At 44.7% G+C, this 72,089-nt stretch overlaps 1 protein-coding gene across 1 annotated transcript; it reads left to right on the forward strand.

Annotated features, from left to right (window-relative positions):
• The first annotated feature begins 12,968 nt into the window (after positions 1-12,968).
• On the forward strand, positions 12,969-25,078 carry LOC146868255 (keratin, type I cytoskeletal 12-like). Its single transcript, XM_085609575.1, has 8 exons — positions 12,969-13,762; positions 15,975-16,057; positions 17,789-17,945; positions 19,132-19,293; positions 19,376-19,501; positions 20,485-20,702; positions 22,593-22,719; positions 24,274-25,078. The coding sequence occupies exons 1-8, from the start codon at positions 13,265-13,267 to the stop codon at positions 24,298-24,300; spliced, it is 1,398 nt and encodes a 465-aa protein (XP_085465701.1). The 5' UTR covers positions 12,969-13,264; the 3' UTR covers positions 24,301-25,078.
• The last annotated feature ends 47,011 nt before the right edge of the window (positions 25,079-72,089 follow it).

A 72,089-nucleotide genomic window follows, 5' to 3' on the forward strand; every position in this document is an offset into this window, starting at 1 on the left:
TAGGAATTAGCATTTAAAAAACCTTAGAAATTCACTGAAAAAAAACATAGGTTTCAGGGGTGTTATCGTTAGCTGGACATTTCTCTCGTACAAAACCCTAGAAATTCCCCTGTTAGTTCAGCTAACTATAGCTCGCGCCCCCGCAATGCACTGCTGATGACGTCACATATTACATCACTCATGACATGGTCAGTGACATCACTGATGACATCTCAAATGACATCACTGATGACGTCATCCAGTGACTGTGTGTTTCTGTAAAGTGTAAATATGTTTTATATATTTATAGTGAAAGGCCTGTGGAAGAATGAGTGGGTGTACAAGTGTGTGAGTGGATGATTTTCTAGGTGCGTAACTGACTCTATAAGTGAGTCATTAAATGTATCTTACTGCAGACTAGTGACTAAACTGTGTGAATGTCTGTATTTGTCTGTGTGTAGGTATATAAGTGGCTGCATGGTTTTGTGAATAGCTATATGAGTGTCTATATGGGTTATTGATTGGTTGTCTGAGTATCTGTATGGGTGCCTGAGTGTTTGTGTGGGTAGGGTGTGTGTGACTCTATGCATAGATGTGTGAGTGGGTGATTCTATGGGTGCGTGGTATTAAGAGTGCATCTGTGATGAACTGTATGGTTGAGTGAGTGTATGTATGGGTGTGTTAGGGATTGAATGTATATCTCAGTGGTACATGTGTGACTAACTACATATGTGAAAGACAGTATATATGTGTGTAAGAGTATATAAGTGGGTATATGTGAGAATGTGTGATTGTGAGAGTGGCTGTATGGATGAGTGTGTGCTTGTATCAATGATTGTATAAGAGCGTAAGTATGTGGTACTATGTTTATGAGTAAGTGAACTTGAGTATGTATAACTGCATAGGTGAGTAAATGGGAGTGTGATTAATTATTTGCATGACTGACTAGGTGTGAGAGTACCTCTATGGATCATTGGTGGTGTGTGAGTGTCTATGTAGGTGTATAAATGCATATGATAGTCTTGTACAGAGTGACTGTAAGTATGAGTGACTGTACAGGTGAGTGAGTGGAGGTGTATGTAGACCTAAGAGTTAATGAGTGGGTATGTAGGTATTGGTATTGGAGTATCTATGATTTTGAGAATGGACGTCTGAAATTTTGAGTTGGTGTATCAACGGTTAAATTAGGGTGTGAGAAGATGCAGTAATTTATCACATGGATGATGTCATGAGTGATGTCATCAGTGATGTCACTGACCATGTCATGAGTGATGTAATATGTGATGTCATCAGCAGTGCATTGCGGGGGCGCGAGTTATAGTTAGCTGAACTGACTATAACAGGGGAATTTCTAGGGTTTTGTACGAGAGAAATGTCCAGCTAACTATAACACCCCTGAAACCTATGGTTTTTTCAGTGAATATTGACTATACATTAAACACATTTTTATACCAAAAGTAGAGAGGCAACAGAAATAGTTATGGATGACAGTATTTATCAAAAAACAGATGCTCGTGGGTCTTGAATAATGATGTAGTATTTTTCTTTATCGTGTACTTCCAAGATAACTCAGCCAATGTATATCACCTTACAAAGGCTTCATCAGAGTTGCAAAAATGAAGAACAAATGTGTGTCACAAATTGATAAACACATATAAGTCCTCATGACGAGGAAACTGGTATTTATATAGAAACATGTTACCTACACAACAAATACAGTGTCATTATGAACAATCAACCCACAGTGTTGAGTCCTGTTATACAAACTAAGGAGACATGAGTAACGAACTACATTTACTCAATCCATGACAGCGGAAAAGTCAGAAACACAAATTATTCCTATGCCACCTTAATAACATTGTTTCTCTTTTGAAAAGATAATCAGCATAAAATAAGTCCAGATATCAAGAAGCACCAGAAGGCATAATAGGGTGAACACAAATAGACCAAGAGAGCGTGAGGAATGGTTCAATGTTCAAAAACACGCGTGCACCCAATTCTAATTTGGTCTTTAAAGTTAAGAAGAGTGTAGTCGTGAAAGAAGCAATAAGAGGGAAATCAGTTTCAAAGACACCAGGCAAGTCCCCTTACCTTTGCCCATGCAATAAAGACAAGGAAAGAGTTAAACAGGTTCTTAGCGGGCCTCTAACCCAGAGATCTAAAACACTGGGAATGCAATGATCTTCTTGGTGTAAAACGGAGTACCAAAGTCTAAAAACACCTCAAATTTAGTGCTAAGCCAGTGTCAAACATGAACTGCCATAATATTCCAAACTTACATGCGGTTCAATATTGGATCCTGATGAAAGTTTGGATCATTCAGGGGCCACTGTCAATCAATCAAGGAATTTGTAAAGCGCACTACATACCCGTGAGGGTCTCAAGGCGCTGGGGGGGGGGGGGAAGCTGCTACTGATCAAAGAGCCAGGTCTTGAGAAAGTCTGCTGAAGGCCAGTAGGTCTTGGGTCTGGCCTAGGTTGGTGGGGAGGGTGTTCCAGGTCTTGGCGGCGAGGTGGGAGAAGGATCTGCTGCCGGCGGTCGTTTTATGGATGCGGGGGACTGTGGCGAGAGCGAGGCTGGCTGAGTGGAGGCTGCGGGTGGGGGTGTGGAAGCTGAGTCGTCTGTTGAGGTATGCTGGTCCGGCGTTGTGTAGGGCTTTGTGTGCGTGGGTGAGGAGTTTGAAGGTTATCCTCCTGTTGACGGGGAGCCAGTGTAGGTCTCTCAGGTGGGGGTGATGTGGCTGCGTCGGGGGATATCGAGGATCAATCGTGCCGAGGCGTTCTGGATGCGTTGCAGCCATCTCAGGAGCTTGGTTGTTGTTCCTGCGTAGTGGGCATTTCCGTAGTCCAGCCTGCTGGTGACGAGGGCCTGGGTGACGGTTTTTCTCGTTTCAGAGGGGATCCATTTGAAGATCCTGCGGAGCATTCGGAGGGTGTTGAAGCAGGATGCGGTGACGGCGTTGACCTGTTTGGTCATGGAGAGGGTAGAGTTGAGGATGACCCCCAGGTTGTGTGCATGGTCGGTGGGTGCTGGAGCTGTTCCCAGGGAGGTAGGCCACCAGGAGTCGTCCCAGGCTGAGGGGGTGGAGCCGAGGATGAGGACCTCCGTCTTGTCAGAGTTGAGCTTCAGCCTGCTGTCCTTCATCCGTTCGGCAACGGCCTTCATTCCCCTGTGGAGGTTGGCTTTGGCGGTGAGAGGGTCTTTGGTGAGGGAGATGATCAGCTGGGTGTCATCGGCGTAGGAGATGATGTTGAGGCTGTGCTGTCGGGCGATGTGGGCGAGTGGTGCCATGTAGATATTGAATAACGTCGGGGTGAGTGAGGATCCTTGTTGTACGCCGCAGATGATCTTGGTGGTCTTGGAGCAGAAGGGTGGGAGGCGGATGCTCTGGGTTCTGCCGGAGAGGAAGGATGTGGTCCAGGCCAGAGCCTTCTCTTGGATTCCGGCGTCGTGGAGGCATGCTCTTAGGGTGTGGTGGCAGACCGTATCGAAGGCGGCTGATAGGTCCAGAAGGATGAGGGCAGCTGTTTCTCCTTTGTCCATCAGGGTCCTGATGTCGTCGGTGGAGGCGATGAGGGTGGTTTCGGTGCTGTGGTTGCTGCAGAAGCCGGACTGGGATGGGTCCAGGATGTTGTTGTCTTCGAGGTATCGGGTCAGTTGTCTGTTGACGATTTTCTCTGTGGCTTTTGCCGGGAACGGGAGCAGGGAGATAGGACGGAAGTTCTTGAGGTCCTTGGGGTCCGCCTTGGGTTTCTTGAGTAGGGCATTGATCTCGGCGTGCTTCCAGCTCTCCGGGGAGGTTGCTGTCTCGAAGGAGATGTTGATCGCATTCCGGAGATGGGGGGCGATGACTGTGCTGGCTTTGTTGAAGAAGTGGTGTGGGCATGGGTCAGACGGGTATCCGGAGTGGATGGAGTTCATGGTCTTGATGGTGTCTTTGTCGCTGACTTTGGACCAGGAGATCAAGCGGCTGGTGCGGATGGTGGTCGCAGGGGTGGTGGGCTCGTCGGTGGACGTGGGTGTCGTGGTGTTGAAGCTATCATGGATGTCGGCAATCTTGCGGTGGAAGAAGGTGGCTAGCGAGTCGCACAGGTCTTGAGATGGGGAATGTCGTTGGTGTTGGAGCTGGGGTTGGAGAGTTCTTTCATGATGCTGAAGACCTCTTTGATGTTGTGTGTGTTGTTATCCAGGCGGGCCTTGAATGCGGTCCTCTTGGCGGTCCTGATGAGTTGGTGGTGTCTGCGGGTGGCATTCTTGTGGGCTGTGTAGCTGTCTGGTGATCATTCGCGAAGCCAGTTCTTCTCCAGTTTCTGACAGGTGCGCTTGGAGGCCTGGAGGTCTTCGGTGAACCATGTGGCTTTCTTGCTGGAGTGGTTGGTGGCTGGGGTCCTGAGTGGAGCGAGGGTGTCGGCGCAGTTGTTGATCCACTGTTTGAGGTTGAGGGCGGCGGTGTCGGGGTTGGTGGGGTCGGCGGGTGGTCTCAGGGTGAGGGTGGTGGTCAGCTGGTCTTCGGTGACCTTTCCCCAGTAGCCGCATGGCATCTGTTGGGTGCGGTGGTGCGTGGTGGGTTTCCTTAAGGTGAAGTGGACGCATCTGTGGTCGGTCCAGTGGGGTTCGGTGGTGTGGTTGAAGGAGACGTGGGGGCTTGCGGAGAAGATGGGGTTAAGTGTGTGTCCAGCGGCGTGGGTGGGTGTTGTCATGAGCTGTCTGAGTCCACGGTTGGCGAGGTTGTCGATCAGGGCAGTGGAGTTGGCATTGTTGTTGTTCTCGAGGTGGAAGTTCAGGTCCCCGAGGAGGATGTAGTCCGTGGAGGCGAGGGCGTGGGTGCTGATGAAGTCGGCGATGGAGTCGCTGAACTGTGGTCGGGGTCCGGGCGGTCTGTAGATGAGGTTTCCTCTGAGGGTGGTGTTGGGGTCGGTGTGGATCTGAAAGTGCAGGTGCTCGGCGGTGTATAGGGTGTCGTCAGTGTTGGTCGAGACTCTGATGGTGTTCTTGTGGACGATGGCGATTCCACCTCCCACTCCGTTGGTGCGGTCTCTGCGGGAGATCTTGTAGCCTTCTGGGATGGGACTGTGTATTTCTTCTGATAATAGCATGTGTGGCGTGATTCCAAGCAGATAAATCATACTACAATCCTGCGGTTCACAATCACAAATCTCTTCTAAGTGAAAAAGATAGTCAATAAGATAGTTGATCTTTAAGCAATGATCAAGAGAAGGTTTTCTAAGAGTGAATCGCGCCCGGCTCAAATCATAGTTCATAGAAATCTTTTGACACCAAGTACCTTGAAATACTAGAGTTCGTAAACAAATGCACATAGGTGCAGTTTGGTATGATGTTTGTTAACTCTGACCTTCGTCCATGAAATGCACAGAGATCTGATAAATATTGTTGTCCTTGGGAAGCCCAAAGGTTTGATTGAATACCCAACAATGGGAAGAGAGAGGGCAGACGGACAAACTTACCGCAGACCGTATTATTGACAGGTTCAGGCAAGTCCTATTTACACCCGAGGGCATTGTAAAATAATTGTTAGCTAAATGATAGTGTCCAATGTGTGTTCCTCTAGAACCAGCACTCAGACGAGGAACTGTTACAGACGCCCCAAATTCCAAGGCTCTTTTCAGTCCTGTTAGGTACTCATGTGAATAAAAGATCCTTGAATTAGACATCTGACTCTAGATAAGGGGTGTGTGTCCTACTCTTCAAAATATGAGAAATAGATCATGCATAGACTCCTGTAAAAGGTGAACTATGAGTCATATGGTGTGCTGGATTTTAAATTGTGTTAAACAACAACTCACGTAATAGTCAATGAGGCAACGCCCCCACAAACAGAGGACGAAGATGTGCAGGCTTCAAACAAATCTCCACACCCATTATAATAAGCATAGTATCACCCTTGGCAGCCTTCCCCACCCCTCCAACGTAACATGCATGATAATAAATAAACACACAACACATTTCTTGTTTGGGTAAAGTTGCTGCAGGTTTATTACATACACCGTTGTGTAATATGGTGGGTTATTTTACGGGCGATCCAAGGGCAGGCAACCAACTGGGCCGCCTGATGAGCCAAGCAGCACCGGAGCGAACCCCATCTGTGCTGCCCCTTCTGGTGATCCTCTTCCCTGATCACGTGACACATGGTCCCTTGTTACTCACGCCCCTTACAGGGCGGAGCGCAGCATAGCAAACCCCCGGTTGTTCAGGCCCACAACCGCCCGAAGGACTAACGGGGCGCCGACACGGTTTTCCAGGAACCTCCCATGAGGCTCCTAGGATTTGGCTCTGGCACCCCCTATGGTGCCGCGCAGAGGTACCCTTCTCTACCCCTCTGCTTCCAGATCGCCCTGTGACTCCACCTGCAACGAAAAAAGACAACATTACAACATTCTCAGCGTCCTGCCTGCCACGAACCACGCCGGGTAAGCAGAAGGGTGGGAGACGGCGTGTCAGGCGCACGAAAGAGGGTGCCAAGATGGTGGGGAGGCCTATATACTCCTCCCCCAGTCCGAGCGCCCAGAAAGTGACGCTCCTATGCCCAGACGTGGGTCCTGTGAACACTGCGCTACTGGATTCAAGCTAGCCTGGCGGATGAGGAGTGATGCCCCAAAACCAGGCCAAAGATGCTTGTTACTGGCTTGGCAGTTCGGGCTGGGACTGTTCCCACGAGGAGCAGGCTCAAGGCTGATTTGCATATGGCTGGGTCTAAACTAGGGTGGTGTGATGGGCAAAAAAATGATGGATTAAACCCAGACCTGTTGACTGGGGTGAATGTTTGCATTGTTCAACTTTCCGTCCACCATCACCTGCAGTCTGCCAAGGTTTATTGATGCTATGATTTGTCTGCAGCAACTGCAAAAATGGTCTTTTTTAATTTTATTTTCATCATGGATTTTCCCTCCTTTAGAGTCGCACCTCTGCAGGCTGCAAGCACCGCATTCACGCTGCTTCCTTCTTCCAGCCACGGCAGGGGGAGCATATTAGCCCGCTACACCCGCGATCCTTCTCGCACTGCGCCGCCTCAGCTCGCGGGGACCGGGCTCCCCGGGCGGTTCCATCCCTGCAGCCGCGCGCGTTCCTCGCAGGTCGCTCGGGCCTTGCTGCTGGCACTTTGCTGGCACTTTGATCATTTTGAAATCCGCCGCAGTCCAGCTCGGGCGCCCTCACCGCACAGCCAGTCTTCATTTCTTGTTTGATTTCTTCGTTTTGTTATGTTTTTTTGGGGAAAAATATCAGCAACCGCTGACTTCCACACTAGACCCCGGCCGGCAGACCAAGGCTGTGCCGCGCTGGCGTCTCTGGTTTGGCCCCTTCACTGCAGCCTCATGTGCAGCGCCCGCCCAACTCACCGGCCCCGGCCCGCCGATGCAGAGCCCAGCGAGTGCCAGCGCCTCAGTGTCACAGCTCAGGAGGATCAGGCTGCGAAGTACCAGCTCACCGCTCCGCCCGATCAGAGTCTCCTGGGCTGTGTGCCTCCCGGGCCTCACGGTCTCCTAGGCCCGGCGCCGCTCTGTCCAGCTGCACGCCGCATGCTGCTGCACGCCTCACACTGCTGCACGCCACACACTGCTGCACGCCGCACACTGCTGCACGCCGCACACTGCTGCACGCCACACACTGCTCCACGCCTCACACTGCTGCACTCCACACACTGCTGCACGCCTCACACTGCTGCTCGCCACACACTGCTGCACGCCGCACACTGCTGCACGCCGCACACTGCTACACGAAACACTGCTGCACGCCTCACACTGCTGCACGCATCACACTGCTGCACGCCACACACTGCTGCACACTGCTGCACGCCGCACACTGCTGCACGCTGCACACTGCTGCACGCCGCACACTGCTGCACGCCGCACACTGCTGCACTCCGCACACTGCTGCACGCCTCACACTGCTGCACGCCTCACACTGCTGCTCGCTGCACACTGCTGCACGCCGCACGCTGCTGCACGCCTCACACTGCTGCACACTGCTGCACGCCGCACACTGCTGCACGCTGCACACTGCTGCCCGCCGCACACTGCTGCACGCCGCACACTGCTGCACTCCGCACACTGCTGCACGCCTCACACTGCTGCACGCCTCACACTGCTGCTCGCCGCACGCTGCTGCACGCCGCACGCTGCTGCACGCCGCACGCTGCTGCACACTGCTGCACACCGCACACTGCTGCACGCCGCACACTGCTGCACGCCGCACACTGCTGCACGCCGCACACTGCTGCACTCCGCACACTGCTGCACGCCTCACACTGCTGCACGCCTCACACTGCTGCTCGCCGCACGCTGCTGCACGCCGCACGCTGCTGCACGCCGCACGCTGCTGCACGCCTCACACTGCTGCACGCCACACACTGCTGCACGCCGCACACTGCTGCACGCCGCACACTGCTGCACGCCGCACACTGCTGCACGCCACACACTGCTCTACGCCTCACACTGCTGCACTCCACACACTGCTGCACGCCTCACACTGCTGCTCGCCACACACTGCTGCACGCCACACACTGCTGCACGCCGCACACTGCTGCACGCCACACACTGCTACACGCCACACACTGCTGCACACCACACACTGCTGCACGCCACACAGTGCTGCACGCCACACACTGCTGCATGCCGCTGCACGCCACACACTGCTGCACGCCACACACTGCTCCACGCCTCACACTGCTGCACTCCACACACTGCTGCACGCCTCACACTGCTGCTCGCCACACACTGCTGCACGCCACACACTGCTGCACGCCACACACTGCTGCACGCCGCACACTGCTGCACGCCACACACTGCTGCACTCCACACACTGCTTTTATGCAAGTTTATGATACTGACGTTGTAAATGACAATGCCTTTTATTTGTTTTAAAACCAAAACATAAATAAAAGGCATTGTAATTTTACAATGCCAATAGCTCAAACTCTTATAAATGCGAGACCTATTGCATTGCAAATGCTTGTTAATGCTTGTGTTTAATCTTGACATGCTTGATGTCCGCGCGCCAGCCCAGCGGGTAGGAGGACACGAGGAGAGCATGCTCTGCGCACGTGGCGAGCACTGCAGGTCCCGTTACAAAGAATTACAGGCTGCTAGAACGAATGCGATGCGGCCATGCTTTTTTTAGGTCTCGGCTGCGAAAGGCTGCGCTTGCGCAGTCTCGCTCCGAGATTTAATGAGTTTGAGTGACTTTGAGAAGAGGGGCTTGAACCCGCCCCTCTTCTTCCCTGTTCTCCATTGGCTGGCCTAGTAAATGTTGGCCAGCCATTGGAGAAGAGGTCCCGTCACTCCGTTGAAGCCCCGTCCTTTTCGGATCGGGGGGCGTGTTTTTTGCGAGAAGTCTCAGGGAGGAGACAACAGCAAAACACGCCCCCCAATCCGAAAAGGACACTCCCTTTCTCCGAGGCATTTTCTTCTCTGCCTCGGAGAAAGGCGGTGGTGTGCCTTTTGCCTCCGTTCGAAATTAGCAGTCGCTCTCCTCAATCGCCGACAAAAAGCTTACCCATACAAGGAGCGGTTGTCTTTAATGCAATCTATAGATTACATCACAAAGCAGGCGGACCTCAGCTGTATTTGGAGCTTTTCTTTAGCCCGTGGAGCTAATTCCTATAACGGAGCCATGCCAGATAAAACGTAATTTCGATGACCAACCCTTCGCTCTGAAGTGCTGTTTGAGCCCTTATAAGGGCCGAGGAGCTTGCCTGATATCCCGCCTCCGCTGAAGTGTACAAATGGAAAAAGGACAAGCCTCGCTGTGATCTCGAAGCGGCCATCTTTAGCGTAGAGAGGAGGAGGAGGAGGGGGGGGTTACCCTGACGTCTGCTTGTGGGATAAACATGTTTTAGCATTTTGATAATAATTATTCAGTATCTTTCCAATATAGTACCGCACATTACAAAGCGCTGAATTCTATCCCTCTAATCAGAACCGTGTCTCTCGGTCTACAATGCTATATTCCGTAGTAACTTCAGGCAGTTCACGCCGAATCGGTTATTGAAGCACCACACTTGCCCTCTTATTGAAAAAGAACCATATCACGACCATAAATCCCACCTTTGATATTTCAGTAACTACTCCTCCCACATGCCCTCGCTTCTTCTACACCGCCTTAACCCCTCCGGCCCACATTAGCCTGCGCTCCTAAGGCTACTTTCCTAGCCCCACCCCTCTTGCCCCACCCTCTACGCCACGCCGGGGATGTCGGGAGGGAGGTGGGTGCCGGAAGTGTTCGCAATCTGAAGTAACAGCGGCCGAGAAGGAGGTGAGGGGGAGAGCAGAAGAGGGAGTGGAACACCATGGGTGCAGTCCAGGTAGAGGGGGGATACGTGGCACAGAGCTGCTTGTGGTCTGCACTGGCTGGAAGGGCATCAGGGTGGGTGAACAACATTGGGTTCATAACATTGGACAGCACTTGGTTAGAGGGCTGCAGTGGAGGCGTATATAATCAGGGTGAGGCGAAGGTGCATGGGCGAGGTGGCAGCATTCAGGAAAGGGACATGTAAAGGGTTAGCACCTAGTTGATGACATAAGTGCGCGCGCTGTGCCCGGATTAGCAGGGTCTCCGGTCGCGAGCAAACAGCCTATTATGTAACAGTCTGGCCGAGAGTACACAAACCCGAGCCGCCCCTCTGTTGCAAAGGCTGGGAAGGAGTCGGCCGCAGTACCAGGGCTAATTTTGGTAACCAGGCGGCTGTATTACGTGAACAGGTTATTTAACCCCTTCAGCGCTGGGCGAATTCCGCCGCGGTGCTGAAGGGTTCGAGCGCGGGCGGGCTCATGACGGAACGGTTCCGTCATGAGCACAGCTCAACCGTGGCTCATGACGGAACCGTTCCGTCATGAGCATGGAAGGGGTTAAGTTTAACCTGCTGCTGTGTCAATACCCAAATCGATTGTTTTCTTGCCGTGCAGTGAACGCTTCGTTAAAGGGGCGTGTTCGCTTTTTTTACATGCAATGCATTTTGAGCGCCCAGTTACCACAAACAGGTGGCACTAGAAAAAATGTAGAAGTAGCAGCCGCCAAATCTCAAAGTGACACGATCAGACAAGCACAGTGGTGAAGGATGACCCACCAGGGCAGCTGAGGGCAGAGGAAGTGTATAGCCAGCCCCAGGGCATGACACCAGAGCTTCTGCCCTGGGACATAAACCAGTGAAATTCAGCAGTATAGTTACTTGAGTTAACTATACCACTGCCTCTTTTTGTGCCGGATCGCCACCTGATGGTCAGAAGAGTAATGCCCCTTCTTGCCATGATGGCCTCTCTTATTGCCATAGTCCCCCATGCATCCGCTACGAGAGTGCCTGGCGGCACAATGGTCACAAGTGGGGGGGGGTTAATGGGATGCTGTACAGGAATAACTTTGCGATGGTTTATAACTTTGCAAGTTTGTGCATGGGTGGAGCGAAGGGTAGCGCGAGGACATCGCATCCACTCCCCCCACCCACTTCCCCCTGCTCTTTCCAAGTGTTGTTTGGCAAGGGGGTTCCTTTCTGCTGCCTGAAAGCATAGATTTCACAACCATATTAAAGGGGAAAACTGTACACACTCAAGAACACTGCCTGAACACAAAATGAAGGCTGCTTGTATTTTCCTCTGCGGAACATGTTTTATTTAGTCTTTAGGTCTCGGCTAGCGAACAAGCATTTACAATGCAACGGTCTCGGCATTGTTAAAGTTAGAGCTATTGCCATTGCTCAGGACATTTTTTTTGTTTATGTTTTTTTTTATAAACATGTAAAGAAACGGCATTGTTATTTACTATGTCAATAGCTTAATCAGTGTGTGTGTAGGTGGCTCTGTGTGTGGGTGCAAATGCAATAGGTCTCGCATTTGAGAGTGATTAAGCTATTGACATTGTAAATAACAATGCCGTTTCTTTAAATGTTTTAAAAACAAAAACATAAACAAAAATAATGTCATGAGCAATGCCAATAGCTCTAACTTTACCAATGCCGAGACCATTGCATTGTAAATGCTTGTTTTTAACAGCGGCCGGCACACATGAGATTCAGTTTCTTTTAAACTCGAGTCTCGATATCAAAATCAGACACACTGACATTTTGTAAAACTGTATACCAATAACCTTGGTTTTGACGTACGTTGCCAAATAGGTTTATATCTGAGTGTAGCTCATTGATTGAGGTGCTTAGAATAGACTTTTTGTGTCCTTGGCATCGAAGATCCATGCAGCAGTTGCACTGCGTTCCGTGAGATACAAGTCGATCGCTAATAGTATCACCAATATTCAAAATACCCTCATTTATAAAGTTGACAAAGGACAGTGCTCTTGGTTAGTTCCAACAAGCAAGACCCCACATCTCTCTCTCTCTCTCTCTCTCTCTCTCTCTCTCTCTCAGTCTCCTCATCCTTCTCTCTTCCTGACCCTTTTTTCTTTCGCCTTTATTTAATTTTATCTATTCATTTTACTGTTTTTATATAGGGCGGGCATACAGAGAATACAGAGAAACAAGAAGCGAGTGAGCGCAGGGATAGTGTACTTTTCACAAACTTAAAACCTAACATAGCCATGAAAACGAGGTGAAATGAGGCTCTGGGGTGGATTTTGTACCACGTGATGTTAAATCATGCTGGATGACGTTGATGGTTTTTTTTCGATTCCCTTTGGTCCAGTGTATTTATCAATTCCGTTCTGCCGTTGTTTAGGCCTGGGGGAACCAGCAGCAGACTGCTGCTTGCGCTGCTGTTACCGCCGCATCTGCAGGCAGCGCCTTGCAAGTCTCCCGAGGAGCTGAAGGCGACACCACTGCCGCGCTCTCTTCCTTCTTGAAGACTGGCGCGCGCAGCACATTTATCGATCTTTCATTTGTGTGGACGGGCCGTGGGGAGTCTGTGGGGCGAATGCTGCACTTAAAGCCCCTGGCAGGGCGAGAGGTTTGTGCCGCACGTCGCGGGAATGTCACGTGTAATCCCCAGAAACGCCGCTAGTGCACATCTTCTGTCCGCCCGCATGCACGCTTTGGAATCTGTATTGATTCCAAAAGGCTCTTCTCCGCTAATGCCAGGCGAGACCTAAAAGCCCTGGGGCAAGGGCAGCGGCGCACATGGTGAAGAAACACGTATGATTAATAATGGCTGTAATTGATCTTATAATGAGCGAGAGATAAGCTAGCAAACTCTGCATACTAATATGGGAAACAGCACTCAGTGAGCTGACACACCCTCTCCAATTTGTATATAAGGAATAACCTTTTAGCCAGCAATCAGTCACCACCTCTGCTGCCTTTCTTGAGCTGGTGCACCTGCGATAGTACAGCATGGCAAGTTTATACAGTTCCGGGGGCATGCACGCTCGCAGTGTTTCTTCTCAGAAAACTGGTGCTAGACAGGGTGCCAGCCAGGGTAGCCATGCTGGGGGTTCTTTCGGGGGCTATGCGGGTGGCAGCTTTGTTGGAGGTGCCGGAAGTAGCTTGGCTGGTGGTGCAGTAGGTAGCTTTGTTGGTGGTGGTGGTGTTGGCAGTCAACATGGGGGCCAGTGGGGCCAGTGGAACCAGTGGGGCCAGGCTAGCCATGAGGACCAATGGAGCCATGCTAGCCAAACACATAGTGAGGGCCTTCTCTCTGCCGGGGAGAAAGCAACCATGCAGAACCTCAACGACCGCCTGGCTGCCTACCTGGACAAGGTCAAGCAACTGGAGAATGCCAACGCCGAGCTTGAGCGTAAAATCAAAGAGTGGTACGCAATGCAAAGACCAGCTCCTGGAGAGAAGGACTACAGCAAATATTTCAAACAAATTGAAGAACTTCAAGCTAAGGTGAAGTATCATGTTCGGCTCAATTGATTCCTTATTTTAGACAATGTTTTCACTGGTCAAAACTGATTCCTTAATTTTCTCTGCAAAATGTGAAGGTAATTCTTTCTCTTCCCCTTCCTCTTTAAGAGTTTGCCTAATCCTAGATCGTCCATATGTCTCTCTATGTACTTCTCTTTCTCTCATTTTTCTCCCATTTCAATCCTAATCACATTTTTTTAAAAATTGAACAATTTAACATTACCATTTTCGCCACAATGCAGAATGAGGTTTAAACATAAACAACTGTCTATAGCATGTGTAATTAGACCAATGTTCGCTGCAATTTATGTGCCCCATCTTATTGGCAACCTCCCAAGTATACCCCAGGTTCCTCTGTATGGTATCAAGTACCTGTCCTGGTACTGTACCCTAAACCTTTTACTCACTAACGTTCTTCTCTTGATTGCAGGATAAAAATCTAGGAATTTGAATCTAAGTTCTAGAAAAACATGTAAAATGAAAATCACAAAGTTTGAAAGCAAATGTTTAGAGATAAAGTTGTCCGTGATGGTTAAGCATTTTTACGTTTTTTCCTATCTGAAGCGCACATCACTAAATACATTGGTACTAATTGCTCTAACAAAGCATACACTGCAATCAATTAATGCACACGCTTATGCAGCAAATAGCATACAACCATAAGTTGTAGAGCAGGTGTCATGCAGTTAAAGAGGTGGCCACTCATATCATGATAGAAAAGTATGATAATAGAGATAAGATAATGCAGAAAACATCAATTTATTTTCTGGCATGGGTAATTTGAAGCACAGGATGCAAGCAACAACAAACCACAGGAGATGCTAGAGTATTCTTACCATCCCTGCTCTGACCCAGCATTGGCTGATAAAAAGCAACAAAACACACAAAGTAAACGCTTTCCAATTCAGATTCCCAGCCATTTTCTAACCTTTTTTTGAGAATGCCCAGTTGAAAATCTTATTCGGTACAGTATGTTTTCTCCTCTGATCTTGTTGCACCCCGGTTTACCCAGAGGCCAGATCTTACTGGAGTGCAGCTTCTTTCAACAGCCTCACCTACTGACACAAAGCCTCAAATAAAATGTTTTCCCTGTAGAAACGTCCCATTTGCCTTATCGAGCTAAGGTTTTCGAGAGTAACACTGAACCTAAAAACATCTCCCCATGACTCTAAACAATTATTCAGACCAAGAACAACCCATCAAGAGAGAGAGCTGTTGCTCGTAGGTACTTGCAGGCCTGTGAAATTATAACCTAAGGTTTCACAGCCTCTTTTGTACCCAACCCCTGGATCTTTACGTAATAGTCTTTGGGAGAACTGCTCTTGCAGCAGCTTCGTGCACTCGAATATAAATTGTGGCACCGGAAACTGAACAAGTGACCCAGGAAGGAGTTGTTCAGGTCCAGAGAGAGAGTCTGGTCAGTAGACCTTGTTAAGCAACTCGTAACATTTAATTGCCTTTTGCAATAAGACTGCTTTAGTTTGCAGTAGCCCTTAAGAAGGAAATTAAACTTGTTTCCACGTGTGAAATTGCAAGCTAAATACATAATGCAATTACTTTGAAGTACAACATTAATGTAAACTAATGGCAACAGTTGGGATTGAAAAGCAACTTGAAAAATCATGTTGGCATTTTTTTTTTTAAAGAAATCTTCGAGCAAAATTCCTAATGTGGCAGCTATTTTTATTTCCCAAATTACCAAGGAAGTTCCAATGTCTACCCAACTTTTGAGCTGATTTTAATATGCTAAATTGGTGAATCATTCACAGGTGATGAGCAGCAGAAGAAGTAGTCAGAAGTCTATGGTTACAGAATTCAACACAGTACTCACTACAGACGGCAACAAATGTGAACTAGAATGTGGAATTCAAGTGAACTAGAATAGAGCCAAATTAAGTGAAATTCTGTCTATTGGCAATTATCACCAGCACTAAGACCACGGTGTGTCAAACTGATAAAGTGCTGAGATGCAGTTTTTCATGTTTGTATTTGAGTGTGACATTCAGTACTTTAGGCAGTAGACTTACTCAGCAGCTCAACCCTCACCGATATGGAGGACACCACTTAGTGAACATAAAATGTAACGTTTTAATTGCCATTGAAAATAACAGGCCCAACTTGCAGCCCATGTTAAATGTAATAGGGTATGAACGAGTAGGCCTTAACTCTTCCTTATGCCATCTTGTGTTTGCAGATCCTGCAGGCCCAAGCGGCCAAAGCCAGCGTCGTCCTGCAGATCGATAATGCCAGGCTGGCGGCTGAGGACTTCAAACTCAAGTGAGTGAAACACAGTAGTGACGTGTCGCAAATGGTTCATATCATCACACTTCCAATGCAAATTCAGGCAGCCTGGAAGTCAAGAAACACTGATGCCTCCTAGCAGACCTAAGAGTCTTGTCCCCTATGGCAGATAACTCACTCACTGGCAGCCATGTTACAAGGGAGTTGTACAGGGGTTTTTACTTGTGGCTTCTCTTGTGCATTGAAGGCATAGATTCATGACTCGGGTAATTCATCCACTTTACTGACACTGTTCCTAATAAAGTGAGTATTGTCAGTTTTAGCTGCTCACTGTTCTATGATAAAGATTTGGCATGTAGAAGGAGAGCAGGTTAATGTAGAGCACGTGCCCCGGCAATGTGCCTATATCTTCAACACAGTATCAGCTGCTGGTGACACCACCAGAGCAGGAACTCATTGGAGCTCCCCTCAAAAATGCCCACTCCTCACACAAGGCATTTATGTCATATTAGGTGAACGTACTTCCTTAACCCCTTGGCTGCGGCAGGAATTCCGCCGCAGCGCTGGGGGGGGGGTTTGGGGGCAGTGCGGTGGCGCTGTGCTCATGACGGAGCCACTCCGTCATGAGTCACGGTTGAGCTGTGCTCATGACGGAGTGGTTCTGTCATGACTCCACCCACTGCGCTAATCGCCCGCACAGGCGGGGAATTAGCGCCGCGTGGGCGGAGCGGGCGCCAACGGCCGCAGCATGACGGAACCACTCCGTCATGAGCACAGCTCAACCATGACTCATGACGGAGTGGCTCCGTCATGAGCACGGAACGGGTTAAAGTGCAGCATGTTTAAGGGATTAATTGCTGCAATATTGCAAAGGAAGGAGCAGTTTGACATGAGCTACACTTCAAAGAAAATGAGGAATTGAGATAACTCTAGTAGTGGATGTAGCAGACACAGTGCTGTTTGCACTGGGTCCATTGTTCCACTATTCCCAATTTCAATAGATTGGATTGGTACTGATGAAATTTGGCACCAACGTTTGCAGTACCTAACAAGTACAAAAAAAGATTTAAAATGATTGACCAGTGTAAAAACAACCATTGGTTCGTCCAAATGTTGATACAGATGCAAGGAAAAATTTTCAACTCCAGAAGTAAAATCAAGGTGATAAAAGAAACTTGGAAAAAACTGCTGATGAAAAACAGTACTGCCACTTATGTGATATATGTAGCCATGCTTACCAGTAATTCGTGGATGCAAAATAACCCCCATATTATGAGTGATTTCCTCTGGAATAGTGAATATCACCCAAAATTAGAATTTCCCTATGTCATTCTCAAATGCTGAGAGAAGTTCCGGTGAAATATCCTCATGGTTTCACCTGGCAAATTTAGCCCTGGAAACACCATAGGTAATTTTGTACATGAAATTACAACATCCATCGTAATTCACTACTCAGTTGGTGACACCTGCCACTGGCCAGTTAGAGACTAAGGGACCACTCAAAATGAGGTTTTATAAAGTGTTCCTTGAGAAAGCCTTGGGATTTTCTGCCCCAAAAGACACTCAGTGATTGTTCCGATAACTTCCACTAAGGCTCGTTCTATGTGCATTTTATTTGTAACTGACCCCATGTTTGGCTTGGATGGGTAAGACTTGTTGCACCCCGTGTATCTAAACCACTAGTGTGACTGTGATCAGACAGAGCCAAAATAATGGATAGAACATGCTTTATCAAAGAGCCTGAGTCTTTCATTAACATGTTCCTAGGTATGAGCATGAGCTGATGCTTCGCCAGAGTGTGGAGGCTGACATCAATGGGCTGCGACGAGTCCTGGACGAGCTGACCCTGGCCAAATCTGACCTGGAGTCAGAGTTGAAGAGCCTGACTGAGGAGCTGGCAGCACTCAAGAAGAACCACGAGGAAGTAAGAGATAGCAATGTGTTTCAGAATGGTCTTGAAAGTGATGAATATGGGATAAACCCAAAGTACCAATAATTTTCAGTACCAATCTTTTAGAGGCCAATGAATGGCACCAAATGTTTACATATACTATAGGACATCATTGTCCAATGGTGGTGCAGTAGGGCTGAGTCCATGCCAGATTTACAGGATAGCCAATGACTATTTAGATTCACCAAATGCTAATTTGTGTTATGAGGATATGCTGCAAATCTGGCATGAGTCATAGAGTCTCTCTTAAACATTTTTATGGGACCCTCAACAGCAACGCTCGTTCAGTGGCATACCAGTAACTGATAGCATCATCAACTAGTCTGTCATCCACCAGGAGGAGGTGTTGCAAACACCAGAGACAGTGTGGAATCCATGGCATAGATACTGTGTTCTATAATTATCGCCTCTCCGAGCGAAAAATGAATTTAGTAATGATAAGGCAGGGGTAAGGTTAAAAGAAAAAGAGATGTGGGTAGGAAAGAGCTAGATATTCCGCCCATCTATATAAACATATGGTCAACATGTTTCAGCCTACTTGTGCCTGTCAAGATCCGTAAGAACCATAAAGTTTGTTTCTTGGATCTCTTTAGTAGGACAGAAGGGACACCATCACCTGGTCATATGAGTCACAGTTATGTTCTTTCTATGGAGAAACATGATCATGCAATGTCCTCTCCTTCATTACTCATAGTTGGGTCCCCATAGGTGCCGGGGGGAGGGGAGAAGGCAGAAAGTTACGCTCAGTTGGCACTGGCTCTTCATGCGGATAACAGTCCCTCATGTCCTGCATGATTTTTTAAGAGAGACGTCTTGATGTAGCACTGTGTTTTCCCACTCCTTTTGATGTCTGTTGATACTCTGTTGGGAAGCTGAGTGGGATATCTTCTTCTCTTTGCTGCTCTCTCCCCCTACCGATATTTGTGATGGATGTTAGATCAGCATTAGAAACTCCTGTTGTAAAGTGTGATGATTATGCTAGCATGCTGAACATTACTTAATGGTCAAGTGATAAATAGTAAGTTCTTTCAAAATTAGTTCTACTAGCAAAACATTTTATTACATAACCCAATTTCTATTGTTGATCTTCTATTTTTTACATCTCTAGTATGCAAATTAGGTTAAAATTAAGGGTATTTGTCTTATTTTCTCTTTGTAGGAGATGAAGGGTCACCAAAGTGATAGTCAAGGAGACGTCAGCGTCGAGATGCATGCTGCTCCAGGCATAAACCTCCTCGGCCTCCTAACCAAGACACGGGAGCAATATGAAAGAATGGCAGAGGAGAACCGCAGGCGGGCCGAAGAGGATTTCAACCAAAGGGTATGGACTCCTCTTCCCATCATGTTCATTGTCGAAACAAAACAGAGAAGACCCCATCAAATAACCCTCATTTGTCTTTCAGAGTGCTGAGCTGAAACAACAAATCTCAACAGGGGTGGAGCAGGTGCAATCAAGCAAGACTGAGGTGTCAGAACTGCGACGGTCCTTGCAATCGCTGGAGATAGAGCTGAAGGCACAACTGGCAATGGTGAGAGAAAATGTAGCCCTCAGAAGGCATCTCCACTATTATGAACCCGAAAGGTGTTGTGTAATAACATAAATCTATTGCCAGTTATGTAATCATATTAATGATTTATGCAACTGCACATTTCTTCTCTAAAAAGAAAATGTTCTGCCATCAATCTTGGAGGGTTCACTACTCATTTCCTACTCAGTACAATGACTTACTCCTGCCTTTGACAGAAGTACACCTACAGTCATTTACCGGATGGTACTGGGTTGGGGAAAATTCAGCAAATATTTACAAACTCTCAAGCTTCTGGGTGTTCTGCAATTTTCCAGGGAATCCTCGTCCTGGAATTCCTTCCCAGCCCGGGTATAAGTTTTACCCATGTGGAATATCGCATCGCAATAGTGTATCAATATACCTGGGGAAATTGATTTTCGAGTGCCAGTCCACTTTTTGTGAATTCCTTTAAATCATACCTTTTGCTATTTGTACACACACACACAACTTTGTGATTTGTTCTCAGTGTGGTTAGAAAGATAGTGAATGTACGAACAGTCAGTCCATATTAATTCAAATCCTTGTCCTCCACTCTTAAGCACTTGTTGATCATTGTGGTCTATATCTTTCCAATTATTCCAGATCCTTCTTGGATCTTTACCTATGCCTAGGTTAGTTTCCATTTCCCTTACTCTAGGGTTGGGTGAGAGTTGGAGCACTACCATTCGACAGTCCCAAAAACTGCACATTAAATGTCCATAAAGGGTCAAGAAACACAAGAACTCAACTCAAATTCACTGAACGGTCATCACTGAGCAACTAATAGACAATTCACTACACTATAAACAGCTTGAGCAAAAGGCAGAGTCTGAATGATATCCTTTGACCATGAAATCACCAGCAATGCGATGCAGGAACCAAAAAAACAACAATGTTTGTAGACGTGGTTGCTCAATAGGTTTGACCTCTAATTTCTAATCATGCCGTTTTTATTGATCAAACAGAAAAGTTCCCTGGAGATGAACTTAGCCGAGACAGAGGGAAACTATTGTTCTCAGCTGGCAGAGCTGCAAGCCAAGATCAGCATCGTAGAAGAGCAGCTGGTCGAACTCAGGGAACAGACAGAGCACCAGAGTGATGAGTACAACCAACTCCTGGACATCAAGAGCCGGCTGGAGCAGGAGATTGAGACCTACAAGCGTCTGCTCGAAGGCTCAGGAGGGTAAGAAAGCGGAAGCACGCTCCATTAATGAATTCCTTCACTTCCCTTAGCAAGGCACACTATGTAGAAGGATCTTAGAGTAGGGAAGCATGTGTAGTGTCACAAGGCAGTCTGAATGAGGATACAGAGGATTCAGCTCTCTTGAAAAAGATTCCCTTCACTTTTCAAAATGCGGGCCCAATCCTTCTACACTGGTGCAGCTCTGCTGTGTGAACATCTGTATCGCTCTGTAGTGTGAGCAATAACATCTGCACAGCAGCAATTTTATAAAAAGTTGTGCACTAATGATGTTATCGTCTGTTCTAAAAAGCCTTTTTAGAGCAACGTTAGACATTGTTCTAGGGTGCTAAATTCAGCTATTGCTACTTAGTTTGAGATTTGTACTTGAGGTATACCCATCAGCATACATCTAAATACAAAGGTCCTCACCCAAGTGTATGCTGGGTAAAATGCAAAATTACATATGTAACGTAGAGGAATATCATGCAATATTCTGCTTGTCCCTTGTTTGCGCCTGGTTTCAATTGGCAAAGGGATTTCATGCAAAGTCAATTTGTGCTACTTTAGCAGATTCTGCTTTTTATGAAAACCTGTGGGTGCTTTGTGCTGTTCCCACTCTGTTACATTCCCTCTGCATAGATAACGGAGGAGTTGGTAGACTGCAATGCAAAGTAATTTTGGAGTCTTCTGTTGTCCTCTTCTGACACAAAATACTTTTTGTGCATAAAGGTTAATGGTTGCTGCTGTTTGCTCCATTTTAAACAAAGCTGCGCCATACTGGCTCCAGTGCTAACTGTTAGTAAATCTATATCAGAGATTATAAAAACCACTGTCTCATCTTTTATATTTGCTGGGCGAACGGCTTAAATCATCAATATGGTTGTGTTCATGGTTACGCATGACAACATGTTTTTTTCTGTTGAATGGAATGGGGTAAGCCAGGTGAAAATCCAAACCAGGCCACAGTTGTTTCAGTCGCCCCTAGTTCCCAGAATATGGGCAAGGAGTAATGGCTGGATTTATAGTTTGGCAGATGGGCGCTCCGTCACTACGTAATGGACATCCTGTCCGTCTCTTTACAAGTGCCATAGGACATAATGCACTCTTAATAAGGGGGATGAAATATCAGTCATATTTGTGATGGAGTAAACAATCCTTCAAACCCTAAATCAAGTGATAAATTTTTATTAGACGGCTTGGATGAATGAATAAATGAATGACAATTTCTAGAGCAGGAACATCTACCTAAAGGGAGCCTTGGCACTGAAAAAGGATTCCAGCCTAAGCAAGAGTTGTCTCCTAGTCAAGAATATGGAAGTGGAAAGAGCCAGGATTTAAGTTGTTTCCTCAAAAGACTGTAATAGGGTTTTCCCTAATCTGCAGACGGAGGGAGCTCCACATCTTAGCTGACAGATAAGGGAAAGTTATTCCACCTTGTCTAGATCGTTTGATTCTGGTATTGTGAGACGATGGAGTGAGGAGGAGTGAAGAAGGCTCAGCGGTTGATGGTGAATGAGCTTTTTTAGATATGGCTTGGCCCTACATCTGCTAAGCTTTTGTGTATTAGGCAGACTGCATTAAGCCATATCTAGAAAAGCTCATTCACCATCAACCGCTGGGCTATGGGGATTTTAACGTTTTTCTAAGGAAGTATTCAATTGCATTATATTTGTACACATATAAAAGATGCATACTTTGAGAAGTTATATAAAGGTCTTTTAATGTCATGGAAGAGTTAAATTGTTGTGCACATGTCACTGGAGATGTTTGCCATTACTCCCTGTGATGAAGTGTGTCATTCCTTCTGTCCTCAAGAGATGCACTGTTCAAGTGCCAATCAAAAAGGCTCTTTACTCAGGACAATATCATTCATTGTGTTTCTTGAAACAGGTCCTCACAGGTCTCGCAAACTAAACCTCAGTCAGACTCTAGCTCTACAGGATACAGTTATGGAGGGCGCAGCAGTTACAGCGGCAGCAGCGGGTATGACAGAGGCTCTGGCACCGTTCTTCCAAAGGTAAATGTTCCTTGTGATACCCAATGCATGCACACTTGTACCCCACTCTCACAATAATCAGGCTCTGACATCACCACTTGCATCTCACTCATTCTCTAACATGAGAGTCACAGCGCTGGGTTAGATTCAGCATGTGGAGACTATCTTAGAGCATGTGACTTAGATTCAGGCTCAGACTGGAGCTTTGTAATGCTGATCCTGCATTCTGTCAGTAAGTTCTTTCTCACATATTAACACGTCTAGGTTTTCAATAGGACAAGGTAAGGCAACAACCTTAAGCACATCACTTTCGGGTGGTACCAAATTACTGGAAAAAACCCACAATTAAACTGTTTTCTCTGTAGTTTGCTGGTCTCAACTACACTACTTTAACTACTGTCCAGGATTCCAGATATGAACAAATAATATTTATCACTGAATTAGACTTATGTTAAACTTTATAATGCTGTGTAGATGTAGTGAGCACGTTTTTCCAAACCTACTTTAACGGACAGTGGCTAGCACTTTCCTACTTCTTACTGAGGCCCTAAGCACTCTCCAGATGGTCGACCCGACCAATGGTGTGGTATTTGAATCAGAGAAAGATGCAGGACTGCTCAGCTCTTTCTGTATCGGATACTGTTCCAGGGTCTGAAAGTCTGGAAAGGGAATAAGCTTCTACAGGTGGGGGGTTTGTTGGGAGGCCACCCTGGTGTGACAGGGTTCATACCACAGGTGACATTGCCTAATCAAAAGGGAAATTCTACACAAAGTATAGCAAAGTGTGTTAGAGGCCAGAAAAAGGCACTCTTAAGCTTCAAGTAAAACACCATAGCCCTCATTCTGAGTCAGGCAGAGAAACTCTACAACCTTAACTTGCTGAACTCTCTTCTAAAGTTAGTACTTTGGTCGACATACCTACCTCTTTTCTAACCTGTAGCATGTGTGTCACTCCAGTAACGTGGTATACAAAGAGTGATGAATGGGATGCTTGAATTAATCTCAGCCACCGGTAATTACTCGGGCCACATCCCAATCCATTGTTATTTTGCACACTATGCCACCTCAATTTAGACCCAGTCATATGCAAATCAATCTTGATCCTGCTCCAGTAGGAACAGTGAGGCCTGTACTGCTAGGCCAGGTCCTCCCTGAGCCAGAACGCAAGCAACCCAGGATTGTATACTCCCTCTCTGATAAGGGCTCATCAGCGAGATATAGATTAGTTCCAATGGCATAGTGTCCATGGGACCGACATCTGGGCTCTATTCTCATATGAAAAAATCTACTTGAAATGCAAACACGAGAAACGTTCTATACGATTCAGTGCCCGATAGGAAAAATAGCACAACACTTTAGTAAATTTTGGGAACTTCACATAGCTCAAAAGTTGGCAATTTCACTGTTGTCATTTACATTTCACCTAGGGCTAACTCACTGGTAGCAGGGTTTAGTCACCTTAACTTACTGGTAGCAAGCCCTACTATATGGCTGATTCAACCACCCATGTTGCATTACACTATGGTGACTGCATTTTAGATATATCTGCAACTTGCTCCATATTTTGTTTTTCAGAGCCAGCCAGGACAACACAGGTCATAACGATTACAGAGGACTTAGTTGATGGCAAACCGGTCAGTGCGAAAAGACAGGTACATGACCATCAATGAATGTTGAGTAGGAGTTGAAGGTTGCAGACCCAGCCAATGGAACATGCGAGGAAAGGATTCCAGATAATGGAGAATGGCAGAAATACTATACGCTTTTTGGACTGCTTTGCACTTCATCCATATGCTTACAGTAGATCCCATGTGTACTACCCTCTCAATAAAAGAGCCTTTTCCAATTTGCAACTTGAAAAAGAGCATCCCAGTGCAGAGCTGGTGACATCACAATTTCTGAGCAGCTGCCACAACAAAGTTCATGGATGTAACTAAATTTCACAGTGAATCATACATAGTTAATGTTAAATGTATTATCAATAGAAACCATAGGGACCAGGAGCGGTCCATGCGGGTAAGAGCGGTGAGTGGGTGGGGCCAGGTTGGGGAAGGATTCGACAGACAACCACGAGGGAAAATTAAATAGATAATTAATTTTCCCTCTGCGGCGTCTGTCGAAATCCGCACCCCTGCTAACCGACCCCACCCCTCCTACCTGCACAGGCCGCGGCTGACAGAGATAATAATGCATTAATTTCACCTGAAGATATTGTAAGAGAGGATACAAGAAAGAAACTTCAATCTGGAAACATTTGATGTGTGGTTCCTTTTCAATTCACAATTAAGCATTTATTTTTTAGGTTGTGCGGACAGTCTTCTTTTTACATCTGCTTGCTTTGTTGTTCAATTCAATAAACTTTCTCTTTGATGCAAGGTAATACACGTCTTTTCATTTATTGGTGTTGCTGCAACTAACTTCTCTCCAGGTTTCAGAGATTTTTTGCTTCAGAACTTCTTTGCCACTGAACAAAGTTGCATTTACAGCAAAACTCAACTCCGAGGCAGAAGGAGCTATAAGGACAAAAAATGATTTGAGGGTTAAATAAATGGATGGATGATTGGGATACATTTATATAGCAGACAATATATATTGTGTCCTTTTGTGCTGATCTGCATTATAATCTACAAGCCAGAAAGTGTAAGTGTTCATTAAGTTAACAATAAATTTAGAAAGAGAGATTTGATTATAGAAGGGAATCTGAGATAGTGGGGTCTCCTGGCTAATATCCCTGGAAAGGCATTACAGTATCTGGGACCTACATAAGAGAAAGTCCCTCTTTCTCTATCCCTGGGACTCAACGATGAACAGTAAAAAACATTTTCAATGAGAGCGCAGTTGTCTGGTGTGGAATTCAGGGTGAAGTTTGGGAATAATATATGCAGGTTTGCTTAAAAAATTTACATCAGAAATAGGATTTTGAAATTAAGATTGTCCTCCACATTGTGGTAACTGTTCCTCAGAAGGAAGAAGGACTCAGAGGCCAATTAGGTCGCTGAAATGAGATAAAGAAGGACAAAGTCTCTAAAGGAAGTGTTCATTATCAGTGCTCAGTGGGGAACCTCTCCTTTTGATATTAGTGCCCTCACACACCCTTGCGAGTGTCATGCTTCATCATCGGGCGTTGCTCCTCGTGGGGGCGGCGCTGCAGTCCCCCACGGGCCCGAGAGAGGGCTCTTTGTCGGAGATCTTTTGTGGAGACTCCGCAGTTGTGCATGCGGGTGTGTGGGCCTAAAAAAGGGGGGAGTGTGGTGTCTTAAAATTACCCACCGGTGCCGTGGGGATAATTTTATTCGTTGGTCCGGGGGTAAGATAAAAAATCTGTACAGGGGCAAGGGGCAAACCTCTATTAATAGATGGCATAAAGGACGGGGTATTACTCCCCTGCTCCTATTGCCCGTGTGTGAAGGAGTGTGTGCTGGTCAACATGTTTCGTGGCGTCGTTGGGTCCCTAGTGGATCCCCTCGCGCTTCGTCAGGACCAAATATGTGACAAATAAAGAAATTGAAAGGAAAAGAGTGGGACACTCTTTGTTCCTAAAATACCTCTTATTCAGGTGAGATTATGCGCATTACGCTATGGGGGACACTGTTCACGTGTCCCAGCCTAGTACCTGTGGGGATGAAAGAGAGACAAAAGACAAGGAACAAACATATAGAGACTCAAAAAATGCTCGACGTTCACAAGGCATCTGAAAGAAGTACCTTTTGAGGCTGATAAGTGCATGCTGGTTGATGGAACGTTCAACCTAAATGATTAGAGACATTAGCATGCGCTCGGATGTGCAGGTGCTATTAGCCATATAACTCCATGAGATTATAGGTGAACATTGGTCAAACAAACAAAAGTGTACACTAGTCTTAAAAGGTGCAATTCGAGAAAAGGGCCACCCGAGTGATGTGCTCACACAGCGCAGATATGATGGTAGATGATGCGTGTGGAATTATCCGTATTGCAGCAGTGGATAAACCAAGTAATGGCATTTCTGATTATAGTACGTTGGTTTTGTAGTGGAACAATAAGGTAAATTCATGCACAGTGGTCGGGAGGTTGAAAAGAAATAAACAGAGTAAAAGTTTACCCCTAGCGAGAAGGAGAAGTGCCCCCTCGTAAGTCCTAACGGCGGTGGGGGGTAATCACCGCGGACAAAGACAATAGTAGGTAAAGGTTTTTCCAATGGCATACCTTTTGTCAGATGTCTCTCATGATAAAGCAGCGGAGTAATACTCACGTCGTTGACCCCTCGTTCAAGCCTATTTACCTGCCCAGCCGTATACGGGACTCCGGCGTAGTGGAGGTGGAGTAGCTCCGGTATTTGTGCCGGTGAAAGGCGGAAGTGTTTGGGAACGGAGAGGGGCGTGTCTCCCCGGGGAGCGGGGCATTACCTGGAAGTTTACACGTCGGCAGAAGCTGGTCGCCATATTGGAGTGGGAACCACTATTAAAGAATGTGCTAGGCACTGGCACACTCTTATGAACTCTCGTAGAGAAATAGAAAAATAAAAAAATATGTATTGGATATTGTGAGTCTGTAATACCAAGGGAAAAGGTGGTTGTAGCGCTGAACCCCCGAAAAAAGAACATGTTGGAGGGAAGAAAAAGGCGAGCGCTGTTGGATGTGTACTATGTTTGAAATTATCCTGTATTAGCTACACGTGAATAAAGAATTCAGTTCCTTAATGGTTGCCTGGATCGGCGATACGGGGCTATTGAGATAGTATGGAGTGACATGCAGGACGATTGTGTCTGTAGTAGTGTAGTCAGATTACTCACGGTAAGTGCAGGCTAACACTGCCTGTAGGTGTAACTTGTATAGATTCGCCAGGAAGGATATGACAGAAAAAAGGTGCCATTCTGTCTGTGTGATGGAAATGTACGTAAGGACGCAGAGGGTGGCGACTCTGAGTTTTATTCACTCAAACATATAGCGGAGTTGAGAGCTGCAGTTTGATTGAATATACCCCGCATTGGCTACAAGTCAATTAAAAATTAAATTCCTTTATGGCTGCCTGGATAGGTGGCACAGGGCTGTTGGAGTAGGGTGTGTTGGCAAGTGGGTTGATCGTGGTCATAGGAGCATAGACAAATTACTCAAGGTGCGTGCAGCCATACACAGCCTATAGGTGTGACTGGAAGTGGTATGCCAGGTAAATGGTGACATAGAAAGGTCTTTTTGTCTCTGTAATGGAGAAGGACGTGAGGACGCAAAGGGTGGCGACTCCCAATTTTATTCACTAAGACAGGGGGCGATGTAGAAAGGTGCCAATATAATGAATGCCTTCTGTTTGTGAAACGATTGGTTCATGTATATTTATGAACTGGGAGGGGCAGCGGTAAGGTGGATAGGAATAGATCCGTTATTGCCTGATTAGGAGGACCTAGATGACTAATTCAGACCACGGTATATCGTCGTTGAGCCCACGTGTGTTGCTCTTTAGACGGAAGACCCAGCGTTGTTCTTGTCTGAAAAGGGAAGTCGCAGTCCAATTAGTATTGGATTCTATGATGGTCCATTTGAGATCATTGGTGGTATGGTTCATTTCAAGGAAGTGGTTCTGTAGTTTTGTGTTGGTCTTTTTACATCATACTGTGCTTTTGTGTTCCCCCGTGCGTATTTTGATGGGTTTAGTTGTCATGCTCACGTATCTCTTATTGCATGGGCATGTGATTAAATACACACAGTTTTTGGTGTTGCAGTTTGTATGGCGCTTTTGTACCCAAGGTCTCATTAATCCTAGATCTAAACTCTTGGATGGGACTGTTAGTGGACAAATGGAGCATGAGACGCAAGGGTAGTGTTCTACGATAGGTGGTAGGGACCATAGTGTGGGTTGAGTGCTAACGATGTGTTTAGGTCATGTATGCACAAGTAAGTCCTTGAAATTCTGGGTCCTTTTAAAGGCAAAGAGGGGGGCTGGTCCCAGTTCGAATGACCCTGTTGATAAAAGGCCCCAATGTTTCTTGATGGTTTTCTGAATCCTGTTGGAGTTAGGTGTGAACATTGTCACACAAGTGAGGACATTGTTCTCTTGTTTCTCTTTTACCTCCAACAGAGCTTCTCTGTGGTTGTTCCTCGCTCGTTTTTGTGCTCTGCTTATGGTTTTTGGTGGGTAGTGACGTTCCTTGAGGTTATGTGATCGAATGGCAGATTGTTTTTCATATTCGCAAATGGTATTGCAAGTTCGACTTAGTCGAAGGAACTGACCGACTGGGACATTATCCCTTAGTGCTTTCGGATGATGGCTCTGATATAGCAGGAGACTATTTCTATCCGTAGGCTTCCGATAGTTAGTTGTAAGTAGTGTGCCATTGCGTAAAGTTATCCAGAGATCCAGGAACGCAATGCTCTCTTCTGAACTGGTACCGGTGAACTTGAGGAAGGGGTCCAGTGTGTTAAGCCATGCGAAAAAGGTACTGCATAGGTCCACATTCCTTGTCCACATTAAGAGGACATCGTCGATGTAACGGCGCCATGCCATGATATTTTCTTTGTAGGGATTGTTGTCACCCAGGATAAACTTGTCCTCAAAGTTAGCCATGTACATGCAGGCCAGTCTCGGCGTGAAGGTGCTCCCCATGCTGGTACCCTCTATTTGGTGGTAAAGCTGTTTATTAAAAGCAAAAAAGTTTTCTTTTAGGGCCAGAGCAGCACATGGGTGTTTTTTTAGATCCATGGGTCTTGCTCCCGCCGCATGTTTTCCTTGACCTCAAGGGTGTCATCTTGAGGTATATTAGTATAAAGTGCTTCTACATCCAATGTGGCCAGGAGGGTGATAGAGCCAGGGTCATCATAGTGTTCAATCATGTTCAACACCTCTGTGGTGTCCCTCAGAGAGGTCGGTGTCTTGGTGACAATCGGACGTAAGAAGAAGTCGCAGAATTTACTGAGTGGTTCAAGAAGGGAATCGATACCTGACACTATTGGGCGTCCAGGCGGTGGGTTAGTTCCTTTATGGATCTTCGGTAGAGTGTAATAGTAGGGAGTTCTGGGATTATTGTTACACAGAAACTCTGCCTCATGGGTTGTAATCCAATCCTCGCTTACGGCTTCATTGACTTGTGGTAAATATTTCGTTACCGGTACTATTTTTTATGCGGTAAAGTCTATCAAGAATAACTCAGTAAATATAAGAGGCAGAATCCGTGGTATTAGAGGTTTTAAAATGCTTTATTCCTATACAAAGGAAGACAATTCGAATTGTGGGCCTTCTATTCCATCACCACGAAAGTTCAGGAAGGAAGGGGCATATATTATTGACAGATAAGCAGTTTTATAGAAAATACATTACAGTGAAACAGATGCAAGAGGCGTGACAGCTGATAATACAGAAAAACTGTACATACGTAACTAAATAGAGGCGTAAACATGGGTGTAACTAAAATACGTCATTAAACATGATGTCACAAGTGGGTGGATCCATAAAAGAATCCTGCAATGTCAGCAGAAATGTTTGGCAAAGATGCGCGCGCAGCCGCATGACGTGTGATTGACGTGCAACTAGAGGGTGAAGGGGACTTGACATTTAGCTCTACATGTGGAGACAGAAGTCTGGGGTTATGTCAACCTAATCCCAAATCATATCTAATATCCTATGTTTAAAGAACTGTGTTATCCAAAAAGAGAGGTCTCTTAGGATAGAATCTTATTCTATACTGACTATACTGACTGTTAGTGCGTGTACAAGCGTCTAAGTGTCTACACTAGATGCGAGGGGGTAGGAATATTCCATGGTAACGGGGCTATGAATTATTTGCATAAGGGCAGCGAGGCCTGGCCCTTTGCACGGTAGCTGGAAGAATGTTTACCTAAACTACTAGACAGGAATGCATCGGATGAGGAGCGAAGGAGATAATTTTGAAGGTGAAATACAGTTTTTTTGGCAGGCAACTGGCTGGATCAGGCACCGTTAGCCGCGCAGGGAGTAGGACAAAGTTCATGGTCACAGATGCAGGCTCAGACTGGAGCTTTCAGAAGCAGAAGGCAGGAAAAGGCTTGATGACAGAATTCGGGCCTACTCGCCTGAATCTGTAAAATGTGAAAAGTGTACCATATAAAGTCGGTGGCCTTTCATACTTAGGAATGGAATATCTGACCCATTCATGGCGGATCTGAAAGAGGACATGTTAACGGTGGACGCACATATATTTGCGTCTTCAAAACTGGAGTAGGAGGGAACATACATGTATTTATAGCATGCACATGGAGCCGTTGGGGTCTACGATAGGGGACATAACTGATCACAAAATTCATATTTCCTCATTCCCTCCTTGTCCCCTTCGGACCCTTAGGAGATATCGATCTTCATCAATCCATCGATCTGTTCATATAGCATCATTTGTTCTTCTTTCTTCTTCCGGGATCTCGAACGAATACTTGGATGTGGGATACACGAGGTGGCACACAGACCACAAATCGCTGGCCCACATTGTAGACATAAGCAGCAACTGAATAGTATGAGAAAGCCAATACCTAGGAAGGATAGGATTCTCCATCCCCAGGCTGACAACACGCCCCAGAACCAACCGGACCAAGTCCAGGTGCCTGGGCTCTGGTGTATCTGGCTTACAATCTTATGAAGGCGAGTTATGGCTTTATATACTGACGGCGAATTTTCTGGGATGAAAATGCAGCAACTTGATCCGATGACCCTACAAGCTCCGCCCCTATCGGCCAGGATGACGTCAAGGACAAGACGATTTTGAAGCACAACAATCCGCATAGCAGACTGCTCTTCTGTTAAATTGCCTAAGGCGGAAATAGTTTCGTTCACTACTGCTTCAAGGGTTCTGGTTAATCTACGTATCAGCTTACTATTAGTGACTGTACCTATATAGGGAAAGAAACCTTTATTGAAATCTGTGTATTTTTCCCATGCTGTTTCAGTGTAGTCGACAATTGGGAGATCTCTCTGCTGTCTATTGTGTACTAAATGGGTATTTCTGTGATAATCAGGAGGAGCTAGGAAAACAGGTGGCAGAAGGAATGCTATGTAACAGGTACCATCCCAATCTAAAGGTAGACATATATATGCGGTCTGGCCACATACGAAGTAGGAATGATGAGAAGCTCTAAATGTAGATTTGCCTTGATCACTGAATTTTATTACAGTGGTGCATTTACTATGACCCATGTGTATGGAACCATTCTTTCTTATACATAATTCCCCTTTTACTGGGAATACTGACATGGCGGGCAAGATTGGTGTAGCTTCAGATTCAACGTTCAGGATCATGAGGTTAAGTGTAAAATTACCTAATCCATATACTTCATTTTCTAGATCAGTTCCAGTTCTTTTGGGAAGTCCCTCCTTGTTAGGGTAGCAGACTTTAAGTAAAACTAGGTTCAGGTTTCCCCATACCCAGTTGTCTTGATAAACTGCGGAATTTGAATCTAGGGAATTAATCAAACTAAACCATGCTCCACAGGAGCCATTGTGTGTAAACGGATAGGGAAAGAGGGGCAAAACTCCCTTATAGTTCTGATAGGGAGGGAGTCGGCCACATATCCAACAATTTGTGGCATTGCTGGTTTGATGGGAATGATGTAGCATACTAATAAATGTGTTGTTGCGCAGCGCAAATCTATAAGACAATTCATGTGGAGGTAATTCACTAAAAGAATGTTCTGCAGTTATATTATAAGCACGCTTAGGAATAGGGTAATACATGTGCAATAGGATGCTGACAATGATGATCAGAAGACTTAGAAAAAACAAAATTAATAATGTTACTGTGCAGTGACTACGAAATGATTTGCAATACGCATGCTTTTTGAGCTGCATCTGATGATTTCTTTCTCTATTCCGGTCTAGAGGATACATGTCAGGGACAAATTCAACCGATTCACCTTGGAGAGGACTTAAACAATCAAATTGTCTGACTTACTAGACCTCAATTTTAGTTTATAAATTTCTGAGTTCGATTGCTCAACCAAGGGGAGCTTTGAGTCTGTCTGTGAGGGAATACAGGGTTGAGTCTCTACATTGGATGGTAGTCCATAAAATTTCTTGATATGACTCGAGTGCAACCACCCTTTTCTTCCCTCGATTTTCACGGCTGTCCTTGTGGTGAGTAGAACCAACTTCGGTGACTTCCACCTAGGATCCAGTTGGGTCTTCCGGTCAAAGTTCCTGACCAGCACCAGGTCACCAGGAACCACGTCATGGGGCTTCACCTCAGTATTGTCGGGAAAAGCTGCGGATACCTGTGAACGACAAGATTGTAGTGCAGACATCAAGGAAGCCAGGTAATCTGTCAGCATATTACAGTCAACGTCAGTGATTTTGCGAGGTATAGGCGTCCCCCACATATTTGGTGGTCTACCGAAGATCACCTCATACGGGGATAGCCCTGTTCGAGAATGTGCTACCATTCTCATGTAAAAGAGCGCAACTGGTAAGGCTACTATCCAATCGACTCCTTTTTCTCTACATATTTTGGACAATCTAATTTTCAAAGTTTGATTATGGCGTTCTACGAGTCCTGCTGCCTCGGGATGTCGGACACAGTGAAACTTCCATTGATAGCCTAATAGAAGGGAAACGTGTTTCATTAGTTCGGATGAGAACGGCTGGCCGTTATATGAATAGACAACACGTGGTAAACCGTACCGTGGGAAGAATTCTCGAACTAACTGTTTGGCAGTAGTCGGGGCAGTGTAATCTGAAACCGGGTATGCTTCTGTCCAACGGGAAAGAGCACAGACAACTACGAGAACATATTTGAATCCTCGACATCGTTCCATCTGGATATAATCCATCTGGAGGACTTCAAAAGCATGATCGGGAGTTTGGAATCCACCCTGTTCTACGGGGATGCTTTTACCTGGATTAAACTGACAACATATCATACAGGTACGAACCTTTTGTTTAGCTGCGGCTCGCAAGTGTTTGTTGAACCAAATGTGTTGAATGCTGTCTAGCATAGCTTTTTCTCCTAGGTGCGCTGGACTATGTATAGTGTTAATGATGACTTGGACCATTGAGTCGGGAAGAAACCATATAGATTTTTCCTTCGTCATCCATCCTTGATCTGTTTGGATCCCTCCTAATTCAGTCCATTTCTTTATTTCTTCTGGTGTAGCATGTGTCTGTATATCAATTACATCAAGGGCGGGATCCTTAACTGTCATGCAATGTGTTGGTGTCGGAACTATTGTCTTTGTCATGTCAGTTGTGTGAGTCTGATTCTGAGCAGTCTGTTTAGCTGTTCTGTCAGCTAGGTCATTACCCTGAGAGATGATATCGGTAACTTTTGTATGGGCTTTGCATTTCATAATCGATATTTCAGTGGGTAGATGAATCGCATCTAATAGGGCTTGAATGAGGGGTCCGTGTTGGATGTGGGCACCGTGAGAAGTTAAATAACCTCTCTCTCGCCACAGTACGCCGAAGTCATGGACGACTCCGAATGCATAACGTGAATCTGTGTATATGTTGACCTTTTTATTTGTGGCTTGAATACAGGCTTGTGTCAGAGCGGTGAGCTCTGCTGCTTGAGCTGACAAAGTGTTAATACAATTTGTTTCAATGACTTCAGTGTCTGTTGTGACTGCGTAAGCGGCCACTAACTCTCCTGTACTTGTTCTCATACATGACCCATCTACATACAATGTCAAGTCTGGATCTGACAAAGGGATGTCTGTCAAGTCTTGTCTGGGTTTCGTCGTGATAGTAATGACTTCGACACAATCATGTGCCAATGGATCTGTTCCGCCCACTGGTAACAGTGTGGCAGGATTTAACGTATTACAACGTCTGATTTCTATGTGTGGCTGAAACAGTGTTAATTCGTAACCGGTGAGTCTCGCTATAGTCAAGTGTTGTGTTTGTGTGCGGTTCAAGAGAACCTCTACTGCGTGTGGTACTTGTACTGTCAATTGGTGTCCTAGCACTATGGCATCGCTTTGTCTGATTGCTAAAGCTGTTGCTGCCACTGATTTCAGGCACGCAGGAAGTGCCTGAGCTACTGGATCTAATGTACTAGAGAAATAAGCACATGGTTTGTGTGATCCTGCTTGTTCCTGAGTGAGTACTGACAAAGCAGTACCTTCGCGTTCTGTAACAAAGAGTGTAAACTGTTTACTGTAACATGGTGTTGCTAGGACAGGTGCTTGGCATAAAGCTTTCTTTAAGCTTTCAAAGGCGTGTGTATGTTCTGGAGTCCAAGGGAGGACAGTCGATGTGGCTGCCTCCTGTGTTGTCAACTGGATGAGTGGTTTTGCTAGAAATGCATATTGAGGGATCCACTGCCTACAGTAGGAAGTGAGGCCTATAAAAGCCCGCACCTCCTTTTGTGTCTTGGGTGCTGGCATGTTAGCAATTAACTGGATGCGGTCGGATGTAAGCTGCCTTCCCTCCTTGGACAGCGAGTGCCCAAGGTAAACAACTCGCTGGACACAGAATTGCAGCTTAGAAGGGGACACCTTGTGCCCCTTATCGGCCAGAAATTTCAAAACCGTCAGTGAAGCTTTTTCACATTCAAGTTCGCTTCGAGCGGTGATCAGCAGATCATCGACATATTGAAGCAAGGCAGTGTTAACTGGCATGTGGATACTGTCAAGTTCTCGTTTCAGTGCTTGGCTATAGATGCTGGGGCTCTCTGTAAATCCTTGAGGTGCGCGTGTGAATTTAAAACTTCGTCCATTTAAACTGAATCCGAACAAATATTGACTTTCCGAATCTATTGGGACACTAAAGAAAGCATTCTTGAGATCAATTACAGTGAAAAACGTAGCTTCTGAGTCAATAGCTGTGAGTAATGAAGAGATATCTGGGACCACAGGGTATTGTGGTACAATACATTTATTTAATTCGCGCAGATCAATAACTAATCGATATACTGGTGGTGCTTTTGGATCCGTTCTTTTAAGAATCGGAATTATCGGAGAATTACATACATTGGAGTCGGTTTCGACAACCACTCCTTGTGCAATGAGCTCGTCAATTATTTGCAATAAAGCCACTACAGCATCTGGTGGTAACTTGTATTGTCGCATTCATGGTAGTACTATTCCTGATTTCAGTGTAACTCGATATGGTGTAATGTTCATGCAACCAACATCAGTGGGGCCTTGTGCCCATAAATGTGTAGGTAAATTCTGCAGTCGGTGATCCATATCTCTGGATACGTAGTGACCTTTAAAGTCACGTAAAAATAGTCGTACTCCTTCCGGAGAACAACATATTATGGCTCCTAGAGCTTTCAATGTTTTTATACCTAACAAGTTTTCCGGACATGATTTAGTAAGCAACAAATCTGTTGTACGTGTTAATGGACCTACTGTGAGTGCGAGAGGTTGTGTTACGTCATTAATTATAGGTTTTCCTGAGAATCCAAGGGAAATATTCTGTGAGCCTGAGAGGGGTGCCCCTGGAACTTCACTGCGTCTTATAGTTGTTCTGCTTGCCCCTGTATCAAGTAAAAACTTTCTGTCTTCCCCTAATAGTTCACTATGTACATAAGGTCCCTCTTGGTCTACAGGAACCTCAATAAGGGGTAAGCCAACTTCCCTCTCTAGGCTATCTCATGAATATCGCTGATAATCGGGATAATCTGCTTGTGCATACTGATACATCTGTTGTGTTGTCGCTTGTGTTGCAGCAATAGGCTGCACTTGTTGTTGTGCTACGATCTGTTGTGGAGCTGCCTGTTGCGGAGCTAGTTGTTGCGGAGCTAACCTAGGTTGTGCATGCTGAGGTATTTGTTGTTGATTCTGATCCTGTCTAGGTGGACGTGGTCTCTCCTGAGTTCTACCTGTGGCAATATTATGTTTCAGGACTGGACAATCGTGTATATAATGACCTGGTTGTTTACAATAGTTGCATGTCCCTTTCGCAGGACTTGCGGAATCACCCTTTTGATGACCATCGGCTGGAACTGACTGTGCAACAAGCATTTTCATTTTTGTATCTTTCATACGTCTTTGTTCGTGTTCTTGTTCCTCTCTAATTCTATTGTGGTGATATTGTAACATCTGTAGCATCTGTGATGGGGTATTACCTTGCCAGGTACTTTCGAATTTCAATACTCTATTCTTGACTTGTAGCAGAGAATTTTCAACTAATTTTGTCACAAACAGATGTGGGTATGACTCACTACTGGCTTTTATGCCACTATTTATACTAAAACATTTTTCAAATCGGGAATAGAAATCACTAGTGTCTTCATCTGGTTTTTGTTTACAGGCTGAGATTGCACCCCAGTCTTCCTTTTTCGTAGTTAATAAACGTGGCAGTACCTGTATTAGTAATCCTGCTAGTGCTGTAGTCTTTTCCCCAAGCCCTGCTCCTGCAGCTCGGGCCTTCTCTTCGTTTTCTAATGCTGTCCAATCTATCTTTTGGTCTCCCACCTCCCATTCTTTTTCTTTGAGTTTCTCATAAACACCGGCGGGTAATAGGACTTTTAATATTTTCATAATATCGGGGTAAGTATACTCTCCCATGAGTAACATGTCTTTTATCTCACGGTGGAAACCTGCTGGGTCCTTGTCATGGCTGGGTACTACTTTCTTAATTTCTAATAATTCCAGTTTAGTTATAGGCGTGTACACAAACACGCGTGTAAAGTTATCACCGGCACCTCTAATTGGGTGTACTTCGCGAAACGGGTTCTGTCTATCTATGTGATACATTTTTCTTCCCATGATGGGAACTGAGACGTGTTCTGGGCATACGAAATTTAAATATTGGTTTCGGGATTCTAGTATTTCCTTAATCAAATCAGTACCTGACCCTCTCCATATATTCGTGAGTAGTTCTGTCAAGATGTCAGGTAAGGGTCCTGGATCGGAGTGTTGGCTTTTATATAATATAAGGAGGTGTTGAATCATGTATATACTAGCTAAACGCTGTTCATATGGGTCTAGATTCAGAAACGTGTGTGTAAGTACATCGTCATTGTACTCGCCGGGACTGTCAGCCCATTGTACTGCTGACCTGGCTAATTCTTGTTCGTCCATGGAATCGAGCATGTGGTACCCCCTTCGATCTCGGAGTAATTTATCAGCGGCTTGGAATAAGTGTTCGGGGGATTTTGTATTTAGCATAGGGTTTGGGAAATGTCTATTATATTCTGGACGCATCGGACGTATCGGATCGTTAAAACCTCTGGTATTATTATGGGGTCTTCCTCTACCTACATAAGCTATCGTTTCTACTTGCTCTGACTCTTGCTCCTCCTCTTCTCTGTTTAGGTCAGCGGCGTCTACCTCTAATCTTTCTTCGTGTATTCGTTCTACTTCTTTGCGGATCTTTCGGTACATAGCTACTATACATAACTGTTTATCATGTCTCCCTTCTGATATATTCTGGCCCCAAGTGACAAGTTTTTGCATTTCTTCTGAATTTACCCCAGGCCGGTCTTGATTTCTGATTACACAGTTTATGAGGAAACGTAACAGTTGTCCCTGTACCTCCGCTTTCTGGTACTCCATGGCTCTGCTAATACTTTCAGGACCTCGCCCTGACTGGACAAAGTGATATATATTTTCTAAATGTGTATTCATTCCTGGTAACTTCGTTAAATATATTGCAGCTCGTCGAATACGTAATGATGACAGCAGCATTTCGTCCCGTTTACCGGGCACAGGATCATATCTACAATCTACTAGAAGCTCCTTAAGCATGTCGGGAGTTGCTAGTTTGGGCGTACGTTGGTGTGCTAATTCTCTAAGGGTCTGTTTATTTCTCGGCGGTGTGGCAAACATATCTGTCGTACCTCCTGTAGCACCATCTGAGGTGCTAGGCACGAAAGGATTCGTTGGGCGTAGGCTAGAGATTGTAGATGCGGGAAAAACTGTAGAGACGGACGAGCCTGTTGAAACTTGTGTAGGAGTTTGTAGTTGCGGGGATACAGACGAATGCTCTTGGTGTTGAACACCATCGGCAAGCGGTGTGGGTGGTATAGCATTAGCATACTCGGGAGCTGCGTCATCTAAATAGGAGGAAAGAAAAACGTCCTTTGCTGTTTTGGGATGTGATTTGGGATGTGCTTTTATCGGAAACAATGGAGGTGGCAAGTCTTTTGGTATTTCCGGAGTAGCCTTAGGTAACCCTTCGGCCAGAAGTGGATACATACCATTCATAAGGGCGTTTCTTTGTCTATCTACTTGTTCTGATTTTACTCGGGTACCTTCCTCAAGTAATAGATTTTCTCGTGTTTTATTTGAATTCTCCCTACCTTTCTCTTCCTGTCTGAGTGCTTTTTCTGTACGTCTATATGATTCTTTACGCCATAATTCAATGGCATCTTTCTGTGACTGTCTGGCTTTCTTTTTCCATAATTCTTCTTCTACTCTCATGATGCAATCTGCATCCCAGGTCCCCGCTGCGGGCCATCTCTGACTCTCTGGTAATTCTTTGGTGTAATCCACCCATAAATCAAGAAATAATACGGCGTCTAGGCCATGCTTATGATACATAAAGTACCCTGGAGTGTCCCTAGGTGGGATGGGAACAGCTTCTTCGAGTACCCCTTTTCTAGTTTTGATCTGTCTTAGTTTCGAAAAGAGCGGCATTTTTAGACCTTATTACTAGAACACACTTTATACAAAAAAACACAATAATGAACAGTCATTCACACCACAATATATAGAACGTATTTAAAACATTTAACGCTTAACAGTTTTACGAACAATGATAACTAATAGAAAACTAGTTACTGGCATTATACTGACACTAGATAATACTTATTTATATGCAAAACATACTATATATACTGCTAAACAGTACAGATACACTGCTAAAACAGTGCAGACCGGATTTGTGTACCCAAACCCGTCTTGACCGGCACAGACTATGTGCACGTAAAATGCCTCCCCGGTAATGGTACTCACCGGGTAGCTCGGAACGAAAGGCCTCGGAACGGAACTGAAACTGGACGGACCGGACTGGACTCGACTCGACTGGACTCGGAACTTCGGAACCTGGCGGGTCTCTGTATACCTCGGATCTTGCTCTCTCAGCTAGGCTCTGGTCGGGATACTTCGCACTTCTCACCGCCTCGTCTGGGTGTTGATCGCAGCCTCAGTCGTCCCCGCTTGGCCGGAAGGAGACACAGGAAATCCTGTAGATACGCGTTTTTGTCCGTTCAGCTGTGGCAGGAGACCGGGCCTGCAACGCACCGCCGGCGCGTGAGATGAGAAAGTGTCCCTGTTCGGGCGCCAATTTATGTGGTAAATATTTCGTTACCGGTACTATTTTTTATGCGGTAAAGTCTATCAAGAATAACTCAGTAAATATAAGAGGCAGAATCCGTGGTATTAGAGGTTTTAAAATGCTTTATTCCTATACAAAGGAAGACAATTCGAATTGTGGGCCTTCTATTCCATCACCACGAAAGTTCAGGAAGGAAGGGGCATATATTATTGACAGATAAGCAGTTTTATAGAAAATACATTACAGTGAAACAGATGCAAGAGGCGTGACAGCTGATAATACAGAAAAACTGTACATACGTAACTAAATAGAGGCGTAAACATGGGTGTAACTAAAATACGTCATTAAACATGATGTCACAAGTGGGTGGATCCATAAAAGAATCCTGCAATGTCAGCAGAAATGTTTGGCAAAGATGCGCGCGCAGCCGCATGACGTGTGATTGACGTGCAACTAGAGGGTGAAGGGGACTTGACATTTAGCTCTACATGTGGAGACAGAAGTCTGGGGTTATGTCAACCTAATCCCAAATCATATCTAATATCCTATGTTTAAAGAACTGTGTTATCCAAAAAGAGAGGTCTCTTAGGATAGAATCTTATTCTATACTGACTATACTGACTGTTAGTGCGTGTACAAGCGTCTAAGTGTCTACACTAGATGCGAGGGGGTAGGAATATTCCATGGTAACGGGGCTATGAATTATTTGCATAAGGGCAGCGAGGCCTGGCCCTTTGCACGGTAGCTGGAAGAATGTTTACCTAAACTACTAGACAGGAATGCATCGGATGAGGAGCGAAGGAGATAATTTTGAAGGTGAAATACAGTTTTTTTGGCAGGCAACTGGCTGGATCAGGCACCGTTAGCCGCGCAGGGAGTAGGACAAAGTTCATGGTCACAGATGCAGGCTCAGACTGGAGCTTTCAGAAGCAGAAGGCAGGAAAAGGCTTGATGACAGAATTCGGGCCTACTCGCCTGAATCTGTAAAATGTGAAAAGTGTACCATATAAAGTCGGTGGCCTTTCATACTTAGGAATGGAATATCTGACCCATTCATGGCGGATCTGAAAGAGGACATGTTAACGGTGGACGCACATATATTTGCGTCTTCAAAACTGGAGTAGGAGGGAACATACATGTATTTATAGCATGCACATGGAGCCGTTGGGGTCTACGATAGGGGACATAACTGATCACAAAATTCATATTTCCTCAGACTAAGCTTCTGATCTTTGAAGGAAGTCTTGGTGTAGGGTCCTCCTCTATAGGGCAATAGTATCTGGAGTCCGTAAGTTGTCGGTGGCATTCTGCTTCATATGTGCCAATGTCCTGGATGACGGTGGCACCGCCTTTATCGGCTGGTTTGATGATAATGGAGGTGTCATTAGTGATGTTCTGCAGGATGCATCTCTCTGCTTTCGTCAGGTTGCCTAAATGGCGTCGATGTGGTAGGTTGGTGACATCCTTCAAAACGGCTTGTCAAAAGTGGTACTGGACCTAGTTTTTCCTAACCCACTCCCAGTCCCCCCCCTCTCCTAGTTTCATTTGATTGAGTACGGCAGCAAGCCGTGGGACCACTATCTCTATCTTTCCTCCCTCTTTTTTGAACTAGGGCCCCCTTGTTTTCTCCTCTCTCTCACCCGGGGCCACCACACCACCATTTGCAGCTACCACCTTCTCCCCTCCCCGAGGGAGGCATCCACCCACTGACCATGGACAATCCCGGGCTTAGTTTTGATGATGACAGAGTGGCAGAGATCCTTAGGGCACCATCACTACTAGACACCGATGGTAACGCAGCATCAGGAAGCCGCAATGATGACTGGAAGTCCTTACTAGCCTTAAGGAAATCCTTACTAGCCTTAAGGAAACAGCAGATTAAAACAGCGCTACACGGCACAATAATGACTGAATACCTTCGAGCTAATATAGCTCCTAATGGCCTTTTGGTGACACTGACACCCCAGATCTTCCTGGAGGATCTCACTTTTAGAAGAGAATGGTCCAAGACTGCATCGAAGTGCACAAGAGATTGGCTTGTCCTCATAATCAACACCGCCAAACGCCTCTCTGATGAACTTTTCATACAGATCACAATAGCAGAATATGGTTTAAAGACAGGGATCTCGATCACATCCTACAAAACACGCCTCGCAGAAATCAACGAGGAAATGTCCGAGTACAGAGACTTCCTCACTAAACAGAAAGTTACTAAACTTCAAAAAGATGTCAAGAGATTCTCCCAAGAAAAAGTATATCCATATACTAAAGAAGATTATATCTTCCAAACCAACGAGATGTCTTCAGAAGAAATGAACAGTAACAGCTCTAGAAGGACCAGCTCCATGAGCAGCGATTCCAGCTATGAAAGCAACAATTACACAACACCGACGAAAGGAGCATGGAGGCAACCTCCACAACCACCGTTGTTCCCGAATTTTGCTCCACACCCTTACCAACAACAACCAGTTCCGGGTCCTTGAGTAGGAAACCCACCCTTATGGAGCACACCCAAGGGATATCCCCCACAGATGCAACCATTTCACCAGTTTCCGAACCCCCCTTTTCACAACAGAGGAAGGGGCAGAGGAAGAGGCAGAAGGAAAAGTGGCTCAAGGAACGTGCACTGGCAGGAACCAGAACAGATGATCCTGAGGAGCAACACAACAGGAATGAGACGTTAGTGTTGAATCTTTCATCCAGACCTCTATCTCAGGAGGAATCCAGTCTCTTGGAGAAGGGACTGGGTTTCGTCCCAACACCAGGAGAGGATACCTTCAGATACCTTCAGACTCCACCAAGAACTACATCTCTTCTTCAGGAAGATTAGACTCAAGGCCTTCTTCTATGACCAACCAGAGGTCCCTGCCTCGGGCACTGTACTTTGGAACAAATCCAAGTTTACACCCACGGCAGCTATGACCCCCAATGAGGTGCTCACTTTTGAGCAAGCCGTTTTGAAAGATGTCACCAACCTACCACATCAACGCCCTTTCAACAACCTGACGAAAGCAGAGAGATGTATCCTGCAGAACATCACTAATGACACCTCCATTATCATCAAACCAGCCATAAAAGGCGGTGCCACCATCATCCAGGACATTGGCACATATGAAGCAGAATGCCACCGACAACTTACAGACTCCAGATACTATCGTAGAGGAGGACCCTACACCAAGACTTACTTCAAAGATCAGAAGCTTAGTCAAGGAAGCCGTACGCGAGGATTGGATTACAACCCATGAGGCAGAGTTTCTGTGTAACAACAATCCCAGAACTCCCTACTATTACACTCTACCGAAGATCCATAAAGGAACCAACCCACCGCCTGGACGCCCAATAGTGTCAGGTATCGACTCCCTTCTTGAACCGATTGTCACCAAGACACCGTCCTATCTGAGGGACACCACAGAGGTGTTGAACATGATTGAACACTATGATGACCCTGGCTCTATCACCCTCCTGGCCACATTGGATGTAGAAGCCTTTTATACTAATATACCTCAAGATGCCACCCTTGAGGTCATGGAAAACATGCTGCGGGAGCAAGACCAATGGATCTACAAAACACCCATCTCCTTCATCTGCGAATGTGCTGCTCTGGCCATAAAAGATAACTTTTTTGCTTTTAAAAAACAGCTTTACCACCAAATACAAGGTACCAGCATGGGGAGCACCTTTCGCGCCGAGCCTGGCCTGCATGTACATGGCTAGCTTTGAGGACAAGTTTATCCTGGGTGACAACAATCCCTACAAAGAAAATATCATGACATGGCGCCGTTACATAGACGATGTTCTCTTAATCTGGACAGGGAATGTTGACTTATGCAGTAACTTTTTGGCATGGCTTAACACACTCGATCCCTTCCTCAAGTTCACCGGTACCAGTTCAGAAGAGAGCATTGCGTTCCTGGATCTCTGGATAACTTTACGCAATGGCACACTACTTACAACTAACTATCGGAAGCCTACGGATAGAAAGAGTCTCCTGCTATACCAGAGCCATCATCCAAAAGCACTAAGGGATAATGTCCCAGTCGGTCAGTTCCTTCGACTACGTCGAAATTGCAGTACCATTTGCGAATATGAAAAACAATCTGCCATTTGATCACGTAACCTCAAGGAACGTCACTACCCACCAAAAACCATAAGCGGAGCACAAAAATGAGCGAGGAACCACCACAGAGAAGCTCTGTTGGAAGTAAAAGAGAAACAAGAGAACAATGTCCTCACTTGTGTGACAACGTTCACACCTAACTCCAACAGGATTCCGAAACCATCAAGAAACATTGGGGTATTTTATCAACAGGGTCATTCGAACCGGGACCAGCCCCCCTCTTGCCTTTGAAAGGACCCAGAATTTCAAGGACTTACTTGGGCATACAAGACCTAAACACATCGTTAGCACTCAGCCCACACTATGGTCCCTACCACCTATCGTAGGACACTTCCCTTGCGGCTCATGCTCCATTTGCCCACTAACAGTCCCATCCAAGAGTTTAGATCTAGGATTAATGAGACCCTGGGTGCAAAAGCGCCACACAAACTGCAACACCAAAAACTGTGTGTATTTAACCACATGCCCATGCAATAAGAAATACTTGGGCATGACAACTAGACCCATCAAAATACGCATGGGGGAACACAAAAGCATAGTACGATGTAAAAAGACCAACACGAAACTACAGAACCACTTTCTTGAACTGAGCCATACCACCAATGATCTCAAATGGGCCATCATAGATTCCAATACTAATTGGACTGCGACTACACTTTTCAGACATGAACAACGCTGGGTCTTCCGTCTAAAGAGCAACACACGTGGGCTCAACGACTATATACCGTGGTCTGAATTAGTCACCTAGGTCCTCCTAATCAGGCAATAAAGGATCTATTCCTATCCACCTTACCGCTGCCCCTCCCAGTTCATAAAGATACATGAACCAATTGTTTCACAAACAGAAGGCATTCATTATAGTGGCACCTTTCTACATCGCCCCCTGTCTTAGTGAATAAAATTGGGAGTCGCCACCCTTTGCGTCCTCACGTCCTTCTCCATTACAGAGACAAAATGACCTTTCTATGTCACCATCTACCTGGCATATCACTTCCAGTAACACCTATAGGCTGTGTGAGGCTGCACGAACCTTGAGTAATTTGTCTATACTCCTATGACCACGATCAACCCACTTGCCAACACACCGTACTCCAACAGGCCTGTGCCACCTATCCAGGCAGCCATAAAGGAATTAAATTGTTAATTGACTCGTAGTCATTACAGGGTATATTCAATCAAGCTGCAGCTCTCAACTCCGCTATATGTATGAGTGAATAAAACTCAGAGTCGCCACCCTCTGCGTCCTGTCGTACATTTCCATCACACAGACAGAATGGCACCTTTTTTCTGTCATATCCTTCCTGGCGAATCTATGCAAGTTACACCTACAGGCAGTGTTAGCCTGCACTTACCGTGAGTAATCTGACTACACTACTACAGACGCAATCGTCCTGCATGTCACTCCATACTATCTCAATAGCCCCGTATCCCCGATCCAGGCAACCATTAAGGAACTGAATTCTTTATTCACGTGTAGCTAATACAGGATAGATTCAATCATAGTACACATCCAACATCCACAAAAACGAGCGAGGAACAACCACAGAGAAGCTCTGTTGGAAGTAAAAGAGAAACAAGAGAACAATGTCCTCACTTGTGTGACAACGTTCACACCTAACTCCAACAGGATTCCGAAACCATCAAGAAACATTGGGGTATTTTATCAACAGGGTCATTCGAACCGGGACCAGCCCCCCTCTTTGCCTTTGAAAGGACCCGGAATTTCAAGGACTTACTTGTGCATACAAGACCTAAACACATCGTTAGCACTCAGCCCACACTATGGTCCCTACCACCTATCGTAGGACACTTCCCTTGCGGCTCATGCTCCATTTGCCCACTAACAGTCCCATCCAAGAGTTTAGATCTAGGATTAATGAGACCCTGGGCGCAAAAGCGCCACATAAACTGCAACACCAAAAACTGTGTGTATTTAACCACATGCCCGTGCAATAAGAAATACGTGGGCATGACAACTAGACCCATTAAAATACGCATGGGGGAACACAAAAGCATAGTACGATGTAAAAAGACCAACACGAAACTACAGAACCACTTCCTTGAAATGAGCCATACCACCAATGATCTCAAATGGGCCATCATAGATTCCAATACTAATTGGACTGCGACTACACTTTTCAGACATGAACAACGCTGGGTTTTCCGTCTAAAGAACAACACACGTGGGCTCAACGACTATATACCATGGTCTGAATTAGTCACCTAGGTCCTCCTAATCAGGCAATAAAGGATCTATTCCTATCCACCTTACCGCTGCCCCTCCCAGTTCATAAAGATACATGAACCAATTGTTTCACAAACAGAAGGCATTCATTATAGTGGCACCTTTCTACATCGCCCCCTGTCTTAGTGAATAAAATTGGGAGTCGCCACCCTTTGCGTCCTCACGTCCTTCTCCATTACAGAGACAAAATGACCTTTCTATGTCACCATCTACCTGGCATATCACTTCCAGTAACACCTATAGGCTGTGCGAGGCTGCACGAACCTTGAGTAATTTGTCTATACTCCTATGACCACGATCAACCCACTTGCCAACACACCCTACTCCAACAGGCCTGTGCCACCTATCCAGGCAGCCATAAAGGAATTAAATTGTTAATTGACTTGTAGTCATTACAGGGTATATTCAATCAAGCTGCAGCTCTCAACTCCGCTATATGTATGAGTGAATAAAACTCAGAGTCGCCACCCTCTGCGTCCTTACGTACATTTCCATCACACAGACAGAATGGCACCTTTTTTCTGTCATATCCTTCCTGGCGAATCTATGCAATTTACACCTACAGGCAGTGTTAGCCTGCACTTACCGTGAGTAATCTGACTACACTACTACAGACGCAATCGTCCTGCATGTCACTCCATACTATCTCAATAGCCCCGTATCGCCGATCCAGGCAACCATTAAGGAACTGAATTCTTTATTCACGTGTAGCTAATACAGGATAGATTTAATCATAGTACACATCCAACAGCGCTCGCCTTTTTCTCCCCTTCAACATGTTCTTTTTTCGGGGGTTCAGCGCTATAACCACCTTTTTCCTTGGTATTACAGACTCAAAATATCCAATACATATTTTTTTATTTTTCTATTTCTCTACGAGAGTTCATAAGAGTGTGCCAGTGCCTAGCACATTCTTTAATAGGGGTTCCCACTCCAATGAACACTATGCAGCGCTTTGCATCGCGCACTCTACTCAAGTGGCTTTAATGCGCCTGTAAGAACCTATTTTAACGTATCTCCCTGGTTTTCTATTTAAGTTGTGTTGCTTAATTTTTCCCCTGTTTTTAACCTAACAGGCCTTGTACTCGCACTCTAATTTGGTTATTCCACCGCTCTTTTAGCGGGTCCTTGCCCATTTCTTTTTACGTGGGGGACATATTGGATTGGGGAGTAGGACGCCGGGCGGCACCATCTTTGTCTACGCTCTAGTGTTCACTAGGACGCTAGTGGTGCATTTAAGGCGATCATGCAGACGCGCAGCGGGCACGCGCAGCAGGTTCGCCGGATTTCCGCCGGAGTTACGCCTGAGTTCAGCCCGTCTGCGCCCGTCCGCGCTCGACCGAGCTCAGGTCAGGAGACGACTACTTTCCGCCATTCTTACTCTGGCAGTGTTCTACGCCACTTAGATAGTGGTGGGACGAAACTAGATATCACTACTATGGGGAGGATTGGGGATATGAATTTATTGAGAACCCCCAGCGGGAGATCGGGGACTACTGCACGTACGCTAAAACTAACATGTCTAAACACTAGGTCGCTCCATAAACACCACCTAGAGATCTTCACACTGTTGCAGGATGAGGACATTGACGTCCTAACCCTTACGGAGACATGGTTGGGTGACGACTCCTTACCTGATATTATAGCGGCCCTCCCCTTTGGGTATGATGTGGTCTGGCAAAATCGAGCCCATAATGCTAGGGGGGGAGGGGTAGCAATTTTGTATAAAAAACACCTAAAGATTGTTAAAATAGCGGCTGAATCACTGGATATATCTGATGTTCTGGGTGTGAAGATCACGTTGGACAACTCATGTCTTGTAATCTTTACTGTTTACCGTCCGCCAAACTCGACGGCAGTGTTCAACGACTTATTTGCCTCTTTGATATCTGATCTTTGTACCCGGTGCCAAAAGATCGTGATAACCGGAGACTTTAATATGCACTGGGATAAAAGTCATGATGACTCGATATCTTGTCATCTGGAGAGCATTATGTCATCTCTTGGAATGAGACAGCTGGTAAATGCCCCCACGCATATTAAAGGGAATATCTTAGATCTTATCTGGAGCTCAGATCCTGAGGTAGTTGTCGTTGATATTCTTCCATGTATTTGGTCCGACCATTATTTGGTAAACTGTGAGATCCCCATTACAGGATATCCAGCTCAAAAGCCTTCAAAAACGAAAGCAGTCCGTCAGTGGAAAGGAGTCGATTTACAATCCTTGTCCGCTACCCTTCCTGGGTATGTTCAATCATTGATACCTAGTGAGGATCTAGATCTAGACTATAAAAACCTAACACGAACCTTGAGTCTGGCAATGGATGAAATAGCACCTGTGAAAACCCATAAAGTTAAAAGAGCAGGTAAAGGGGCTCCATGGTTCACCGCGGCCTTGAGGGATCATAAAAAGGAGCTTCGTTCTCTGGAAAGGAATTGGAGGAGAACAAAGGATGGCACGGATAGGGAACGATATAAAATCTGTCTTAATAGATATAAAAAGCTGATTATGGCTACAAAAGTAGCCTTTTATGAAGCTCGCATTAGTCAGGCTGAAAATATCCAGAAGGAAACATTTAACATCTTGACGGAGCTGAGTAAAAAACCTGAAACGTCGGAAACCACAATAAATGTGGACACGTTTCAACGCTTCTTCCTGGAGAAGGTGGAGACCATTCTCTTAGAGATTAAGAATGGCACGTTGTAGGGCCCACCTCCGCTACAGGAGCCTCTTTTTCCTCTGGAAATTTCTCTTTCAAGGTTCCCTGTGATAGATCATCAAAGCTTTGAAAAGCTTATGAATAGAACCAAGTCCGGTTCCCCGGCGGAACCATGCCCTCCGAAGGTTTTTCGTTTGGCGTGCTCCTTGTTAGGAGATTATATTATTCCTCTCCTTAACAGTTCACTGGAGACCGGCTTTCTACCATCCAGCTTTAAGGAAGCTCGTGTTAGACCTCTTTTGAAGAAGCCGGGAGCCGACGCGACCATTCTGAAAAATTATAGACCGATTTCTCAGTTGCCTTTTTTGGCTAAGGTTTTGGAGCAACATGTTCTGAAGTCTCTTTCCGGTTTCCTGGAGACACACCACATACTCCAGGAGCGTCAGGCAGGCTTCCGTGCACATCATAGCACTGAGCTGGTGATGCTTGCAGTGCTAGATGAGCTTAGAGGTATGGCTGACAGTAAGAAGCCTAGCGCCCTGATACTGTTAGATCTATCAGCGGCGTTTGATACTGTCAGCCATTCCCTACTACTGGATAGACTAGCCCGTTTTGGGATAAAAGACCTGGCTCTTAAATGGCTGCAGTCTTTTTTAAACGGTAGGACACAGAGAATCCAGTTTGGGGATTGTATGTCGGAGGTCGGAGTGTTAGAGTGCGGCGTCCCGCAGGGCTCCGCTCTCTCTCCGTTATTATTTAATCTCTATCTGCAACCTCTGATTAACTCTTTAGCCAAAATGGGTTGTCATGTATTTAATTACGCTGATGACACCCAGTTACTTTTGAGTATCGATAATACAATGTCAGCTCAATCCAATGCCCAAGATATCCTCGGACATACGGTCAGTTGGATGACGGTAAATTTGCTGAAAATAAATCCAGACAAGACCGAGATACTGGTGGTTTCAACTACAGCTTCACCTTGGGGTGACCTTTATTGGCCCCAGGACTTGGGCCCTACACCGATCCCAAGCAAGCAAGTAAAAAGTCTTGGGATAAAGATTGACAACGAGCTGTCAATGGCCAATCAGATCTCTGCGGTTGTAGGGACTTGCACTGGCATGATTAGACAACTGCGCAAGCTTGTCCCTTTTCTTTCCTTCTCCATGCTACGTACAGTTGTTTCTGCCACAATAATATCTAGGCTGGACTATGGAAACGTCCTGTACCTAGGCCTACCAAAGTCTTTGACTAAGAGATTGCAGGTTGTGTTAAATGATGCTGCGTGACTGATTTTCAGACTCCCTAGAAGAGCCCAGGCTTCTCCCCTACTGCACAAATTACATTGGCTCCCCATTGTGCAGAGAGTGGAGTTTAAGAGCCTCTGTATGGCCCACAAGGCGATCTATGGACAGGCCCCTGTTTACATCAAGGAACGTTTAGAGCTTTATCAGCCTAAACGAGCGCTTAGATCGGGGAATGCCCAGTTGCTAGCCTGCCCGCGATACAGGTTGTCAACAAAAGGAGGTAGATCCTTCTCAGTGCTGGTCCCACAACTTTGGAATAGATTACCGGAATCACTCCGGAGAGAGGGTAACCTTCTATGCTTTAGGAAGCAGCTGAAGACGCTCCTCTTCAAAGAGGCTTTTTGCCACTTAAAATAGCTTCGCGTAGGGCATTTCCTCTTCTCGCGTCCAGGGCCTGATCTATAGTTGTTAGTCATTGGTTCAAAGCGCCTAGAGACCTGCAGGTGAGTTGGCGCTATATTATAAGCCTAATATAACATAACATAACATATGGCGACCAGCTTCTGCCGACGTGCAGACTTCCGGGTTGTTCGACGCTCCCCGGGAAGACACGCCCCTCTTCGTTCCCAAACACTTCCGCCTTTCACCGGCACAAATACCGGAGCTACTCCACCTCCACTAGTCCGGAACCCAGTATATGGCAGGGCAGGTGAATAGGCTTGAACGAGGGGTCAACGACGTGAGTATCACTCCGCTGCTTTATCACGAGAGATGTCTGACAAAAGGTATGCCATTGGAAAATCCTTTACCTACTATTGTCTTTGTCCGCAGTGATTATCCCCCACCGCCGTTAGGACTTACGAGGGGGCACTTCTCATTCTCGCTAGGGGTAAACTTTTACTCTGTTTATTTCTTTTCAACCTCCCGACCACTGTGCATGAATTTACCTTATTGTTCCACTACAAAACCAACGTACTATAATTAGAAAGGCCATTATTTGGTTTATCCACTGCTGCAATACGGATTATTCCACACGCATCATCTACCATCATATCCGCTCTGTGTGAGCACATCACTCGGGTGGCCACTACGGTAGAATACAAGAGCCCTTTTCTCGAATTGCACCTTTTAAGACTAGTATACACTTTTGTTTGTTTGACCAATGTTCACCTATAATCGCATGGTGTTATATGGCTAATAGCACCTGCACATCCGAGCACATGCTAATGTCTCTAATCATTTAGGTTGAGCCTTCCATCAACCAGCATGCACATATCAGCCTCAAAAGGTACTTCTTTCAGATGCCTTGTGAACGTCGAGCATTCTTTGAGTCTCTATATGTTGGTTCCTGTTCTTTTGTCTCCCTTTCATCCCCACAGGTACTACGCTGGGACACGTGAACAGTGTCCCCCATAGCGTAATGCGCATAATCTCACCTGAATAAGAGGTATTTTAGGAACAAAGAGTGTCCCACTATTTTCCTTTCACTTTCTTTATTTTCACATTTTTGGTCCTGACAAAGCACGCGGGGATCCACTAGGGACCCAACAACAGCACGAAACAACTTGACCTGCACACACTCCTTCACACACGGGCACTAGGAGCAGTGGAGTAATACCCCGTCCTCTATGCCATCTATTAATAGAGGTTTGCCCCTTGCCCCTGTACATATTTTTTTTCTTACCCCCGGACCAACAAAGAAAATTATCCCCACGGCACCGGTGGGTAATTTTAAGACACCCCCCGCCTTTTGTTTAGGCCCACACACCCGCATGCACAACTGCGGCGTCTCCACAAAAGATCTCCGACAAAGAGCCCTCTCGCGGGGCCCGTGGGGGACTGCAGCGCCGCCCCCATGAGGAGCAACTCCCGATGATGAAGCATGACACTCGCAAGGGTGTGTGAGGGCACTAATATCAAAAGGAGAGATTCCCCACCTAGCACTGATAAGGAACACTTCCTTTAGAGACTTTGTCCTTCTTTATCTCATTTCAGCGACCTAATTGGCCTCTGAGTCCTTCTTCCTTCTGAGGAACAGTTAACCACAACGTGACTTAACGATATTTCTTGGGAGTATTGGTAATGGACCTAGTTTTTCCTAACCCACTCCCAGTCCCCCCTCTCCTAGTTTCATTTGTCCTCCATTTGAAGCTGGTGTAAATATTTGCTACGATGGTTTGCAATCAAAATTGTGGAGATCGGGGGCATGGCCAGCCAAGACAGTCAAGTGGATGTGATCCAACGAGGCTCCATTGCATCAGGTGACAAAGATGGGGAAAACCCGGTGAAGCTGTCAGTTTATCACCTCCGCTTGTTAACGGGAACATGATCGACAGGGTTAGGGCATTCCTTGGACTGACTGGGTACTATAAAAGATTTGTTCGGAACTATGGGACCATTGTTGCTTCCCTGACAAAACTGACTTTTAAAAAGAGGCTCAAGAAAGTTGATTATACACCAGAGTGTCAGAAGGCTGCTATGTGTTCAGCACCAGTGTTACTAGACCCTGACTACACAAAGGAATTTGTTTCTTCAGAAATATTCTTCAGAACAAGGGATTGGGGCAGTGCTGGCACAGGTAAATGAGGAGGGCCTTGATCAGCCACTTGAATTCATTAGCAGATGTCTTCTCCCCAGAGAGAAGAGATGGTGGGCCATTGAGAGAGAGGCCTTTGTTGTGGTTTGGTCCCTGAAAAAGCTGAGACCATATTTGTTTGGTACTCACTTTCATGTTCAAACTGACCACAAATTTTCTCAGATGGTTCATAAAGATGAGTAGGGGGGAACCCAAGCTATTGAGGTGATGCATTTCCCTACAGGGAATGTACTTTGCAGTGGAACACTAACCTGACGTTGCCCATGCTAATGCAGATGGACTTTCCAGGGTTTCCCAATTAGCTGACGAGGACTACTAGGGTGTAGGTTAGTGACCCATTGCCTTTCGTTTGGGGGGGCTATGTTGCAAAGTCATGCTGTATGCCCTGTGCAACCCCGTGTTATGCTGGCTGGTACTCGTGGTAACTGACTGTCTTTGGGCTCTGTCTAAGCAGGACCAGGCCAGTGCTATTTTGAAAACACAGTTTTAATGCACACATACATGAGGGTACACAATATATTAGGGTAAACTTACAATTGGCATGACCTACTGTATAAGTCCCTAGTAGATAATTGGGCTGGGGAATTAAAACAACTTTAAAGTCCTTAGTATATAACAGGGTATGACAGTTTAGAGGCCAGCAGCCCTTTCTGCACTTGCATGTGTACACTGCTGACAGTCTGAGGTCATTTTAAAAGCAGCCTTGTATACCAGCACTGATTTAAATGTAAATAGTGCCCACACTCAATTTTGGTGGTAGGGACACTTACAAAAGTGATAAATATTCAAGCAGTTTAGGTACCCCCCAGGGTCTCCCCTGGGTATCACAGGGGTAGGAGGCATGGCATTATAAGGAGGGGCCTTTTAAAAGATGTTTTATATGCTCTTGGGAGAAAGAAATTGCACATTTCACTTTCCCAATTGTAGTAAAGTGCTTCCAAAAATCGGCTTTGGTGCTAAGAGCACTGTGGAGTGAGGGTCTACCATATTTTTGCATATTCAGGACCACTAAAGTCTCTCCTTGGTGTCCCAAGGGTGAGGGGCCATGAAACTATAAGCATGGCATTCATAAAAGATGTTGTATATGTCCTGGTAATAAAGAAATCGCCCATTTCATTTTCCCCATTGTAGATACCTAGCCATATAGGATAACATTGCAATAGTTTATGAACGCAGAACTATCACTAGGAATTGAATTAGGATATCATTCAAGGACTTAGGAGAATGGTATTGATAAATCCAGCATATGCCATTGCTGATTTTTTCCTAAATTCTACAGAAAATAAGTTATGACTTTGTCTGTAAGCCAAAATCCAGCATTCCTGCAGTTCTCCCTGATTAGTCAGAGTTAACAGGATTAGCCAGGCTGCTTTGATCAAGTGATAAGTGGATCACCCATGGAGAGGCTATCTGGTGGAGCGAGCTCTGCTACACGGGAATGCCAGAGAAACGGAAGGGGGAGGGGATGTAAAGCATGAGGCTTCAAAGGAGGACTAAGACAGGCAGAGAATGCCAGGTCCATCTACCCTCATCCCCCATACCCTTTTACTCAGCCAGATGGTAGGCTTAAGGAAGGAATCCGCAGATGGTAGGGGAGGAGAGCTTTGGAAATGATCCATACTGGAGGTTGGTTTAACTAGTTCTTGATCCTCTGCTGAGATTTCAGCCATACTGAATTTTGGAGGAATAGTGCTGTCTGGGAGAAGATTATACCACACTTTGGAGGAAGTGGTCGTGCTCTGTGGTGTTGCCGTGCACCTCTTTGGACAGGAGTGCTCTCTTGCTTGACCCCAGAGAACAATGAATAAATATGTGAGAGAAGCAGAGGTTCTCAGATCTGCTGTTTGAAACTAAGAGAAGAAGAAGGATTGCCAAGCTGGAAACTTGATTTGTACCATCAGGCCTTGCATTCCAACTGACTGCACCTGCTGCATTATCTGAAACTACAGCCCTGTGGATGTACCCTGCTTCAAGAGGAATATAGAGTGTACTCAATGCAAGCTACAGGATAACAGAGCTCAACCAGGCCATCACCACCAAGAATCCTCTGCCTGGAGTGCGTCAAATAGATTTCTAGGGTTTAGTCCAGGTGTATTGTGGGAATTATGGTCCCAACCTTTCAAGGACCATCTTGGAGATTCCAGACCCTTGGACTGTGTTTTGGATGCCAAGGAACCTCAAGAGGAACTTCAGAGAGAAGTTTCAGAAGTTAGAAGAAGTTGGCATCAACATTTGGAAAAAAAGCTCCATAAGGGGACTGACTCAACTGCGAGAGCCAAGCTGGCCACCTTCGACCGTGAGCCAAGCAGACGCTGGTTCATCCAGTTGAAAAGCTCCGGAGGTCCGACTTACATAGTTTGACTGGAAGCTCCCTGAAAAAACAAGCCAGCGAACCCTCACCGAATTCAGACTGGTGAAGAGCATCGAGGGACCCCGGCAGAAAAAGCTCCAGAAACGTTTCTAAGTCTGAAGGTAAAATTTGACCGAGGCCTACCGCAAGGGGTATGTGACAGGGCTCCATCAAAGTCAGCCTGAAACGGTGACTTTGTCCTGGTCAAGTGCGACCCGATGTCCCAGAGTGGTGCTATAGGTTTTTAGGCACTACATAGTGTTCAGTCATTAAATAGTCATATCTCGGGTTCCCTACATTGGATATTTGTCGTTTTGGTGTCATTTTAAAGATACAAATATTTCCAATTTTTATAAATGGTTTTTATTGTCTATTGTGTATTAATTATTTACTGAATTGGTGACTGACTGACTACTGAATTGGTGTTTTTAAATGCTTTACATACCTGTCTCCTAAGTTAAGCCTGCCTGCCTGCAGCCAAGCTACCCAGGGGTGAGCATGCGAATATTATTATTATTATTAACATTTGTAAAGCGCGACAGCTACCTCCAACGGAGGTGTCCCGGCACTAGCATCCATCCAGTGAGGGGGGGAGAGGCCAGGAGAGAGGCCCAAAGTGTTAGACGGTACAATAATAATTTGTTGAAACCTGTGCTGAGCCCTAGACTGTGTTAGTGGCCTTATTGCCAGTGGTAGGTGCATATGTACCACTACTAATAACCCTCTTTCTAACATCTTTTTATCTTCCTGTTTATTAATCTACTTAAACTTAATGTATTCCTCTTCAGATGTGCAATTAGCATAATTGATTCGACATCTTAAAATCTTAACATAAACATTCCACAAACCACTTCAGAGATGACTTTTCTTATATATGCCAACAGAACCTCCCTTTCTTACATTTTAACTTACACAAATATATCATACTTGGTTACCTTTATCCAGTTCCATAATGGGTTCCTGTAAGAAAGTAGTTTATTAATTGCGGTTGGAGACTACCCACCTCAAGACATAATCATAACCCTTGGTAGGGTATAACTGCACAATAACTAAAAATATCTGAGTTCAACCTCATGGTAGCAGTGGCCTAGAGCAGACATTTTTTTAACTTAGGGCCATGTGTAAAGTATCTATGCAGTACCCAAACGTCAAAATGAAAATGAAAATTCCAAACCAAATTTTAAGAATAGAGGAAAGTTTAATAAACAAAATTGCGCACAAAATGATATAAATACAATAGGGGGAACAGGAGATATTCATTTTAAGGTTTTAAATAGAAATAGCATTAAAAAGTGCATAGCACCAATGATAGTTAATGGTCGAAGTTAGCCAACTGCAATGGAGTGCAGGTCTGATTTACCGCAGGGGTGTCCTGGTCAAAGATTTTATCTTCTGATTTAGGGCCTTTTTTATATCTTGGCCGTAAGCATATTCAGTCGCAACAGTATGCTTACCACCAAAATAATGGTTTACATGCGGGCAGGCCATATATTTAATCATGGCGGAGACTACTCCGTCTACGCCCTGATTTATCCCCTCCGACGGCGATGTGGTTGTTGGAAGCAGACCTGTAATTCCTCCTACTGATTTAGATGGGCGGGATTATAGATCCATTTTCACTGCCTAACACTGACAGGAAAACTCTGGCGGTTAGGGGTAGTGAGAACTGCTAAATGCTACCCTAGCCATGGTAGCGGACTCTCATGGCAAGGGGTAGCATTGTGTTTTTGATTTTCGAGATTTTTTTTTAAAAATGTCTTTTTTTTATCATGTTGATGGAGCCCTGTACCAAAGAGCAAACTGCATTGACAAGAAACGCGGTGACAGTGGTTCCCATGATGCTTCATAAATGACCACCAGCTTTGCAGTCATTTATACATTTAGGGGCAGTCTACTCACGAGAGTGCGGAGAAATGTACTCCATAGGCCTAGCACAAAAATGTTTCACCTGCCAGGAAATACATCTTCTCTTACTCTTTTAATGTGCAATCAACCATAGGACTAAACTTCTAAGGCCACCAAGACTTCAGGGTACCCATTTATAGACTCACAAGGTGTCAGGCAGAGACAGTCAGGAGTGTCCAGTCCAGTCCAGTTGTCCTTGGTTAGCTGGGTACTTCCAGGAAATGGCCTCTTGCATCGTGTTGCCTCCTTGTAGCCACAAAGGCTACAGCTGACCCTTGGAGTGCTTTTCTTTGTTTTGGGTACAAGAGGGAGCAGATCAACTATTTCAGAGCTCCTCTTGGGCTACAGACACCAGGTCCAGTCCTTTTTTTCTGGCCCATAAAGTGTTCTCTAGAAAGTGCCTGGTGATGCACCTTTAAAGCCTGGCACTAGCTAGACAGTGGGGGTAACGTCTTGCCCTCCCTAACAAATGGGGTAAACATTCCCGAAGCCAGACCTACCCACTTTTTTAGTGGTTCCTGTCTTACTTACTGCAAACAGACCCCCAAAACCATGTGTGAGGGCATTTTCAAGACAGTGCAAGTCTTCAGCCAAACCAAACTTGTATTCTGAGGTCTGAGGCTGGGGATGTGGGTAGGAAGTGTCCTATGTTAATCCCAGTGTCCACCCACATCAAACAAAACAATCATGTTAGACGCAAGCACTGTACTCACAACAAACCCAGAGACAAAAGTCTGGAAGGACAAAAGCAGGGCCCTTCAGCAACTAGAAAGTTGGTAAAAGGGAATTCACTTGGTATCCTGTTTTATCCCTTTCAAGCATGACCTACACATTACCAGTGGCTCCATAGATCTATCAAGCAGGATGTGACACTGTGCTCACAGAAGGAGGCACACAGCCCCCACTCTGCATATTCTGTTATTCCCAGATGAGTCATCTCTGTCAATTAATGTGAGCCTACTATTTGCTCCTAGGAGGAATTTCCAACCTTCTTCACACCTATTCAAGGCTCCTCACTGTCTGGGAGAGGGCACAGGCTTATGCTGATTTTCCTTCTAACAGTTCAGGTAGGTAGAAGGTAACTTTCTAAAAGTTACTTTTCCCTAATATTTATAAAAAATCTGACTACACTTTTGAATTGAATTTGTAATAACAATTATCAATAGTTGTTTAATTATTAATCAAGCAGGCCCAATTCAAGAGTTCCATTAATAGTTACTAATATCGCTCCCCAGTGTTTCGCTGTGTGTCTATATAGAAGTGATCTATTAATAATCAAAACACATAATTTTAGGCCCGCTGCAGATTTTAAACTGCCACCATTAGGCTACACAGGGAGGCCTTAGCAATGTTCACCCAGCCACTTCAGCACAATAGTGGCACAATATGTGCTGCAAACAAGAACTGGCATTTAATTTAATATCACTGGGTACACTTTGTAAACCATATACTAAGGTGTTATAGGTTAGTTAAATATACCAGTCTGGAGTATGCCAATTCAACCATGTTTAAAGGGGGATCACAGGCACTTTACCAGTAGCTAATAGGGGTAAAATGAACAAAGCTCCAAATCCAACAGAAATAAAGGGTCTACGAAAAGGTGAACAATCCAGAGTGATCACACAGAAAAGGCAGATTTTCTACAGATCACTTTTTAGCAGTTTCACTAAGGACAATAGAGCCTCGCTTGGTTACCTTTTAACCAGTCTGGTTTGAGTCTCCCTAACTTACTCTTTCATCTGTCCTATCAGAACTTACCTTTCTTACCTGTTTTCACCGGCCCAGTCAAAAATCCATCTTATCACAGCCACACTTGCTTACCTTTTCACCCATCCTCCTCCTACACACTAATTTTATTTCCTTCTCTTTCTCAATATTTTGGGACTATAATCTACTCCTCACTTATCAAAAGACTGCTCAAAAAGCATCTCCTCCACACAAGTGTAAAACAGTGACAGAGAACACCACCATTTACAGACATTTACAGAACCACCATCAAAAAAGCCAAGAGACCCCATTACGCACAAGAAATCTTGGAGGAACATGTTTAACCAAAGAGCTCTTTATAGGGGTTAATTAATTCTGGAACCCCACTAGTACTTAAATATAAAATATGCACATGAACTATGTTATACTCTTATACATACCGTCATTAAGAAAGCCGATAATCTTGAAGCTTACTTCCTCAAAATCATGCAACACCCTCCCAGGACCTGTCACCAAATTAGGCCTCCTTTTACCTTCCGATCATACTGTTTTCATTAAACATACTAACATATAAAAAGAACTACCAACCTAATTAAAGCCACAAGCATGGATGGTCTACAGACGATCCTTGATGGCCAAACACTATTAAATCAAACTTGAGTCCTCTGCTGCTATAGAGAGATCATCAGTACCTTCCTATTAATTGGTGAATTCTAAGCGAAACATCATATAATAAGCCTAGTGTAAAACTCAAACAAGCTGACCTAGCTGATTACAGGCCAATACCTTCTGTGGTAAACTCACTGAAAAGACAATCTTTTCCCAGGTGACAATGTTCATCAAGCAAAACAACCCACTGGCAAACAGACACAATGGATTTAAACTAGGAAGACATGTGGAAACAGCACTATTTTCCATCGGTGCTGACCTTACCTCTGTGGGGGTGCCACTCTACTTAGCTTACATTGAACTTTCACACAGCTATCCAAAAAACTAAACTACTCGCTCAAAGGCGGCATGCCACTTGAATAGAGGCTCCAGTCCTCAACTGGATAAAATCTTTCAAAGACAGACTCCATATTGGGGCACTATCACTATTCAAGTCTACACCCCACATCAGTTAACATCCTGTTCCCCAGGGCTTAAATAGAGAACGTTTTTATTCTTAGATTGCACAATTCTTTCAACCTGACCAGCTATTACTATGCTGATGACACTCACATCAGCTTAAAACTTTGTCAACACTCTCAGATCAAAACTTCAAAACTTAGGGGCTGATTAGGATGTAGGGCGGATTGCCACCACCTGCATGGCGGTGGCGATCTGCCCTACATTTCCCTCCGCCCGCCACCTATTTTCCCCCGCCATATTAGTATAGCGGGGGGGACCAGTCGACCGGGTGGAAAAGGGGCAAGATATGGTGGCGGTGTCTGCTAGACACTGCCATCCATATTAGCAAGTGTGCGGGAAGCAGCCTTTCCGTGGGGGCGATGCCGCCACTGAAAGGCATGTAGATTTTGCTGTCGGGGCCTGTTGCGGGCCCCCAGGGTATTGGGGGTTGGGGGGTGCACATGGGGGGTACCTATGGTATCCCCCTACATTGTCATGGACAAGGTGACAGGCTCCGCACATTGCATTCCCAGCATTGTGGTGGCGATGCTGTCAGCACCGCCCGCCACAATACTGGGAATAGAGGATGCCACCGCCACGGTGGCAGTGGCATCCTAATTGCAGGTGCGGGACCGCCACACCACTGGCGGCCGGTCCTAGCACTGCTAGGGTGGCGGGTGGTAAATCAAAGTCTATTAGCTGTGAAACAATGAATGCTAGAAAATCATTTCAAACTCAACTCTTCAGAAACAGAAGTAGTTTCCTGTGCATTATGGCAAATCTATAACCCAATATCTTCTTGCTCCAGGCAAAGGGGTCACCACCTACTACTTCAAATGAAGTTGAAAAGCTTTGCGGGATTATGGGCTCCAACATATCTCTTTATTCCAATGTCAACAAAAAGCCGAGGAGAGAAAAACAATTTCTATACCATGTGAATTTGATGCCTAATTTATCTCTATGCAGGCATCTCATATGATATGGGCATCACTGGCCCTGGTGAAAACATGATTGGATTATGCAAACAGATTCTACTTCTGACTCATTAGAAAAGCAAGTGCCACAAAACAGAGAATACAAAAACACTTCAGTCAAATAGCTATTCAACCTAAACAAACAGGACTATATCACATCTGCCCTCAAAGCACTACACTGGTTACCAGTGGCAAGAAGAGTACCTGTAAATCGTATTGTGTTGCACATTGAGTAATTCATGGACTGGGACCTGGCTTTCTACAAAAGAATGTCAGACTATACAAAGGAGATACCTCAGATCAGGAATAACTCAATAGCTGATAACTAAAAATTTGGGACGAAGCTGTATCTCAGTACAGAAACGAAAACTATGAGATAAACTGACAAAGAAAATCAGATCTTAAAAAAACCTTTTTATTGAGAAGTGTCTCAAAGTCTTGATTTTTAACGTCACCTAGACTCGAGGCCCTCTAATGCCACAACCCTGACTGGTTTGTATATAATGCACATGACTCTGCATTAAGTTTGGAGCACAGTCTGTGGACATCATGCATGATTCAGCAGCACTTACTGCTGGCAACACACTCATCTTATCCTCGTCCCTCCAATCAGAATAATTAATCCTTGCTAAGTACTTTGATACATTGACAAGAGATTGAAATACAGCTATACAATGGAAAGCATGCTACTACCAGCCTGTATCTTGTACACTGTCATAGTTTATGGTAATGCTCTGCATTTAAAGCATTTGTAAAGCACAAAGCTAGCAATACAGAAAAGGAGGGCTTTACACAAGTGGGAGCCGGGGTTTAGATTCAAGATCATTTACAGTAAAACATTATGAGTCCGATTCACAAAAGTAATCTGAGACAGAATCCTAACTTTACGACTTTCGGTATTCTCAAAAGGCATGTAGTAGTAGTAAAGTTTGGAATCCTAACTTTTCTATTACTAAATGCCTTTTGTGAATCCCAAAAGTCGTAAAGTTAGGATTTTGTCTCAGTTTAGTAGTAGTAAAGAGAGGAATCCTAACTTTACTACTACTAAATACCTTTTGTGAATACCGAAAGTCGTAAAGTTAGGATTTTGTTTTAGTTTAGTAGTAGTAAAGTTAGTAATCCTAACTTTGCTACTACTAAATGCCTTTTGTGAATACTGAAAGTCGTAAAGTTAGGATTTTTTCTCAGATTACTTTTGTGAATTGGGCCCTATGTTCATGGTGGTGAAGCGTTTTCTCATGGATAGGCAGGGTTCTCTGAAAAGAGATGTCTTCAGCACCTTTTTGACTGACTTAGCAACATTCCATTCAAAATATATTCTAATGAAACAGCTAGAAGTAATTGCTACCTATTTACCATTCTTATAAATAGCTACACTAATTGTATGTTATTGTTAATTAAAGATTTTCTGTTGACGGTCAAGAACCCTGGCCAACGCTCCACACACTCCCATCATGATTTGCCCAGAAATCTCCTTCGTTTTCTGCTCTGTGATTTGCCAAAATGTTGCAAAAATAAACTTGATTGTATGAAATCCACCAAGGAGGGGGATCAAAGCCTCAAGTTCAAGCTTCTAAAAGCACTCCGAGATAAACAAAAAAAGTAAGAACCTTTTGAATGAGCAATTCTTATCCAGTAGGAATTGTTATGAGGTAAACTGTTTTCCCATAATTTTGTAATTTATCTATGCAATTACCAAAGAGGCACAACTATTTAAAAACAAGCATTTGCAATGCAAATGGTCTTGCCTTTGGGACCTTCTATGTATTTAGCTATGCAGTACATTAGCCTGGGTGCTGAAACAGCTACTGTTCTTTAACATGGAGGGAAAGTAAGCACCAAACTGCGTCACACGCCAGGTATGGGAACACATGGTAAGAAATATTGTCTTTCAGCGGGAAATGGCAAATGGTATAGTACAAAGCTCTGTTTCTAATATAAAATCAGGGCGTACGGTGGTCATATCACTGAAAATACAAGATTTGAAAAAAATATTATTGTCTACGGGTGCTCGTGGCAGATACTTTCTATGGACTGGAAGCTGGAGAATGCTAAAGTGATTCTGGTGCTTTACTGACCTCTGCTGTTCGTTTTCTATCAAGAAAGTTAAATAGAGGCAGTTGCCAGAAAAAATAAAAAAAATAAAGTCCCTCAGCAGAAAGCAAATCTGGTATTTTACTGACCTCTACTGGTCATTTTCTATCAATACAGTTAAATAGAGGCAGTTGAACAAGCAGAAAGCAATTCTGGTATTTTACTGACCTCTACTGGTGGTTTTCTATCAAGACAGTTAAATAGAGGCAGTTGAACAAAAGAAAAGTCCCTAAGTGGAGCAGACAAGTCCTAGGGCTTATCTCCAGAACCCACAAAGTACTTACATATATAAGTATATACTAAAGTATATACAAGAGGTCTCGAATGCTCAACCTAATCACTCATTGCTCTTGTATTAAAGTAGCAGCCCAGTTCATTGTCATGGTGAGCAAGTGATCAACACATGACTCAGCACTTTGACTTAGGGAAGTTAATTGAGGTAAGTAAACATGATGGATGCAAACATATGCAAGAACACTTTTTTAACCACTGAAAATTCCTCTCTGTAGCATTCCATTTCATCGTTCTGTGGCTCAATTGTGCTTCTGCAGAAGATGTACATTTCTGAATGGTGCAGTGTACAAGAGATTACCAGCAAAATAATCCAGTGTGTTACTGACTGCTGCTGAAATTTGCTATGATCTGCAGGTTTCATGTTAAAATCTTGACAAGGAGAACTCAGCCTGGTGGGTAAATTGGGTACCATTCTAATTGGTACCAGGAGCACTGGCATTTACAGCACTAAGAAACCACAAAAATGTGGCATGAAATGCTATTCCTTTGAAAAAAGCCTTACCCTTACAATGCCTATGCATGATGAAACCTGTTGTATAATCGCAGAATTCAAATTTTTTCTGCAGAGGGTAAATCAAATGATCGTAGGAATGTCCAAAAGATGAGGAAAGGCAGCAGCCTTTAGCACTACCAAATAATTGCCTGAAATTACTGTAGAAGAATTTTAAGTTCTGGTGTTAGCCAAGAACTTTTGATTTTACAAAAATCATACATATAATAGGCTTAATTTAAATATAGCTTTCCGCCCGTTGTCTTCATCCATTGGTATTTCTTCTACCCATTCCAGCATACATCTTGGGAAGTGGGCAAGCCCAATTCAGTCATTGCATAAATTCACTGTGAGTAAACGCATTCTATCATATCACATGGAGCATATCCATGCATAATTTCCCTTCAGTACCAGGAACTACTGTAGCAATGTGTGCTTTTTAAGACCAAAAATGCTTTTTGCTTCTAGGAATGCTTTTTTTTTAGTATTTGGTGAGGGCCAGACAGTTCCTTTAACAATAAAGTTTTATATAAACCATTACATAACAAAAAAAAGAATTGACAAAGCCAAAAGTCAAAGCTATGGGAAGGAAAATGTTATTCTGCCTCAAGTAATGAGACACCTTGCACAGTTTCAAGAAAATATACGAAAGAGGCAAAAAGTACTACAAGTTATAGAATTCTATAGTTACCTTTGGCAACTGCTGAGCTGATAGTTGGGTAAAGCTGAATGTGTTAATCACATTGGTATGTCTCTTGTCTCTAAATTGTTCTCTAAGAAGAAAACTCCATCTGCATACTTCATGCACTTCTCCCTGTTTAACTAGACTGCATCACCATGAGGCAGGCCTACATCATGGCACACACACGACCCATGTTAACCCATGACAAAAAATACACTGGCAGACATTACTTGGGAGAATACTATGACACTAGTTACTCGGGATGTCACTGCCCTGTGTATGAACATCCAACAAGACCAGGGCCTACTGGCATTAAGACGCCCACTTAACTCTTGCCCGGCTAGCCTCTGGGAACATACGAACATGTAAATAGACATGACACAAATGATTCTTGAAAACAATGTGTTCCTCTTTAAAGGGGCATGGTAAAAATAGATACGTGGAGTAGCTATGGCTATAAATGTTCCCCTTCATACGCCAATATTTTTATGGGATGGTTGGAGGAGAGCTATATTTGGGGCTCTAAAGACAGTGATTGGAGTGACTCCATTCTTTTCTGGAGCAGGTACATTGATGACTGCCTCCTAATTTGGACAGGCAACACTGGGAGGCTAACGGAATTTGTAACATACCTTAACAGTAATGACGCTAATATTAGATTTACCTACCAACATAGCAAGAGCTCAGTTACTTTCTTAGATGTGGAACTATTTGTCTCCAATAACAGAATTGAAAGTAGGCTTTACAAAAAGGCTATGGCGTGCAATAGTATATTACATGCCACCAGTGCGCACCCAAGACATCAGATAAATGCTATCCCCTACGGGGAATTTGTACGCGCACGATGCAATTGCAGCATTGAAGGCGACTTTGTGAGTTGCCTCAAAAGCATGGGGGACAGATTCAAGCACAGGGGTTACAGTCAGAGGACAGTAAACATTGCATTGAACAGGATCTCAAAAGTAGAGAGACAACAGAGACTTCAGGATAAAAGCAAGCAAGAGGACCCCAACACGACTCGTCTTGTCATGGACTACAATGTGCTTAGCATGACACTCACAAAAAGCAGGAGGAAACATTGGCACTTACTACATGCTGATAAGACGTTGGAACCTTTCATTTCTTCCAGACCAGAAACGACTTTCCGCACGAGGCAGAACCCTAGAAACTTACTTAGCCCTAGTTACCCTGGGTCAGTAATCAGGTACATTGGCTCTCGACTCGTGGGCTTGGTTTTTTCAAATGTGGATGATGCACTGCGTGCAGATGGGCCACTGACAAAAAGAAGTAATTTTCTGGCCAGAATGGCAAATCTTACAAGATAAATACTAACATCAACTGTCAGGCCAACTATTTGGTCTACGCAGTTGTATGCAAATGTCAACGTAGCTACATTGGCGGCACAATCAGATCTCTGAAAGACCGCATCTTAGAACACATCAGAGCGGTTAAACAGGCTGACACCAGGTACCCCGTAGCCATGCACATATTGGAATGTCCTGCTCAGGGTAGCCACAAAACCTTCTCCTTTTACGGCTTTGACACCATACCCAGAGACGTGAGAGGTGGCAATAGGGAACTAACATTGAGGAGAAGGGAGGCGACTTGGATCATGCGATTAAGAAGTGTGGAAATGGGCCTAAACACAGACCATGAATTACACTACTTTTTGGGGGACTAGCATTCCCAGTCCCCACATGAGACTTAATCTTACTAAGTTGAAACAGTTTCTATTTACTCAGTACCTCAATCTCCATGTGTTCTTCTGACTTGTTGGTGATGTGAACTCTATCTTACTACTACTGTTGAGTTCGAACTGAAGTTTTGAAGTCTGCTTCCATACGCTTTCGTGCAAGCTTACCTAGGACTTCACATCCTAACATGGTTTTGATTTAACCAGCACTAGAGGCTGTCACTTGGGGAGCTCATGTGTTCACTAACCATCTATCATGCTCCTTATATCTGTTCTCCTATCCCCTTGGATTTAGGATTCTACTGTCAAAACCTCTCTTCTTTAGAGAGAACTAGGAGAGTTAAGATGGGTGGCTGTGCCTTTTCTCATCTAGCCCCCAACCACTGGAACAGGCTGCCAGAGGACCTTCAGGGATGTTCCAACTTGGCACAATTTAAGAAACGTCTTAAAACCTAGCTGTTTTAAATAGCACTCCCCAACTATGTTGTTTGCTACCTAGGCGCCGAGAGATCCCCTGAAGGATGATTCGTCGTGCCATATAAATAATAATAATAATATTAATAATAATAATATTCTGGAACCAATATGCATACTCTGGCACTGATGTACTTCCTGTGAATGTTTAATTATCTTAAGGTGACCCACAGGATTTTTATGTTATGTTATTTAAATTTATAAGGCGCGCATCTACCCCAAGGGGTTTCCCGGCGTCGGCAGGTAGGAGTCAGAGAAAAAAGTAAGTAGGACAGAATTACTGATTGAACAACCAGGTCTTCACTTGTCTACGGAAACTACTAAAGACAGTTTCCTCCCATATAGAAATAGGAAGAGAGTTTCTCAGGGAGGGGCCCAAGAAAGGGAAGGACCTACCACCCATCCTGCTCAGATTGATTCTAGGGATAACAAATTTAGACTGTCCAGCAGAATGCAAATGACGAGAAGGAGTGTACAACTGAATTAACGATTGCAAATATTACGGTGCTGTTCTGGATTTAATTTTAAGCATAAAGCTCAACGCCTTAAATTTAACACGGTTCTTCACTTATAGACAGTGTAATTTGCGAAGAGAGTCGGTGGCTGACACCATCCTGGGTACCTGACCGCAGTCTGGCAGCTGCATTTTGCACCATCTGCAACCTACGTATTGTAGTTTTATTGGAGCCTAAATATAAAACGTTACCGTAGTCAAGTCTAGACATAATTAGGACTTGAAACACAGTACGTTGAACAGAGAGGGGTAACATCCACAACATTTTTCTCAACCATCTCAGAATGGTAAAGCATTTCGCGGCCACCTTAGTGATTTGTTGCTTCATTGACAGATGGTCGTCAATGATAATATTCAGGTTACGAACTTGACATACTGGTTAGGTTAACAAGCTCATTTTGGTGGGCTAATGTTACAGTCCCCAGAGGTCTTGTTCTTTTCCTAAAATCATAACCTCAGTTTTATCTCCATTTAGTCTGAGCAAGGTGTTCTGCATCCAAGATGCACTTTCCCTCAGACCGATCTGGAAAGCAGATGAATCAGATCCCCTAGATGAAGTAAGAGAAAAGATTATCTGCGTGTCATCCGCATAGGAAAAAAGGGACAGCCCAGCCTCTTCAGGAATATATGCCAACGGGCGCACATAGATATTAAACAATAGTGAACGCAGCACAGAGCCCTGGGGAACTTCATAAGAATATCGATGGATATTAGAACTAGCCGAGGTAGGGAAAACCTGAAAAGTTCGATCAGCCAGGAAGGAGCTAAACCTCCAAGGCCTAAAGAATGCAAGACTTTCAACAAAACTGGGTGAGACACTGTGTCGAAAGCGGCACTAGGATCAAGTAGTATGAGAGCCACCGTATCACCATGGTCCAAATGCTGTCTCAACCTTTCAGTAACCCCAAGTAATGTAGATTCAGTGGAGAAACCTGCTCTAAAACCAGACTGGGAAGGATGAAGGAAACTCAAAGACTCAACCAACGAAGTCAACTGAAGGTTGACATGTTTTTTCAAGAAGCTTAGAAAAAAACGAAATCAAAAAAATAGGACAAAGATTAGATGGCATAGAAGGATCAGCATTGGGCTTCTTTAAGAGCTGGAGCACCATGGCATGTTTCCAGTCAGGAGGAACAAATCCTTCCTGCAAGGAGGCATTAAGAAGATCCATGATCAGCTGGAGCGTCGGTGCCTCAAGCTGTTTCAGCATGGAAATAGGAAGAAGGTCTCTGGGACAGCCTGATTTAATGCATGCCCAGAGACTGTTAAAAGTACTCGGTTCTAACAGAGGCCAAGCCTCCACCCTAATGTTGGATTTTACACTATCCTGAATCTGAGAGACTTCCGTACTCACAATAGTGGGTGCAGTATTGGAAGTCTGCGGAGAACCAAGCTGGTTGTCATAAGTTAAAATAGAATACGTTTTCTCAACTTTCTCCACAAAAAAACAAGCGAGATTCTCGCATTGTGTAGCAATTAAGGCACAATGAGTAGTCACAGTATTAGAGCCAGATAGTTCTTTGACAACTTTAAAAAAGGTTTTTGGACAATTCTGAGCTTGGGAAATTTTAAGAAAAACTCAGCACGAGCTGATTTACAAAGAAAATGATACTCATTTAGAGCCTTTTTATAGGCTATCTTAACATCGGTCTTACAATATTTCCTCCATTGCCTTTACAGATTTGTAAACTTAGATATCTCAATCTTGAGATTCCCTGTAAATCAGGGGGCAGGCAGCCGATGGTTGCCTAAACGTTAATGGGAAAGAGGAAGGCAGGTAACTACTGCATGAGAGATCCATTTTTTAATGGAACCCAAGTCGGAGGTAGCAAGCTTTTTTATAGATGGTCTAGAATCATCTAAAAAATTATTTAAGGCACCGACATTGAGTTTGGCCCAATGTCTGACTTTATGTTTAGGTCCGGCCGTAACTGCTAAGGTGCAGGTAGCGATCTTAAGCAGACATGACACCAAAAAATGGTCAGACCAGCACAAAGGAAGAGCAGGAGGGCAAACCAAATCTAACAGAGTAGAAAAGATAGGATTAAGGAGTGTGTATGTAGATCCTGTGGGCATAAAATATGTGTTATTTAGATTTATGATAACTATTGTTCTGTACCGTTCTACTTAGACGGTTGCAGCACACACTGAACTCGGGAATCCCTTTCCCTTGACTCTCCTTTAATGTTGCCTTAGAACTCTACGAATAGAGACCCCCTTTTTTCTTAGATTCAAATATTAAAAAACGTATTTTTTCAGGTAATTTATATCCAGATAGATCTGTTCCCCTAGGGATGGTTCACCCACGTTCCGTTTATTACATTTTTCTCCTTTAAATTCCTGAACTTGCTGTGAACACACCATTACATGGTAGCATCAGCATTGTTTTCCTTCTACAAACCTTTTTTCTGTATGCACACAGCGATAATCGAAATTATATTTTCAGATCCTTATTGGATGCACACAGCTACAATTGCTTTAATTTGATATGTTCTGTACTCCTTCTTGGGGCCGTTATTTGCATATCACTATCTCTGTTATTAAGCCGGATGTGGAGATTAGACACTCCAAGATGGCAGATGGTATTTGTTTTATTAATATGCATTAGCCCATTGAGCACAATGCTGACCAATACCCCACGACCCTGAGCTCTAAATCAACTCACCTCGGGGGCTCACGAATTGCCCACTTTTAACCTCTATTGATAAGCAGGGCACTGAATTTCACAATTCCAAGATGGCCGACGTCTTTGGAGCGGGTACAGTGACAGTCCTTCAACTATTTCCGCTCCCAGGCCTATATAAACATGTGTTCTCCTGCAGGCCATTAGGTCTCCAGCATACACGCCGGAAGGAGCTCTGTTCATCACAGAGGAACGCGCCCATAGCTAACTGAATGTTCTCCTGCAATTAGTGGTACAGTGCCAATTACACTAGATACAAGCATCTGCGTTTGAGGGCATCTTTTAAATACTCACCGAGGGTCTGTCTACTTGCTTGTTCTGACACACTTTCCTTTGATCCTTTTTATTAGGCAAAGGCCCCGTATTAATACCGGCAAGGATATGGCTGCCGGTTATTTTCTTTAACACAACCTGCATCGAGTGGGTCCAAGGCACCAAGTATTTTATTTATTTATGCCTCAATAAATTTGCACTATTACTAAATCCTCGTTTAAGGTACGTGGGACCACATTACCATATTCTCAAAGTGTATAGAATATGGCCCTGCCATTTTCCCTTTAGGTGTATTCTTATATGTAATTAGGCTGTTTTCCTTTATTTACCCATCCTCAGGGACTCCTCATTGGGAAACACATGCAGGATACATACACTGTGAATAGGAGGGATTTTTTCTGGACACAAGATATGTGCAGTCTTAACTGTATGTCTAACTTTGGACCCTTTTGAATCCTATTGGGGATGGAAATACAACCAGATTTAAGGTTGGTTTCCCGGTCAGATTTGGTCACCGTACTATGATAAACTTGATTTTACAGGGCTTGTATATTTAGCATCAATTTTCTTTCTTTTTTACCCGTCTCTTCTCCCCTAGAATCTTCCCACATTGAGTATAGGTATTTTGTTTTTTATTACATACCTTTGGGTACCAGGCAAACATTAAGGGGGTGTCGTTATGTTAAATTCACCTTAGCAAAGTCACTGTTGACTGTTTAGGTTCATATGTCACAATTGGACTCACAAGGAACAAGCATGCCTTAACTCCGGACGAGTTTATTTTATCTAAGAGTGTTATTATAATTTTTCTTAAAATACACTAGTTTGTCACTAAACAACCAAGGTGACACATTTAAGACAGCATGGGTTTCCACAGGCTTGAGTAGGCAACAGGAGCAGATCCTTCAAAGTTAGTCTGTCACAATGGGGAACTGACATCGGATGCTATGGTTGCATCCTTTTCATTCCCAATTCTGAACTATTGTTTGTTTCTTAAACCTGAAGAAGTCACTGTGCACAACCGTAAGTGCGACGAAACATGTGTTGGCTAAGGTTGTTGTGAATAAACAGATGTCTGCTAAGTAAAATCACTCTTTCAATGCTAGATTGATCATCAGTTCACCACTAATCAGGGTTGAACAGTAGTAAATCCTTTTGAGATATTATCTCTGAAATTCAGTAACAAATAAAATCCCTTGTAGACAAACCTTCACTTATTTCAAGTGAATAAACTGAAGCACATGTTCCAGCAAAGACTCAAGCTTTTGTCACACTGTTATTGATATAATTATTACACTGTTAGTGTGTGCAGGGGACTGTTGTGCAGCTTAATTTAGCGCTGGGGAGAAGCAGGGGTGCACCATATCTTTGTAAATATGGTGCATCCCTGCCTTTTCAGAATAGAGGAGCATGGTGTTAGCAAGTTTGTCATCCAGCTTGCTACCTTTTCATTACAGGGGGGCACTTGGTTGTGTTTCGATTTAGGGCCCTTTGCCACTGAAACTACCAATTGGGTGTTGTTCGCATATGATAAGAAATTCCTGGACAATCTCAGCCAGGGGTTGAATGTATAAGTTAAACAGGGTAGGACTAAGAGCAGAATCCTTTGGCACCCCACATGTCACTTCTAGGGTGTCCGAGTAGTATCCACCTTCTGTAATCTGAAAGGATCTATCCCACAGGAATGACCCTAGCCATCGAAGAGCACTCTCTTAATATACCTGCTTTTTCTTACCTAAAGATGAGTGTTTTGTGGTCCACCGTATCAAAGGTTGCGCTTAGGTCTAGCAGCAGGATGGCGGCAGTACCCCCTTGATCGAGCATTTCCTTAAGTTCCTCTGTGACCAATAGTAAGACAGATTGGTGCTATGTGATGGTCCATTTGGGTCTGGTGGAGTACATCGTTATCCTCCAAGAAGTGTGATATTCTATGGTTGACATGTTTTTCAGCTATCTTTCCTAGGATGGATAAGAGTGAGATAGGACGGTAGTTTTCTAGATCCGTTGGATCGAGTTGTGGTTTTTTCAACAATGGTCGTACTAATGCATGTTTCCAGGCCTTCAGCACTTTCCCTTGCATGAGGGATGGTGTGCTTAATTCTGTGGCGGTAGTCAGTATGCTATCTAC

Source organism: Triturus cristatus, chromosome 1_2 (genome assembly GCF_964204655.1).
Source record: "Triturus cristatus chromosome 1_2, aTriCri1.1, whole genome shotgun sequence".
Lineage (NCBI taxonomy): Eukaryota > Metazoa > Chordata > Amphibia > Caudata > Salamandridae > Triturus > Triturus cristatus.

Bases quoted from the DNA above. Each gene is read 5' to 3' on its own strand.
- LOC146868255 (XM_085609575.1), top strand. From the start codon at position 13,265: ATGGCAAGTTTATACAGTTCCGGGGGCATGCACGCTCGCAGTGTTTCT. The intron at 17,946-19,131 runs GTAAGAGATAGC...TTCTCTTTGTAG, and splicing joins TCAAGAAGAACCACGAGGAA to GAGATGAAGGGTCACCAAAG. The intron at 19,502-20,484 runs GTGAGAGAAAAT...TTGATCAAACAG, and splicing joins TGAAGGCACAACTGGCAATG to AAAAGTTCCCTGGAGATGAA.